At 40.7% G+C, this 72,089-nt stretch overlaps 1 protein-coding gene and 1 pseudogene across 2 annotated transcripts; one reads left to right on the forward strand and one right to left on the reverse strand.

Moving 5' to 3' along the window:
* Positions 1–3,565: 3,565 nt before the first annotated feature.
* On the forward strand, positions 3,566–32,360 carry NUS1 (NUS1 dehydrodolichyl diphosphate synthase subunit). Of its 2 annotated transcripts, XM_038526647.1 has the most exons (6): positions 3,566–4,042; positions 18,665–18,790; positions 19,683–19,832; positions 25,747–25,846; positions 27,001–27,039; positions 29,598–32,360. In XM_038526647.1, exons 1-5 carry the CDS (start codon positions 3,628–3,630, stop codon positions 27,020–27,022), a joined length of 813 nt encoding a protein of 270 aa, XP_038382575.1. In that variant the 5' UTR covers positions 3,566–3,627; the 3' UTR covers positions 27,023–27,039; positions 29,598–32,360. The 2 variants fall into 2 exon arrangements, with proteins under 2 accessions (XP_038382575.1, XP_038382574.1); XM_038526646.1 differs by lacking the exon at positions 27,001–27,039 and having other exon boundaries at positions 3,586–4,042.
* A 27,101-nt stretch (positions 32,361–59,461) lies between these two features.
* On the reverse strand, positions 59,462–61,542 carry LOC100686987 (annotated as a pseudogene).
* Between the last annotated feature and the right edge of the window lie 10,547 nt (positions 61,543–72,089).

Raw genomic sequence — 72,089 nt, forward strand, 5'->3', positions numbered from 1 at the left:
GAAGTGCATAAACTTTGGATTGAACGGATATGCCCAATAGGATATTATTACGTTTTCCTGTTATCCCAGAATTGTGGCAGAAAACAAAAGGCATCAAACCTATCATCTTCTTTTTTAAAATTTTGTTTTATTTAAATTAAATTAATTAACATACAGCATATTACTAGTTTCAGAGTTCAAGGATTCATCAGTTGCATATAATTCCCACTGCTCATTACATCATGTGCCTTCCTCAATGTCCATCACCCAGTTACCCAATCCCCCTACCCACTTACCCTCCAGTAACCCTCAGTTTGTTTCTTAGAGTTAAGAGTCTCTTATTTCATTTTTTGATGGCTGAGTAATACTCCATTCTATATATATAAATACCACATCTTCTTTATCCATTCATCTGCCGATGGACATTTGGGCTCTTTCTAGTTTGGCTATTGTGGACGTTGCTGCCAGAAACATTGGGGTGCAGGAAACCTACCTCATTCTAAGTGCAGAGAAATAGCCAGAATTTGAGAGCAGCCACTGGACACTTCCATCCCTAGCCTACTGAAAGACGCGAAAAAAGAAAGAAAAAGAAAAGTGGAGGCCTCCTCCCTACTTCCTTGTAGAGGCTGAATATTTATTTATTTGAGTGAGAGAGAGAGAGACAGAGAGACAGAGAGGCTCAATGCAGGGCTCAATCCCACAACCCTAAGATCATGACCCTGAGATCACGACCTGAGCTGAAATCAAGAGTCAGATGCTTAGCCGACTGAGCCACCCAGGCACCCTTGGAGGCTGGATGTTTTTAAGCCGGGAGACCGGTGAACCTTCCTCTGGTTACTCTTGGAGGAAATAACAAAACAGTTGAGGAGAGGAGCCAGGATCTTCATGTTGGGGGTGGTGAGTACTGTCAGATAGAACCCCTTTGGTTAAGTGTGTGTGTGTGTGTGTGTGTGTGTGTGTGTGTAAGGAGATGTCCTTTGGAATCCACACCCAAATTTCAGAAGGACTCGTGCCCGGGGGCTTCCTTAGCAGAGCATCCTGGAATCACATAAACACCAGCAGTGGCTAGTGAGGAAGAAGACTGCAGGCTTTCCCGGTCACTGCCCTTCCCATCTCCCTCTTCTTTGTCCATCACGGGAGTCAAAAGTGCAGAGGAAACTGAGAGAGGTAGAAGTGCGTGTAGGGTATGTGTGGTGTTCAGCCTTCAGTTCCTTAGGCTGAACTGCCAAAGAGAGGAAAACTTTGAGAGGAACATGAGATTCCAGTTTCAAAATAAAGCGGTCGGTCATGGAAAATGAGACCGGTCCACAAAGTGATAATGATTGGAACAGTAAGGTATGTAGCCAAGATGTTATTAGATGTTTCCCAAAGGGAGAAAGGGTTTAAGAGAACAAAGAGTAGGTAGGCATTACACAAATGAAATTGTTTTATATGTGTTATATAAACACGTAATAATACTACATGTATATGCCCACATTTAATTCTTGGACAACCTCAGGGTACGAATTCTGCGAGTGCACTCTGATGTAGGTTTTTTTTTTTTTTTTTTTTTTTTTTGGCTACAGCACAGTACTGTCAACGTACTTCTCCTTATGATTTTGTTAATAACATTTTCTTTGTCTCCAGCTTACTTTATTATGAGAATATGGATCATAATACATATAAAATACAAAATACGTGTTAATCAAGTGTCTATGTTACTGGTAAGGCTCTGGTCAACAGTGGGCTGTTAGTAGTTAAGTTTTGGGGGAGTCAAAAGTTATACTAGGATTTTTGACTGAGGAGGAGGGGAGTGTTGGGGCCCCTAAACCCCTATATTCTCCAAGGGTAAATCTGTACATGAAGATGGAAAGTGCTGTAAATTAGCTGGGAAATTTACAAGGAGTGGTGAGATTTACAGGGAGGAAGACATCTCCCGCTAGGGGACAAAGGGATTTTTTTTTTTTTTAAGATTTTATTTATTTGAGAGAAAGGGAGAACAGAAGCAGGGAGGAAGGACAGACAGTGAGGGGGTAAGCAGATGCCGCTGAGCAGGGAGGCCCATGCGGGGCTGACCCCAGGACCCTGGGATCATGACCTGAGCCGAAAGCAGACACTTAATGGACTGAGCCACCCAGGTGCCCCATCAAGGGAGTTTTCACTGAGGACTTGGCATGGAAGACGGTGCTTAGGAAATGGGTTGGGGCTTGGGGAATACCTGCTGGGGAGCTAGACATCGAGGAGAAAGGAAGAGAGCAAAAGGGGCAAAAACGGGACAGGCCTGCTGCAGGGAAGTACAAGACTGGCCCGCAGGAACACTTTGTAGTCCTGACTGGCTGGAGCATAAGGCTGTGTGAAGGGGATGGTGTGGGTACACGGGCAGGTTCCCCCAGTGACGGTCACCCGGGTCAGTCATACAGGTAGCCAGCCATCGCTCGCTGAATGAACAAAAGAATAAACCGATCCGATTGCCAGGCCGTGGAACCCCATTTTATGCATTAAGCAACGGACAGCCAGCAAGGATCCCATACAGAGGGGAAAGACACAGGCAAAATCGTGTCGCAAGAACATTGGTAAAGATCTCGGGGGATCCCTGGGTGGCTCAGTGGTTTAGTGAGCATCTGCCTTCGGCTCAGAGCGGGCTGCTGGAGACCCGGGGTCGAGTCCCACGTGGGGCTCCCTGCATGGAGCCTGCTTCTCCCTCTGCCTGTGTCTCTGCCTCTCTCATTCTGTGTCTCTCAATGAATAAATATATAAAATCTTAAAAAAAAAAAAAAAAGAAGATAGAATGAAGAGGCACCTGGGTGGCTCAGCGGTTGAGCATCTGCCTTTGGCTCAAGTCATGACCCCGGGGTCCTGGGATCGAGTCCCACATCGGGCTCTCTGCAGGGAGCCTGCTTCTCCCTCTGCCTGTGTCTCTGCCTCTCTCTGTGTGTCTCTCATGAATAAATAAATAAAATCTTAAAAACAAAAGCATTAGTAAAGATCTCCATTCGCACTTTAGGAAGGACGGACCTCAGGTTCGAGGCTTGACCGAAGACCCTGTGTCGGGGCACGCTCCCGCGTCTGCACACTCACTTCCTTTCCGAGACCCTCGCTCATCCCCAGCCTCACACTTGATGCACGCTCCCTTCTATTCCGAGGTTCTCTCTGGCGTCCGTAATTTCCAATCCCGTCGGGCCACGCCTACTCCTTGGAAGCCATTAAAGGAGACCGCACGAGACAGCCAAGGCCCCGAGGGACGCGGAGTCCCTGACCTCGCGCGTTCCCACCTCCGAGCCAGGTGTCCTGCCCGCGCAGGCTGGCGGCGTCTGCACCTCGGCCTCCGCACCTCGAGGGGGCGCCCGCGGCCCCCGGCCCGCTCCGTTCGCAGGCGCTCGCCCTCCCTGGCCGCGCGGGTTTGGGCCACATCCGCGGCCCCGGGCGCCGCGTCAGAGGCCCGCACGGCCCAATCAGAACTGTCCATGTACTCGTGGGGGCGGGGCCGCCGCGGCAGGAGGAAGATGGCGGCGGGGGCGAGGTGAGGTGTTGGCAGTCGAAAGGGGTTCGGGCGTGGGGGGCGGGGGAACGTGGAGCGATGGCCCGCGCCGGCCGCAGGGCTGGATAAAGAGCCGTCGCGCCGCGGGTGTGGGAGGGAGGGAGGAGAGGGTGCCCGGGCGCCACGAGAGTATGACGGGGCTGTACGAGCTGGTGTGGCGGGTGCTGCACGCGCTGCTCTGTCTGCACCGCACGCTCACCTCCTGGCTCCGCGTTCGGTTCGGCACCTGGAACTGGATCTGGCGGCGCTGCTGCCGCGCCGCCTCCGCCGCGGTCCTAGCGCCGCTCGGCTTCACCCTCCGCAAGCCCCCGGCCGCCGGCAGGAACCGCCCGCACCCCCGGCACCCGCGCGGGAGGCCGGGCCCGGCCGCCGCCCACCCCCGGCTGCGCTGGCGCGCGGACGGCCGTTCCCTGGAGAAGCTGCCGGTGCACATGGGCTTGGTGGTCACCGAAGAGGAGCAGGAGCCCAGCTTCTCGGACATCGCGAGCCTCGTGGTGTGGTGCATGGCCGTGGGCATCTCCTACATTAGCGTCTACGACCACCAAGGTGAGGTCCGGCGCGGGCAGGAGGGATCCGGGGCGTGCCGCTCGCCGGCTCCGCCAGCTGGCCCGCTCCCGAGGCCCTTAACTGCAGAGTACGGTGCCAGCGCTTTCGAGGAAGGGAGATAAGATTTCCCCAACACCTGCTGACTCCCTGTGTTCGAGTCAGCCGCTTTCTGTGCATTAAAAAAAAAAGACAAAAAAAAAAAAAACCCAAGCCCACAACACTGCTTATTCTTTGTAGCGCCCCAGTAAGGCAGACGGGATCAGTGTGCCCTAGTGTCACAAAAGAGGGTCACCGGCCTCTGCGCTGGTCCCGCGCTTGCCCCTCCGTTAACGCCGGTGTGATTCCCTCCGAGAAGATTCCCAGAACTGCTCTTAGGTCGCTGCGAGGCTGGGAAGGGTCGGGGCCAGGTGGCGTTGGAACCGCGGTTCCGGAAATAGGTGGGGGCGGGGGGGCTCGAGAGGCAGCACCGCAGGCGGTCGCCCAGCCTTCGGGGGTCTGGGGTGGCGCGCGGTCCTCGGTCCTTGGCGGCTAACGCAGGGCTGGATAGAGTGCTTCCCTCCTGTAAGCTCTGGTCGCGGGAAGGCATTTATTTGTCCCCGCGGGCGGCCTCGGTCGGTGGAAGAGTCGGGCCCTCGCTGGGTGGCCGGAGCCTTGAGCGCCGCGCCAAGCCGGTGCCTTGGAAGGTGGCATCGCGGCCCCGCAGGCCCCCGGGAGGCGGCCGCGCGCGTCGGCGACGTGGTTAATAACGAGTCCGAAACCGCTGGGAGGACCCGGGAGAGAGGCTCTCGCCGAGGAAGTAGGCCCTCGGCTGGACCCTGAGTGCAGTCGGAGGGAAGGTTGGGGAAGGCTCTCCAAGTCAGGCTTGGCCTCCGCGGGTCCTGAAAGCCGGGGAGTCTAAGGAGAGGCCAAGAGGTGGTGCCTACCGTAATCTCGGTGTACCTGCCGAAGGAAAGAAAAGGAACGTGGTTTGTTTTTTTTAAATTTCTGTAGATTTTATTTATTTATCCATGAGAGACAGAGAGAGAGAGAGACAGAGAGGCAGAGACACAGGCAGAGGGAGAAGCAGGCTTCACGCGGGGAGCCCGACGTGGGACTTCGAACCCGGGACCCCGGGGTCATGCCCTGGGCTGAAGGCGGTGCTAACCCGCTGAGCCACCCGAGCTGTCCCATGGTTGGTGGTTTTTTTTTTTTTTTATGTTAATTTTTTTATTGGAGTTCGATTTGCCAGCATACAGCATAGCCCCCCACTTCGGTCACCGAAGTGACTGCCGCGCCCCGCGGAAGCTACAGTCTGATTTCGTTTTTCCCTTAAAATCTTCGTCAGGGAAGTGGGTCGTAAGAGTGGGGTTTTGTCCCAACGGCGCGGCGGAGGCCAGACAGTGACTCTTGGACGGGGTTACTCTTGCCTGGTCTGTCCCCTTCCTCGCAGGCAGCAGAGGAGTCTGGTGACTCAGTAGCGTGTCACCGTCAAATGATGGGTTAACCGGTAGGGGTAAAGTTGAATAGGGGCTGATATTTCTATGGGACTTGCCGAAGAAGTCAGCAGACCAGTAGAAATCACGAGACTGTTAGGAAGCGGGGAAAGAAAGAAGTGAGGAGCAGAAATGGAAATTATCCGAAGCCATTAAACAGTGTGGTGAATCCCTTGTATACAGGTGGTTGCTGTAAAGCAAGTACCTTGACGTGCCAGGAGGGAAGGCGGAGGGAAGGCGGAGGGCAGGCGGAGGTCTAGCTCCACAGTCTCCCTGGGTGGCTGTGCCTCCCAACCCAGATTGTCATATTGCTGCACTTCCTTGTTCCAGCAATTCCTGCTGCTGAGCTGCTGATGTGGTTCAGAAATAGCCTCTGTCATATTTGCTGAAAGAAAAACCACTGTTAATGAAAAGGAAGAAGTCAAGCTAACCTGCCATTGACTGAACACAGAAAGGACTTTTAAAGTTCTTGCCAGTGACTAGACTCAGGGCCCTTTTTGCCCTACTCTAGAAGCAGTTTTAGTTATTTTTTAAGGGGATAACTTCATTGTTTAAAATAAGAGGCTTTTGATTTACCCACTCTTGGTTTTGGTTCATTCATTCATTCATTCATTCAGCAGTAACAACGGACATGTGTTAAATACCAGGTATTAGTGTGGGCATGGGAGTAGCAGTGGACAAAACAGACAAAAATTCCTGTGCTCCTGGAACTTACATATATTATGAATGAGCAAAATATGTGGTAAAGTAGATCATAAGTGAAATGAGGAAAAATAAAACAGGGAAAGGGGATAGGAATGTTGAAAGGCAGTAGTAGAAGAGGGGGTGCAGTGTTAAGTCGGGTAGCCAAGGAAAGCCTCGTTGACCTTTGAATATAGACTGAGGGAGGTGAGGAAGGAAGCTGTGTGGATATGTGAGAAAAACTGTCCTTTTTAAGGGAAGTGTAGCTGCTTAAGCTTTATTGAGTTATCCCAAACAGACTTTTATTTAAATCTATTTCTGCATAGGTATTTAACTTTTTTTTTTTTTTTTTTTTTGGTATTTAACTTTAAAAAAAATAACAAATGTCATATTTATTGAGTACCTTACTATGGTTTTTGAAGTACTGGGACACAAAGAAATACAAAAAATTGTGTCTCTCAAGGACTTAAAATATCTCAAGTTAAGATTGCCTACTAAAAAATAATATATAAATGCTGAGTGGCAGAGACTGTTTAAGGAAAGAAAAAACTCCTAGTGGAGCAGGGTTACCCCTCATATGCCCATAACCAGGAAGGAGGTGACACTTGCAAAAATAGGTGGAATTTGAATTAGCATGAACAGTAGTGTTCTCCATCCTCTACCCACTGCCACAGCCCTGGTCTCTTCCCCCACTGTCTCTTCCTCCCCCCCTCTCTATATGTGAATAGGGAATTCCCTATTGGTAGCATTCCTATTAGACAGTCTTGAACAACAGCACCAAGTAGTGTTGGGAACAGTAAATATACTATGTAAGTTTGTGTAAAGAAAAGAAAAGCTGAGAAATAAGGTAGGGTGAAGGCTTGGGTGACTGTTCTATTGCTTTGTAGTCTACCCCCAAAGCATAGTGGTTAGTTTGTTTGTTTTGTTTTGTTTTGTTTTGTTTTTTTAAGGCATAGTGGTTTAAAACAACTTCTGTGTTGACTCAGTTCAGTTGGTCAGTTATTTTGGGGGATTGGTCCTCATAAGGTTGCAGTCACATAGTGGCTGGGACATAAACATTTCTTGTCATAAGTCTGATGCCTGCTTTGTGAGAGTTGGAATAGATGAAGGCAGGTTGGTCATCTGCCTTCACATAGTCCTTCTACATGGCTGGCTTGGACTTTATCATTTAATAGTGGCCTCATGGTAGTCAGATCATAGTTGACTTCCTTCAAAGAGTATTCCCAGTGACCTGGCCAAAGGCCAAAGTTTGCAAGGCGTCTTTGCTGAGCTTAGGGAATCTTGCAGTGTTACTTTGGCTGTATTCTCTTGGTTTGAGAAGTTGAGAGTCAGAGGTCTGCCCCAAACCAAAATGTCGAAATAGATTTCACCTCTCCATGAGAAAACAGCTAGTGCAGAAAGATGGGAGAGAGGCAGTCGTGGGAAGGATGCGGGGTAGGCAGGGATTGACGACGGCAGGCATCTTGGAGACAAGCTCCTGTACCATCTTACATTTTTCCCTGGCCTGTACCTCTTCACCTAAAAATTTGAGTTTAAATAAGCATTCATTTTAATTAATTGTAATTGGGTCTAGATTATGTTTTGTCCTGAGACTAAAAAAAAATAAGACCCATTGATATTTATTTTGGTTTGACAGCAAAACTGAACTTTTTATTTTCGTTTACCTGCCATATTTCTTGATTCTAATAATTTCTGCCAGTAATTGCTTCATATTTTAGAAATTGGAGTTGTTTTCTCAGGAATTTCTTAACATCAGAATTCTAGTAAAGGGATTTGCCTAATTTGACTCCATGATTATAATTGAAGAAAGGACCATAATTGGGTTGGCACAAAAACTGGAATTCAGGGGCTTTTGGAGCTACAGCCTTAGGGGTGCTGTGCTTGCCTGGCTCTCACTTGAAGTACGCTTAGCTCCATGTTGTCTGGGTATGTGTTAGTATCTTTGGTGATGGGACCTGTTCTTACTGCCCGGCCATATCGGTGCCATGCTGGGGACTTTGCGGTAGGGCAGGATTTTTCAAAATGTGACCTGTGGACCATCTAAGAGTGAGTCGTTGGGGATGCTTCTAACAGAGATTCAAGGTATTATCGATCAGACTGAATTAGGGGAGCGGGACCTGAGCACCTCCGTTTTTATCAAACTGCATACTGCCTCTGTACGCTGAAGTTTAATGGCTAGCACAAACTGAGGGACATTCTGCTACTTGCCTTACTTCAAATTATTTGTTCTTCATGTTCCTTTTCATGCGTGAGGTAGTCTGGGCAGGGTCTTAGTATTAGTTCCCATAAGTTGGAGTGATCCAGAATAAGGCATTGCCTTCTGTGTGAGGATTCAGCAACAAGAGAACAGGAGTCTTTGTTCTGCGTTGCTCTTTCTGGTGTTACTTCAATAGTTGTAAAGTCATAAAATCTGTACTAGGTGTCTTCTGAAATTGTTTTTAGGTACAGATTTCTCACACTGGAATTAAAAATGTCCAGTGTACTCCCAGCCTCCCCGGCCTACTTCTTACTATTTCATATACCTTTTGCTGTATCCCAGGTTTAGGGGACTTGACGTTCTCTCCCATTGGAAGGGCTCTTCTCCTTTCCCTGACAAATGGCTGTCTACTTGTCAGAAGGCTGTCATTGATCCTTTTAAGTCCATCCTATCATCTCTTATGTAGCCTGTCTTGATTCTTCGATTCTTTTCTTGCTCTATCCTTGAATCTCCTCAGAACTTGGTGTATCTCTAAAGGTATTTCTGTTTTCTAAAGCAGTAGTCATATATATGTGCCTGGATCATCTTACTGGATTGTAAGCTCCACAGATGCTATCTATCCTTTTCATATTTGCTTCTCCTACAGTGTGTAGTTTGGTGTTGTACATTGGTTTCCCAACATGAGCACCCAGGAACCTTAAAATAATGGAGAGAAATGAACATAATTTGCCCTAGTTATGTTTTTGCTCAGTGATACAGATGCCATTGGGAAATATGGTTTTACTAAGTACTTATTGTTCTTATTGTATTTGGAACATAGAATTGGAAGTTTTGAAGTCCGGTTGTATTGCAATTACATCTTGATATAATGAGCAATATAAACTGGAGTGCTCGTATTCCTCAATGTGGAAACTCATGTCAGGGAACATCTGGTCCTAGTCCTCAGCTTTGTGTAGTTCATGTCTTGTGCAGAATTTTACATGTATCTTAGCATCCTGGAAAGTCCTCTTTTTGTGTCAGAGTTAGCTACCTGGCAAAAGGCTACCATTAATCCTTATAATAATGTCCACCCTGCTACTTCCTAGATAGCCTCTGAACTACTTCATCCCCAGTGTTGCTGACTTTGAAAAGCTTTATTCTGCTTTTTTTGGCTTTAGAAATGACCTCATTCTCTTGAGTACCCTTCTGTTTAACCATAGTACTGGATCTGTGTCTGAAAATAAACCCTTACTTAATAGGAATAGTCATTGTTGAATTCTTACTGTCTACCAGAAATTATGCAAAGAAGTGCATTAAATCCTTAGCAGCTTTACACATCAAGAAACTGACACTTAGAAAGCCAAGGACCCATATCTAGTAAGGACCAGATCTAGAATTTGAACTAGATTTTATTGCAGAGCTTTTATACCTAACCATTTTGCTATACTGACTTTCACTGGTAAGAGAATATGACTATAATATAGTCACTTTTAGTACTATTCCTAATTATGTTGGGTCATTTTAAAGCCTTGATAAAGTGGAACTTATCTACAGGTAATAGGAATGATTTGTAACATATTTGAAGGCAAATGGAATTTTCTTTATACCACTAATACAAAAGTTTATCCTATGAATCACAGGGTATACATTTTTAATCAACTAAGATTAATTTTATGGAACTCCTGCTCTGTGTTGAACCATTTCTTTGTTCTGTAAGCAGAGTCTGTGAAGACATTCTTCTCATTTTTATAATGTGTGCCCAGGGGCTGAGAAAGCCCACATGGTTGGTAATTTTACCCATCTCTCTTGCTGAAGAGTTGGAACTGGAAGCCCGGTACTTGTTGCATTATGCCGTACCACCGTCACACATGTATCTTCCCTTGCTACACCATGCTTATTATTCCAGTGTAATTGCTGTTCTGTGAAGTAGCCTGGGGCTCTCTCTCAAAATAGAAATGTTTAATGGCATCTAAGATTTATTTTGTTATGACTGCTTTAGTCATGTAAAGTTTTCATGGTAGTTTTTTTTTTTAATTTTAAATACTTCATAAGTATATATTTTCTTCTCTCAAGATTGCCTCTGATAGCGTAATTGGGTTGTTAGAAAAATTAAGTGAGGGTAACCACTAGGTAACTTATTTAGGTGTCTAGTTTATTTATTTATTTATTTTTAAATTTTTATTTATTTATGATAGTCACAGAGAGAGAGAGAGAGAGAGAGAGACGCAGAGACATAGGCAGAGGGAGAAGCAGGCTCCATGCACTGGGAGCCCGACGTGGGATTCGATCCCGGGTCTCCAGGATCGCGCCCTGGGCCAAAGGCAGGCGCTAAACCGCTGTGCCACCCAGGGATCCCAGTGTCCAGTTTTAAAGGATAGAAAGTAGGCCATTTTGAAGGATGGGCATTTATTTATAAAGAAATATATTAATTCCATAACTGGTTAGATGCTTTATAATTAAGAGAGATTGTTTTAGTGTTTATCCCACTTTTCTTTCCTCCCTTCCCTTGTCCTTATAAATACTTGCTGCTGGATGTTTCTTGAAGTCTGTTTCTATAGAAGAGAAGGGAGAACCATGGTAAACATTCTAATTTCGGATTTTAAAAAAGATATATTAAGTATGTGCTTTGAAAGTCTCATTTTATGGCGTTGATTATTCATTTCACATAAATTTCAAAAGAAGCAGTATTTAAGGAATATTTGATGACTGAATACTTGTCTAATTAAAGTCCTTCTTACTTAATTTGAAAGAAGTATGTATGTCCTGGTTGTATTACCCAGTTAATGTATTACCCATGCTTGAGTGAAAGGGTAGACTAAATATTGAAACCTCTAATTCCAAAATGTCATTTCAATGAATATAGTAGAAATTTCAAAAGACTACAGTAAGGTACCTGAATACAGTATATAATCTGATAGGTGGATAGAACATACTTAATTCCACTCTCTTTGAAATAGTTTTCCCCTGGCTTCTATGACATCCTATAAGCTTGGATTTCTTCCTGTCTTGCTCTCTGTTCCTTCTGAGCCTCCTGGCTTCTCTTCATTTGTTCCACTTCTAAATGTTGGGGTGTCCTAGAGTTTTGTACTGCGTATATGTATATATGCCCTTGTGGTTCTCTCCTTCATTCTGTCTTCTAGGTTAAAGAGCAACAAACTTTTTCTTAAAGGGACAGCTACTAAATATTTTGGGCTTAGTAGGTTAGAGGTCCCTGTTACAACTACTCAGCTCTGCCAGTGAGGCCAAAAAAGTAGTTATAAATGAACAGGTGTGACTGTATTCCAAACAGGTAGTTTGCTGACCCCTGTCCCAGATGGTTTCTCCAGTCTTACCAGGTGTTCCTTAAATGCTCTTACCAGGATTTGTAACTCCAGTCCTGATCTCTCCCATAATTCCAGAATCCCGTATCCAACTCACTAACAGGTTCACTTTTATTTGGCATTCAGCATGTCCAAAACAGTACTCTTGAATTTCCCTCCCACCCCAGACCTGTCTCCCAGTTTTTCTTATCTTAAAAAATACTAGTACCTTTCAACCAGTTGCTCAAGCTAAAAACTTAGATCTCTTCTGTGAGTCTCTTCTATCATATTACGCCTGTAATCTATAAATAGGCCTCCTTGGCCTGCCTTCTAGAATATGTTCCAAATTGAACACTTCTTTTGGTTGTACATTGCAGTCACCCCAGTTTGAGTTACTATATTTTACCTGGATTATTGCTGTAGCCACCTTACTGGTCTTCATTTATATTCTGGCCCCTGTATAATCCACTCTTCACTCATCAGCAAGGTGATCTTTTGTGATAATATCATTCAAATTCTGAATAAAACCTTCCAAGTGCTTCCCATTACACTTGGAATATTTTCTCAGCTCATTACCAAGGCCCATAGACCCTTTTGTATACTACCCTTTGTCTGACCTCATATAATGCCCTTTTGTTCCACTTAATTTCTGTGTTCACCAGTTGTACTGCCATTTTTTTTTCCCCCTGAATATGATGAAAACCTAAATTCTGAGAGAGTATGCAATAGCTATAGCGGTAATGATCTCAGGTCTGGAAGTACTAATTTTTAAGTTTTGAGAGCTAAACCAAGTCAGCAAAGACTTTTTTGTTAAATAATGCAATTGTAATAATCATGAGATAGCACCAAGGAAGGATACATATTATACAGGTGAAGAAAACAGGATACAAAATTGCTTAATCAAAAAAAACAAAACAAAACAAAAAAAAAAAACAAAACAAAATTGCTTAATCATATAAGCCAGGATTACACATGTATGAGAACAAAGACTGGGGAATACTAAACATTGGGAGTGCTATGATGGTAAGGTTAGGGGACACTCAGTTTAGGATGAATGGTTGGGGGACATTACCTTACCTTGTTGTCTAAACATTGAGCATTGTAAGTAGATTTCAATACTAGAATTTAAAATAGATATTTCTTAAGACTATAAAAAGTTCACATTTGGCCCCCAAAGTACACAGGTAAAGTTTATCAAGTAATACCAAAAACATTGTAGCCTTTCTGAAGTCCAGTTTCCTGGCATAATAGTTTATATTTTTTATGGAAATTATAGATGTTCATGCGTGCATGTACATGTGTGTGTTTTAAAAAAATAGTCCTTTCATATATCTTTTTTCTCTGTATTTACATGTAGTTTACACTTAGGAAATTGAGAGTATGTGAGATACACTTGTAGAGCAACAAAACATAATATGACATTCTTTAAATTATTATTGCAAAAACTTATTTTACATCCCCACATCATTCTTAAGGAATTTAAATAACTGTTAGCCCTGTGAAACCTTCTTTAAAAGCCTTTTAAAAAAGAGCCCTAGTCTTAGTTCTTTCTAAAGATATCACTTATTTGTAAAAAAGCTAGTTTTATGTATTTAATAAGAGTTCAACTTTGGGAGAGGGGAATTAAAAATTTCATGGGTATATTAGTAAAGTAGGTTTAGCATTGTTTATCAAGATTAGAAATAGTTATTAAACTGAATAAGTAGAATCTAAAAGACCTGGATTTCAGGCCAAAGTCTTAGACTCTTGACCAAGGACAATTGCTTGACCTTTTGGGTCTCTTTCCTCATCTGTAACAAGATGGGATAAAATAATTATTTTAGCTTATTACTGTATGATTCTGTAAAATAGGATTTTCTCAAAAATGTATTTGTAATTGTTTTCCCTTAGGTCAGTTATTTCTGAACAAATCTCTCAAGTTCCTTTTACATAAAATTACTTTGGTGGTAGTTTCTTTTATGACAACATTTTGGCTTTTGTTTAGATCCTGTGAGGACAAACAAGATGAATTACGAGAAAAAGAACTCCACAAGTATAAATACTTGCCTAATGTCATACTATGATATCAGAGGAATTGCTTGTCATAGTCAAAGGCACTCTTATATCTTGCTGGATTTCTTGTGTATCATGTGAAATATGTGTGGGCACACTTTGAATCCTGAAGAAAATTTTAAGTTGATAGTATTGTTTATAGGTAAGTGAGAGAGTTAACATGGTGTATAACCAGGATTTCTGGATGGAGCAAGCTGTGAGGTATAAGGAATCATCTTGCTGATACTGTGCTTTATGTATTTAATACCTCTCAAGAACTAGACTTCTGTATTTAATTTCTCCATCCAAATCAGCCAAAACAAAGGTTGTGTTTAAAATAACTTTACGAACATCTTTATTAAAGAGAAGTTTGTAACTGTGCCTCCTGTGTATTCTTCCTTTTTAACAGAATTTCTGCCTCTGTGCGCTAAGGAAGTACCTTCTTTTATTGTGAGAGGTTCCTGGAGACTTCTTAAAAATTCCATTCCGTGACAGGTCCATTTAGGTTTTGTTGTTAGGTGGCACTTTGTGCACTGATAATTCAGTTTATTAAATAAACATTGAACTCCTGCTATGTGGAAGGTGCCTTAGGGGAAAAGGGATGAGTAAGACCCAACTTCCTAAGTAAAACTACAGTTCTGTAGGAGGATTAAGTTATAATAAAAAGTAAAATATTGTTTAGTATGGAGTTTTGAATAAAATGTGTGTTTGGAGGGGGTGAAGGTGAGTCCGAGGAGGAATGGGGCATATCTGGCTATGGGATTGGGAAGGGCTTCTTGAGGATAAGTGATATTTTAGCTGGCCTTTGAAGAGTTTTTAAGGGCACGGGGTTGGGAAGGTAACATAAAGGACAGAGGTTGGACTCATGTCAGATGTTTTGGGGGGAACAAAAAGCAATTCTAATTTGCTGGCATAAAGTATTACAGAGAAATAGATTCGTTTGTTTCATAAACAAATTATTTCTACCCACCAAGTATGGAACACAGGCTGCAATCTTAATACTGATCTGAGCAGTATGTTTTTGGTACAGTAAACATTTTCGGAGCCATTAGAGATACTAAAATTAGAATATGTCAGGATTGAAGATGAACCCAAAGTTTAATCTGGTTTTCAGTCTAGTTAGTAATACATGCTAGAAGGGGTAAGAAGACCTACTGGAAGGTGATTGTAATATTTTAAAGAAAAAGACTATTGCTTGGAACTGGGGACAAGGAACAAATGGATATGGGAAATATTACTGTAGGAGAGCATATGGATTTAGCATGTTAATAGGGCATTGGAGGTGGCAGTGAAAATACTGGAGAGTAGAGAAGATGTCTGGGTGACTGGGCAGGTACTGGTGCCTTTATTAGAAATAGAACAACAAAAAGGATTATACTTTTTTTCCCCCTTCTGATTATATAGATAGCTTAACAGCAGTTAGGATTTCAAATCACCTTTTGTATTACCGTCTTATACATTCACTGTTCTCATATTGCCTATTCCTATCTAGACCTTTTCCTTAAGTGCATATAAGTCTTGCACTTATGGTACTCCTCCATTTTTTTAAAACTTGCTATAAGTGTTTGAGAACTAGCTTTAAAAAATAAGCTGCCAAGTTTTAGATTTGTTCATTTTTAGATGCTCATAGAACTCACAGGTAGAATTAGATAGTTTGAATGAACTGGAATTGTTAACAAAATGCTGATCCTGCATTTACTTAAAATTACAATGTTTTGTTCATGGTGGATGTTTTTGCATTAGGTTGTTAATGACATTACATTAAGTTATTATTAATCTTAGTTGCTGAGTTTTTTAGTGCCCCCTTAAGTTTTGCCTCGCTCATCTTATACTTGTCCTGGCCCTGAGTGGTTGTACAGTCCTGTGGGTGAGTAGACTTAAAGAGGAGCACATGGACAGAAAGAGAGGGCTGACATAGGAACTCTAGGAGTAACCTCCAGTTACAGGTGGGAAGTGGGAAAGGATTCAGTGGGAAGTGAGAAGGGGCCATCCAAGGAGCAGGTTGGCAGTGGAACCAAGAAAGGGTGTTCAGACAAGCTGGAGTAAGGATAGAATTTTGAGAAGGAAGCAGGGTAGTCACTAATGGTAACACTTCAGAGAGATTAAGAAGGAAAGGATACAGATTGAGAAGAGAGAATGAGCATTTTGGTGATAAAGAGTATCACCCACTGATTTGGAGAGAGCAAGAGTGCCTGTAACGTGTTCCTGTTTTAATCTGGAAGCTACAGCAAAGATGAGTGAGTTAGTGAGAACTGAAGCAGGTCTTGAGAGTATCAAAGGAAGGGATCAGCGTGGTGTAAATAGACAAAAGCAAGGATTCCTACTGGTAGGTTACTATTAAAATGAATAATTTTAGCTCATATGAGAAATAGATTTGGTTAACATTTTACTAAGTTCCATGTCCTGGCAGTAGTGTTGTGGAGATTTTGCATTGTTTTTAAAATTCATATGCTTTCCATAATTGATACCTATGATGTAGACTGAAATTGTAGTCTAAATTATTTTTTATTTGCATAAATAATTGGAAATCTTGTACCGTTCCTAAGCCTGTATCATATAGTTGTTTCGTAGTATATGCCTTTGTGTTGTACATGTGAATTTTACGATTGACTTGAAGATGTTTATGTCCTACACATCTGCATTGTTGCCCAAGTGTTACTGTACTAAACATTGTTTTTCAAATGGCTTCTGACATTAATCACCTTCCTTCAAAAATTTTGTTTGTATTTGGGACTATATTTTTTTGTTTAATCTCACTCTGGATATGGGTACTATGAAATGTTCTTTTATATTTCCTGGCTTTTCCTAAAGGAGCCATGACCTTGGCCCCTGTTCTTCTCCATGTGTGCGTCCTTACCTTTGGAGATCTCATTTCTCACTTCTTGTGTGTTTGCCTTTCACCTTGAGGAGGAGGACTCCCAAATGTATGTCTCCATCTCTGTCCTCTGTCTTGTGTTGTTACCTTCCCAGCCCCACCCCTGTACAGTTCTTCTAATTAATTCTTCATAGGCCAGCTGAAATGTCATTTACCCTAAAGAGATCCCCCTAGTCTAGTCTCTGTCCTGTTGTCTTCTTTCGGCAGACATTCAGCAGACATTTGTTTGTTGAGTATTCTGTGCCAGGCACTGTCCTGGCCCCTGGTGAGCAAAACAGTTAACATCTCTACCCACGTGGATGACACTTTTGAATGTGCTTCCCTCCTGTCTTAATCACTTTTTCAGTACCCCTTGCCTAAATATTCTATCATCAGCTGTCTAAAACTAAGCTTATGTTTTCCTCAAACCAGTTCTCTGCTAGAATTTTCCCACTTAAAAAAAGTTGATTATTTTCTATTAGCTAGGATTAAAGCCATGGAATTTTGTGTTCATTTCTAATTAAGTCATGCTCTTCATTCTCTCAGTTCTTCTATTAATGAACTCCTTCCGTTGCTTCATCAAGTTATGAATAGACTATCACAGTACTCTGCTGCCTGACTTTCTCTGTAGTCAGGTTAATTGAGAGGTTAATTTTCCCAAAGTTATAAATTTCCACCATTCCCACGTTGATTGCATGTTGTTGGTTACCTGTTTGTTAGGCAACATGAAATGAAAATTAGACCTGTCCCCTTTTCTCAGATCCTTTGCTCCAGCAACATTGGTCTGTCTTTTGGGTATTCAGTATTTTTTTTTTTTTTCTGAAAAACAGTATCCTCTTCATTTTCTTTTAAGTTTCTCAAGTCTTGCTTATTTTACAAAGCTTTTCCCTACCAAGGGAGACTGCTTTTTATCTTTGAACTGCTGTTACATGTATACCACCAGGTTGTCATGTGTATACAGCAGATTCAGCAGATTCTCTGTTATTTTATATATATTTGTTGTGTTCTCTCTCCCAGTTAATCGTTGAAGTGCTGTTAAAGTCAAATCTGACTGAGAATACGGAGTAGGAATAGGATAAAGGGTAAAAAGCCAATGGCCACTAGAAAGTTGATCCTCTGAAAACAACTAAAAACTTGTCACTGGTTTTTAAAGCTTCTCCTTATTAATTGTATATTTTTATGTCACATAGTTCCTTCATCTTTCTCAATGACCTAATGGCAGTTAAAAGTTTTAACTTTTCTGTGCACAGTTGAAGGATCAAACACGGTTTCATGTAATATGTCTTCCATGCTTTGTTTGAATTTACTAAATTTTGATTTTGTTACTTTTGTGGATTCTCTCTACTTTTTACATAATTCATACTAATTCCCCTTACCATTAAAAAGGTGAATCAAAAAAAGGGTGAATCAAGGGGTGTGTGGGTGGCACAGTTGGTTGGGCATCCTATCCTTGGTTTCCACTCAGGTCATGATCTTGGAGTCGTGGGATCAAGCCCACGTAGGACTCCAGGCTTGGCCCAGAATCTGCTTGAGACTCCTCCCTCTGCCTCTCCCCTCACCATGTGTGCACGTACTCTCTTCCTCTCTCTCTCTCAAATAAATAAAAATCTTAAAAGAAAAAAATCACATTAAGGTAATAGTATTGAATACATGTGGTGGCTCTGCAAAGAAAGTTCATCGGACTGGGAGTCAAGAAGAGAAGGGCTTTAGATCACTACTGCAGTTTTTAAATTCTTGGACAAGACTCTTCAGGACTTTGGGTCTCAGTTTCTTAATCTGCAAATAAGGTTTCAGGTAAATGATCTCTTAAAATGTCTTTCTCAGTCTAATTTTATCATATGCATACTGACTAAGAAATCACCCTTGCCTTTTTTTTTTTTTTTTTTTTTTTTTTACATTAGTCTGACTCCAGACTCTTGTGTTAACAGAGTTTTGTTGTACTTTTCTTTAGATTCTAGTTCAGGTTCAGTCAGTTACTACTGCATTTGGAATTTATTCAGTTCTGAGTTCAGTGTTTTCACAACAAACATCCAGTAATTATTGAAGAGGATAAATTAACCTAATTGGGATTTACTTTACTTATTTACTTTACTTTTTTTTCTTTTTAAGGTATTTTCAAAAGAAATAATTCCAGATTGATGGATGAAATTTTAAAACAGCAGCAGGAACTTCTGGGCTTAGATTGTTCCAAATACTCACCAGAATTTGCAAATAGTAATGACAAAGATGATCAAGGTAAGCATGAGTGTGAAATTGAGTAACTTATGCAGTTTTGTGTTTTGTGTTTCAAGGCAAATTCTGTTATCCCTGTAGATCTTTATTATCACCATCTCTAATGATCAGATTTAGACTTTGCTTTCTTCATCTTGTTCAAAGATAATTTTCAGAAAACAATAAAATTATGACTTTCATAGATGTTAAAAAAAAAAAAACACGTTAAAGATTTTATTTAACTCAGAAACAGCCAGGTATCAGGTGGATTTTGTAACTAGTTCGAAAGAGAATCTAGAGAATGGACATACTTTTAGATCAGAAATATTGAAATGAACATGTAAATGGAAGCAAAACTAGTGTTTCTGTGGCATTACAGAGAAGATAATTGAACCTCTACTAGACAAGAAAGAATTTGCATGTCGATAGACAAGAATTTGGCATTGCTGTCAGTTATGTAGAATCCTATCAATTATAAAATAAGTCCCATAGAATCAGAGCCTGATAAAATGGACAGTACCTATTCCACGGAAACACATTTTTTTTCGTAGTCTTCATTTTGGTCTTGTGTAACTGCTAACTGTACCATGATTGTAGGTGACATTTTAGATGAGTGAAAATTGTAAACTAGCCTATAATCCCTGTTTTCTAGAGGATGCACTCAGAGATACAAGGTCTCTAAGCACTCTGAAAGGAAGGCAGTATATAAATACATATGCAGATGGGATGTGTGAGTCCTTTCAGAGGGGTGTATGTAGGTATGTTTTGATACTGAATTTGAAGGACTTAAATGATTCTTGTTTACTATAAGAACTATTATTTTAGTTAGTCTGAGCTTAATATTTCTTGAAATGGATTTTGAAATATGTCTGGAACAGGATGTTTTATTTCCTAACCTGTTTGTTTCTTCCTCCAGTTTTAAATTGCCGATCGGCAGTGAGGGTGCTCTCCCCAGAAGATGGAAAAGCAGATATTGTGAGAGCTGCTCAGGACTTTTGCCAATTAGTAGCCCAGCAGCAAAAGAGATCTGCAGATTTGGATGTAGACATGTTAGACAGTTTACTTAGTAAGTCCTGTATGTATATATGTATGTTATTAGTTTTATCCCACAGGGCTACGGTATGAAGGAGAACATCTAGGTTCTGTTTATGCAATAAAGCCTGATTTTGTTATTGTTACCCTTGTTTCTGAAATTTTCAAGACCCACACGTGAAAATGGTTTTGAGATCATGAAATTTGTAGTCAACTCACTTGAATGAGGACTTACTGGTAAAGGAGAGGATGTTAGAGGATTTGTGGGGCAGTGATAAATATCCTTGAATATTTATAGGACTTTTACTTGTGTTCCACCCCCCCCCCCCCCCGCTTTCTGGGATGCTTTTCCTATACCAAGAGTGACTTCTCTAGTTCTCCAGACACCGAATGGGTATCCAGCAATTCAATTCACTTCTGATTCTAACCACCTGGAGTCAGTGTTTGACAACACTATAGATTTAAAGGGTCAGTTACACAAGACTGCCCCCTTCACCCCCCGCCCCCCCAACAGATGCCCGTTGCAGTTTTCAGCCACCTGCACTTGTCACCTGCCCAGACCACCTGATCAACAGCCTATAAATAAGGGTTTCCCGTGACTCTCTCCTGAGGTTTGATAATTTGCTAGAATGGCTCACAGAATTCAGGAGGGAACTTTACACATTCACCCGTTGATTATAAAGGCTACAACTCAGAAATGGTCCATCTAGGGCAAGATATTGGCAAGGGGGTGCAGTCAACTTCCATGCTCTCTCTCTGGGCAAGTCACCCTCTCAGCACCACATTGTGCTCATCAACCTGGAGGCTATTAGCACCTTGCCTTTTAGGAGTTTTTATGGCAGTTCCTTTATGTTAGCAGGATTAATTAAATCAATGGCTATTAGGGATTGAACTCAGTTTTCAGCTTCCCTTCCCCTCCCTACTTGGAGGTTGGAAGGGATGGCTGAAATTTCAGCCTTGTAATCGCATGATTGGTTTCTCTGGCAATTAGTTCCTATCTTAAAGCTATCTAGAGGCCCACCAAGAGTCATCATTAACATAAAGTCAGGTATGGCAGAAAGGGGGCTTATGAATAATAAAAAATACTCCTATCATTCAGGAAATTGCAAGGATTTTAGGAGCTCTGTGCTAGGAACCTGGACAGAGACCAAATATCTATTTTTTATTATAATATCACACTCCTCTCACTGTGTCTTTTTAGTTTGAACTGTTAAATTTTAATTTAACTGCTATTTAGGAGGCATTACCAAGAAAATAATCTTATCATTCATTATTCTGTTTTTAATATTCTATCTCTTATATGATACCGAATATACTTCCTATATTTGTCATGTTATGCCAGGTATAACATTATAGAGTTTTTTTCCTTTAAAGATTTATTAAAAAGCTTTTAAGTTGGTTATTCTTTCTAGAGCTCCCTAGGAACTTTTTGCCTTAACTTTATGGTCCTTCTGCCTACTGGCATTATCCTGGATCCTTTTGAAGAAAGGCAGTACTTCTTACAAGTTCATGTCCAGTGATAGCTTCTATAGCCTTACAATTTCAGACATGCATTTTTTTGTTCATTCACATAGAATTTCCATTTATCTTACACTTTAATCATGCATTTTTTTGTCTAACTCAGTCATTTATTTGACCCTCCATTCTTGTTTCTTCCACTTTTTAACGTGTCTGTCACAGAGCTCACAGAGCACGGTCACTCTCTGACCATATGGTCTCACCGAGTACTGACTTTCACTGACTACTCACTTCTTCCTCTGCTCTCCTCTTGTCTTCTCTCTTATTGCCTATTGTATTCAATATTCAGGCTGAATGAATAGATTGAAAGTAGACCATTGTAGGGCTCATTGTAGGTTACTGGAGTGTTGACTGTTTCTTGGATTCTGTAAGGCCTCTCAACCACAGAGTAATTTACGAGGGTGTCCTGAAAGTGATGCAGGGACTAAAAGTGGTCCTTCAGGTAGCCAATTCTACATAGTGCTACAGTGTTGAACCCAGGTGTTGGCTTCAGGGGTAGTAAACCCATGATAAGTAAAAATGTACACAGTCCATAAGTTACTAATCTGACAGAAGCGAACCCTCTGAATACTGTCACCCCCAAAAGTTCTCTTGTGACTGCAGTTAATCACCATTCCTACTCCTACACAAGGCAGCTACGTATCTGCTTTTTGACTATACTTTTGTCTTTTCTAGAAATTATATATAAACATAGTCATTATGTAGTCTTCAATGTCTTGCTTTGTTTCCTTGGTATATTATTAAGGTCCATTCACATTGCAAATATTAGTAGTTCATTACTTTTTGTTGGGAATAGCATTCAGTTTTATGGATGTACATTTTGTTTATTCATTCATCAGTTGATGTACATTAGGTTTGTTTGAATAATGCTGCTGTGACCATTCACATACAAGTCTTTGTGCAGACATGTCCTTTCTTTGGTACATAGTGAAATTGCTAGTTTCTATGGTGAGTTGAATGTTTAAGAAACTGCCAAACTATTTTTCAAAGAGGCTATACTATTTTTACATTCCATGAGCAATGTACAGGAGTCTAGATTCTTCACATCCTTGCCAAGGCTTAGTATTGTCAGTTTTTGTATTTATTTATTTATTATTTTTATATTTTAGCCATTCTGGTGGGTAATAGTATCTCATTGTGGTTTTTTTTTTCTTTTTTTAAAGATTTTATTTATTTATTCATGAGAGACAGAGAGGCAGAGACACAGGCAGACGGAGAAGCAGGCTCCGTGCAGGGAGCCCAACATGGGACTTGATCCCAGGCCTCCAGGATCACACCCTGGGCTGAAGGCGGTGCTAAACCGCTGAGCCACCTGGGCTGCCCTTCACTGTGGTTTTAATTAACATTTTCCTAATAACTAATGACATGGAGCTTTTTTTCATGTGCTCATCTGTATCTTTAGTGAAGAATCTGTTCAAAACATTCTGCCTATTTTTAACGGGTTGTTTGTCTTCTTGAGTTTTAAGGGTCTTTATTTTGGGTACACATCTCTGTTCAGTAGTAAGGTGGGACTTAGGGATGAATATTTTCTCATAATCCATGGCTTATTTTTCTTACTGGTTTCTTTTAAAGTGTTTAATCTTTATGAAATCCAATTTATCTTTTTTTTCCTGTTGTGGATCAATACATTTGGTGTCATATTTGAGAAATCTTTGCCTAACCCAAAGTCACAGTTCTTCTAGATTTTTATCACTTTGGCTGTTAACATTTCAATGTGTAATCTATTTCAACTTAATTTTTGTGAATGGTGTGAGGTTGTTCTTCTACCACCATTTTTTTTCTCTGTTGAATTACTATGACTCCTCTATTGAATCTCAATTTACTGTAAGTCTTTGAGTTTATTTCTGGACTTTTTATTCTATTCCATTGTTCTATATTGTTTGTCCTTCAAATGCCACATGTCTTGATTACTATAGTGCCTACTATGGTAAACTTCGAAATCATGTAGGGTAAGTCTTTCAGCTTTGATTTTCTTTTTAAAAAACTTTGGTTACACTCAGGGCCCTTTCATTTTCATGTAAATTTTGGAGTCAGTTTGTCAGTTTCACAGGCAAATTCCACAATACCCTGTTTTGATAGGTATTGGGTTGAATCTGTAGCTCAATTAGAGAATTGCCATCTTAACATTATTGAGTGTTCTAATCCATGAACATAGCATATCCATTTATTTGGATCCTAATTTTTCTTTTAACAGTGTGTTATAATTTCAGGATTTGGGTTTCTGCTTTTGTTAAGTTTATTCCCAAGTATCTTATTCTTTTGGATGCTATTAATGGGATTGTTTTCTTGATTTTTGTTTTTGCATTGTTTGTTGATAATATATGGATATGTGGTGTTTTTTTTTTTTAATACTGATTTTGTATCTTGCCACCTGGCTAATATTCATTTAATAGTTCTGGTAGTTCATTTTGCAGAGTCTTAAGATTTTTTAAAGATGACAACTGCTGTCTCTGCTCAGATTTTCTTTTCTTTCTTTTTTTTTTTTTTCTGCTCAGATTTTCTATTTCTGATTTTATTTCTAGGTCTGACTGCCTGTGTCTGTCTAGTTTTATGTGTCAGACAGTGATATGCACACTGGTTGTGCTCAAACACTTTAAGTTTGTAAGGCTTCCCTGATCTCTGTGTGATGTTGGAAAGTGCATTCAGAGTTGCCACCAGTTCTTGTCTTCTTGACTGTTACTTTTCACTGGGCTTTCTTGCTGCCCTCTTTCATTCTTAGCATGTGGGTGGTTCCCTGGTCAGCCATGGATATGCAGAGAGCTTATTTCTGAGTCCTTGTTTCCAGGATCTTCCTGGTAAATTTCTGACCATTATACTGTTGGCCCTAATTGGGGCTACAACATCAGGCTAACAAATGGTGGGTTTTCCTCATTTGTTCCCTTTTGAGTTTGCCACTGTTAGCTCACAGAACCCTAGGTTTTTATCATTGCTCCCTCTCTCCTGCCCACAGTCTTCAGTGCCAAATGGAGTCCATATCTTTTGGCTACAAGCAGCAAATCTGCTAGCTTTGCTCTCAACCCCATGCTGATAAAACTATAGTTCTCTCCGTTTGATTGGGGGTAAAGTTAAGGAACTTCCCAGGCAGGAAAGACAAAGACCCTTACTCTGCTCTCACCTGAAGCTCTGGCTGTTGTTTCATTTGTTGTCCTTAAAAGAATAATTGTCTGCTTCTGGCCAGTATCTAGTGCCCTTAAGTCTTTGGTTTTATACAGTTTAATATGTGTTTCTTCGGGGGGAGAGAGGAGGATTCATCACCTTCTTCACAACACCATTAGTGAGAAGTTCCTTCTTGCCATTTTTAATTTAATTTTTTTTTGTTTCTTAGCTAAAGAGAATTTGCTTTTTACTAGGCAGAGGACTATATATTCTTCTTAGTCCACTTACTTTACCAAAATAGACTTTAAAGAGACTTTGTTGTGGAAATAATTCTTTATTACTGTTGGATGGGCCTGTCCAATCTAGTCTCCTTGTTTAACAAATGAAGCAACTAAGTCCTTGGGAGGTTGTGTGACTGGAAATTAGTAGCAATATTGAAGTTATCAGAAACTATTAGAGCCTGGGTCTCTTGGATTATGGCATCTTTTCTGTTCTACCAGTGACTTTTAAAATTTTTTAAAAAACTTTTTATTTGTTTATTCATGAGAGACACAGGCAGAGTCATAGGCAGAGGGAGAAGCCGGCTCCCTGTGGGGAGCTTGATGCAGGACTCAATTCCAGGACCTGGGATCACAACCTGAGCCAAAGGCAGACGCTCAACCACTGAGCCACCCAGGTGCTCTTGTCAGTGACTATTTTAATATTTTTAAAGCAGTTATACACTTTCCTTATCCCCTCTTTTTCTTAAACCAGGCCTTGTATGGAAGCCAGTTTGTGAGACCAAATGGCCATGCCTTTGTTGAGGCAGAGGTGTCTGGTGTTTTCTGTCCCTAGGCTGGGGCTCTGGAGAAAACATTTATACTGTGTAGCTAGGTGTTGATCTTTTTGAGTCCTTAGCTATAAAGTGAAGGGTAACAGGAAAGGAAGGACTTTTGTAGTTCCTTTTCATCTCTGAAGTTATATGATTCTGTGGCCAGAATAAGCATTTGTGCCCCTAAAGCAATGTGTTTCCCAGAATGCCAGGAAAACTCTTGTGTTGAAAGATGGATGGGATTTGAAGGCTACCTGCAAGGTTTAGAATGGGAATGGGGTTACCCTTTCTTATCAGGTAATCCAATTAAACGGTCTTTAGAGAAAACTTTCACATATGGAACTAACATAGATATTAAAGTGTATGATGGGCAGTGAGGTGGGAATTGGAAAAATACAAATAAACCTTCTGAAGGAAACATACTCAGAGCATAAAAAGCCAATTTGATTAATAGATTTTGCCTGTGGTCATTTTACTTGTAAGCAATACATGTTAAATTCTTGTCTTGGTCTTTCTTTTTAAGGTTCAACTGGTTTTCCTGATCCTGATTTAGTATTAAAGTTTGGTCCTGTGGACAGTACATTAGGCTTTCTTCCCTGGCACATCAGATTGACTGAGATTGTGTAAGTATAAAAGCATACTGACTTTGGTTCAATTCAGCAAGTGTTTCTTGAGCCTAGCACTATACTAGGTACGGTGAGAATTCCCAAAGACTTATACAGTATCAATGGTAAGATAAAGACATAGATATAAATGATTCAGACACAAGGGAGTGTAGTTGTGCAAATATTTGGTATTGATACAAATTGTCATAGGATACCAAGAGTGAGAGAGACATGGGCCAGAGTTGTTGGTTTTACAGAAAAGGTGTGATTTGCCCTGGGGTATGTAAAATGGATAGAGTTTTCATAAAAAAGGTGAGAAGTGTAGGGGATTACAGGCAGGAAAAGAAAGGAAACCTGGGAGGTAAGGAATGGACATCTCATTTTTAAGAAATAGTGAGGGAACTGGCCATACCAGAGCAGAGACTTATTAGCAGTATATAGCATTAGATGATAGAATAATTGACCCTTGAACGGTGTAGGTGTTACAGGGAGGGGACCTCTCTGTGTAGTCAAAAATCTATATCTAACTGGAGTCCCCGAAAACTTAACTACTAATAGTCTGCTTTTGACTAGAAGCCTAACTTAATGACAATTAATACAGTTTTGTGTGTTAATATGTATTATACACTGTGTTCTTATAATACAGTAAGCTAGAGAAAGGAAAATGGTAGTAAGAAAATTACAGGGAAGAGGAAATATGTTTATATATCAAAAAATATCTGTGTATAAGTGGACCCATGCAGTTCAAACCCATGTTGTTCAAGAGTCAACTCTGTAAGGTGAAAACAGATGATTTGGGTGTTTCGATGCTGGGAAGGCTTTATTTATTTATTTTTTGGGGGGAGGGGGGAAGGCTTTAAATACCAGCACAAGGAATTGTATAACAGTTTAGACGGGAAGTAGGAAAGCACTGAGCCTATGGATAACGTGGGAGTGGTGATTTTAGAAGATTGGCACTTGTGTACTAAGATAGATTGGATTTGGGAAAGGATGAGGTAGAGAGTCTAGTGAAGAGGACATAGCTATGATTTAAGGGATAATATAGTGATGAGAATGAAATTGCTTACTTAGGACAGATTTGGCCAAACTTTTTGTATTAAGGGCTAGGTAGTAAATATTTTAGATAGATATGTGGGCCATACAGTCTCTCACAGCTACTCCTCTTGTTGCAGCTACTCAACATTGGTGGTGTAGCTGAGTGGCCACAGACAGTACGTAAACAAATATGTGTGACTGTTGCAATAAAACGGTATTCACAAAAACAGATGGCAGGCTCGCAGGCTGTATTTGCTGACCCCTGATTTTGAATAGAGACTTAGTAGCCTTAAAATAAATTTAAATTCTGAGTCTTAGGAGGGGCATGCTATAAATTCTATCTTTCATGAGAATTATTTACCAAGGATAATTGTAGGCCTCGTACTTTACTAGTTGTGCTAAAAGAAGAAATGAAATGGCTCTTAAGCTTAGTAAGCCTAATTTATAAATTAGGTGTTATTGAGAGAAACTTAGAAGGTCAAGGGAACATTGGTTTTTGAAGGGAAAATTTTGAATTCAAGGATAAGATGATGGTTTTGAGGCCATAGCCTATTTAGTGGAAACACCAAGAAGAGCAGATAAAGATGTAGAATTGGTCCCTGGATGAGAAGTCAAGGCAAAAAATGGATATTTGGAGGTTGATCGTACCTAGGAAGTAGTAGTAGTTGAACCTGTGAGAATAGAGGAACTTTCTCAAGTGTATATAAAAGAGCACAGTACCAAGGGATCTTTTGGTATTTTAGGAAATGCTTCAAGTTCAGGGGCCGGATGGGGAAAAAATGTCAAAAAGGCAGAAAAGAACACGTAGCATGATAAGAGTTAGAAAGGGCTGTAGATCATCTGGTCCTACTTCCTCATTTTATAGGTGAGGAAAATGGGGAAGAGACATTGCTCTTATTATTGCTGGTGATAAAGTGGAATTAGAACCTACATCTCCAGACTTTGGCTTTCCTTATGATGGGTGTATTTCTCTTGTTTCTTTTTCTCTAGGTGTTTTCTTAGTTATTTCAGGTGCCTTTTGGGTTGGGCTCCAAAAAAAGTAGCAGTAATCCCTTGTGAGGTTGAGAGTGGTTTCAAGTGAAGAGTGTGTTCTAGAACAGGTGGATCTCAGTTTGAATCTTGGCTATGTGGTTCAATAACATGACTTTGGATAGTTATTTAAACTTCTCAGTATTTGTAAAATGGGTATTTTAATAAGAAGTTGAAGACTTCTGATCACGGGTATTAGATACCTGACATGTAACAAGCTTTCCCACAGATTTTTGTGCATATGCCAGTCATAGCCCTATCACATTACATTGAGGTTTGCTCTCTATTTGTCTGCCGCCCACCAGGCAGGAAGCACTGTGATGTCTTAATGTCTTGGTGGAGCCTTGAGAACAGAGGAGAATGGCAAGACCACTCTGGAGGCACTGAGGGTTAGTGGCGCTAAGTGCTTCTTGAGGAGTGATTAGGAGACGAAGCCATTGATGAAGAGGATAAGAAAGTAAAGTGGGTTGTTTGAGGAGGATATCTGAAGCAAAGCTTCAACAAGAAGAGTGTCCTTAATGTCGCCCTTTGAGGATATCTTGTGAGGTCATCACTGCAGTAGAGTAAGATAAAAGATTGATGGCAGAGATTATTAAGAGTTAAGGAAATGGAAAAGAGACTTCTTTCAGAATTTTGGACAGTTAAAGGAAGGGAAAAGGTCATAAGTCAATTGTATTTCAGTAAAGCTAGGGAGGGGCAAAGGAAGGATAAAGAAAGCATAGCTATGAGAACTACAGGGTCAGGCCAGGAGTTCACTCATGGTAGGTTGGTTCAGTCTTTTTTTTTTTTTTTTAATTTTTTTTATTTTTTTGTGGTGTGTATCACTGGAACTCTGAATATGGCTTGGACTCTTACCAGGGGTTTGGCCCTGGTACAGATTGGAATTGCCAAAGCCTCACAATACAGCTGTATAAATTAGAGAATTGTTTATGTTAATTATTGAAATTTTTTTTTAGTTTTAAAATACTTAAGGGGAACCCTCTGGCTGTACATTCATTCTACCTTTAAAGTGTTTATCTTCACACTAATTGCCTCCTTGAGCAACTAGAAATGGTAGAGGGAAATAGTTCTCACCACATGGCTTCAGCATATAGTCAGAGAAGGGTACTGTGCCGCTCTGCCCGTGTTAAGCCTGGCTTTCATAAACTGTTCAAGTAGTAGTGGCTTTACTCTGACAGTTTTAAGATTTTATTTATTTGAGACAGAGAGAGAGAGAGGGAGGGAGCACAAGCAGAAGGAAGGGCAGAGGGAGAAGCAGACCTCCCCACTGATCAGGGAGCTGGAATCATGACCTGAGCTCAAGGCAGACACTTAACTGAGCCATCCTGTGCTCTCAGAAAGGAGTTCTTTTTTTTTTTTTTTTTTCAGAAAGGAGTTCTTAAAGTGAAGTTGAGAGAGGTCTCTTATTTATATTATAGATCTCCAGTTTTGCATTAATTTAGACTGAGGCTTTACAATAGATTCTGAATCTCCATCTTGCTACAAGTTCCTCATCTCTTCTGTTGGAAAGGAGGAGAGATATTTTACTTGGAGTGTCTCACAGTGAGTTTAGCAGTCATTTAGTAGAAAAGGTTTGACATACTCTGTGCTTATAATTTATTTTCTTCTCTCCTTAACTTCTTTGGGGTCATTATCTTTCTAGTTCCTCCCTCCAAATTGCAGTGTATCATCTAATTGCTTTTTTTCCCCTGTGCTTTCTTTACAGCTCTTTGCCTTCCTACCTAAACATCAGTTATGAGGACTTTTTCTCTGCCCTTCGTCAATATGCAGCCTGTGAACAGCGTCTGGGAAAGTAATGATCCCTGGTTGCGTAATTTGAGTTCAGGCTTTTGGAGAAAAGGACCCAAGTGACTCTGATGTTTACAAAGCACCTATGAAACCCTGTACACACCTAGTTCATAATCCTCATAATTTATCAACACAAGAAAGTGTCTTACTTGAGAGTAAGAGTATGTGTGAGTATGAATGCGGGTGTGTGTGTGTGTATGTATGTGTGTGTGTAAATAAATTTATAAATGGGGGACGTATTGGAGAAGGAAAGAGGTAGACCTGCAATTTGAGCAAATAGCAGCAATGTTTTAGGAACTGAAATTTCAAATTTAAAGGCTTTAGCCTCCACTGCTTCCCTGTTTTTGTGGGGAGCAGAGGGGGTGACTAGAGCTATTTGGCTGTGTTTTGGGGGGAGGGGAATAATTTTTGTTCAATCTTTCCTAGTGACCAAACTTACTTTTTAAAAATAATATATTGACTTACTAAATGGAACCGTTTTGAGTTTGAGGGATCTCCAGAGGAATGGAGTTATGTGGGGGTCTCTTGTTAAAAGCTCACCTTTGGAGCAGAGGGCATACCTACTTTCAGATATCCGTCCATTTTCATCTCATTATCGTTGAGCAATGTGACTTGCTAATGTTGCTCTGGTGTCTGTGTTCTGGATTGTAAAGATCATCTGAAAAGGAACTCTTACTACACTGAAATGCAGAATTTAAAAAATTCAAATACTGTATTAGTCAAAAAAAGATGAAAAGGTTATATAATCTTAAAGTAGGAAAATTTCCTAAAATAGGAAAGAAAGTGATTTTTTTTTTTTAATTCGGTGGGCAGTGTGTACCAAAGTTGGTTTAAAAATGTTTCCATTAACTATTTTTATTTAAAATAAGCATTGGAGGGAAGTTAGCTCTTTTCTTCAAAAGCAGTAACCTGTTCCTCTTTGGAATAGCACATTTCAAACCGTGTTAGTACCCAGGATTTTTACTCAGTAAATCCTGATAGTGACTTTCCCTAAAAGCTCTTTTAAGATTGAGGCTTGTGTAGGTAATAAAATATTACCAAAGTCTACAAAAATAAATTAATTTTCCATGTTCTCTTTCATGACAGAGAACGGCACTGGTTCTGTTATTTTTTAAATGAATAAATGATTTTTTGATAGGTATTTGATATTTCTTCCCTCACTGCTGATCCTTGGGCAGAAACCATTCTTTATATTTGATCGACTGTTTTCAGAAAAATCTTAAGTGTACAATAGTTGTCTAAAACTGTACGTTTAGAATGGAGTAGCTTAAATGCTAGGTCTTAGAAGTTTGAAAAATAGCAAAGAAGACGATTGGGAAGGCAAGGTCTGAAGTTGCTTGTCATATTCTGAAGCTATGAAGAATAAATGTTTCCACTTTGGATTATAAAACCCCACTTATGATTTTTAAAATTACACTTGAAATAAAATGATTAAACTAAATTTTGGTCCAGTGACATTACTTTGCACTTCATAGTCCTTTGTACATTATAAGACTTTTTGTTTTAAGTCTTAATTTATTGCTGAAAGTTTTGTGTGAAACTATAGCATATCTCTGAACTTTACTAGACAACTTCTGATTTCTGTTCCCCTGTACTGTGATCCATGTTCTATTGAGGCTTTTTTGCCTTAGTTTGAGACTGAATTTGTGTCTTTTATAAACACGGTATGTGTCTTTTATAAACATTCTGGAATATGTGTGGCTTTAATGAATTAAATCTAATGGGCCTGATTGAAGTGAAGGGATTTAATATTTGTTAAAATGAAGTTAGTCAAATTACCCACTGGGATATAGCCAAAGCTGCTAAAAGTTCAATGGTTGAGTCTTTGTACTTTTCTTTTCTCCTTCCATTTCATAGCAGTGTAGTATTTAGTGTATTACACATCAAAGTAGCTCTAGAACTTGTGACCTGAGTCTGTTATAGTCCTAGGAAGAGACTCTTAAAACACGTTGCTAGGGATTCTGAATTCAGATATAGGCATTCCAGATCCCCATGAGTTTAACTGCTAGTATAAATCTCCCCAACTTGAGTGGCATTGGTCATTTTGTAATTCCTGCCAAAATCATCACAAGTTCTGCATCATCAGGGCTCCCTTTGCATTCCCAAGAAAGAACTGTTGTTTGTCTTTATGTGTACTTAAGGCTTTTGTCCTTAAATTGTTTCTTCTTGACACTCCCCACAATGAAAAAATAAATAAAATTAAACTGACTTTAAGGATGGCAGCTTGGAGCATAGCAAAAAGTTGGAGTGTTTGAATTCTATTCCCAATTCTGATTGTATTTTGTATCTTAAAACTGATTACTGTTACAACAAAGTTTGAAAGCTGCTTTTGATGTGAATAGCAAAATTCTGGTATATTGTGGCTAAGGCTTAAGAATACCTTGTCTCTGAGAAAAGGTGTTATAATGTTAACAGTGCCAAATACACTGTGCGTATCTACGATTTAATCTTTGAATGTATGTTATTTGATTAGCTCCCTCCTCCTGTGTGATGGTACCACGCATAGAGTCAAATCCTTGTGATGTTTTGTATGGCTGTAGACTTTGGCAACATGTAAATAACGTGTAAAGCAAGTTTTTATGATTGAGGAATCAAATTTATTGAATTTTATTATTGAAAGTTGAAACTCAACATGTATGAACAAAGACAATAAAAGAATATACTCTTTTCATGGACTATAGTATTATGTGAATGCTGCATTTATTCTAAACATTTAGGGTCTGCAGAAATGTACTGAGAAACTCATGACTAGATAGCAAAACTATTTTTTCTTTTTAGATAGTATGTTCTTGGTTGAAATATATTCTCATTTTTACCGGGTTAAACATTTGCAATCTTAATGGTATTTGCTTCTTGCTAGATTACAGCAAGATGAAATTCAGCTTTGCCATTGCTAGAGTTGTCAAAATTCCACAGTAATTAAAATTGAAATTGATTTTTACTGAATATAGAATGCCAAATTAAGAACATATATGTTTACTCTTTTAAGAAATTTGACAGTCCTTGTTAAACTAGAAAATAGAAAGGGAAGAACCATGTCTTGTCTTACATTGCATAGAATATTCACTTTCTATGTATCTTACAAGACGATTGACTTCTATGAACACTTTTATCTGAAATCGGGACTTTCGAAGGGTACATTTTAGCTTTGGTTAATAGGAAATGCATTTAACAAAAATTAGGAAGACTTTAGTATAGTTTGAAATAAAACCCAGGAACCAAGATTAATGTCAGCAGCAGTCCAAGAATCCTACTTAATATGCCATAAACTGTGATAAAATTGGTGGGAAAAGGGAGTGCAAAAAGAATTTGCATATGGTTTTTTAAAAATACACCTTAATTGTCGAAAAAATAGAAAATTCAGAGAAGCAGAAGTAAAGGAAAATAATCTCTAATACCATCTCTCATTGTTTACATTTTTGGTGACAATCCTAGAATTTTTTTGTACTTATATTTGAAAAAAATGAATTATACTGTAACAGGCTTAATAAAGAGATTCTTTTTAAGCCACAAACTATAAATTGAGAGTCTTACATTCTGTTTTGCATTTAGTTATTGTGTCTGGATATAAACAATCACATGAGCACATGAAAATAACCCTTAACGGGTATTTAACCTTGGTCCAAGTTCTTGTTTATACTCTCTCCCTCCATCTGTCTTGTAGAAATTGAGGGACTAAAAATAAGTTTTAGCATCTGGACTCATACATGCAGGTGAATGCAAAAAATAAAGATTAGATATACTCCTGGATCAGACTTACCTACTATTGACTATACTTTCCAATCAGTAATAGTAATAATTTAAGTTGCTTTAAGGAAAACAAGGAAAAAATAATGTTTGGCTCAAAGAAAGAAGGCCTGAGCTAAATGAAAAGATCTGAATGTAGGTTAGTCATTAACAGCATAGTTATATAAAGTTCCCATTCTGATGAAGATGGACTTCAGCTGCTCTATCTTACGGACTTCGATCTATGAATCCTTCCCCCCCCCTTTTGTTAAAATTTAGCAGTGTTATTCCTCAGTAACAATTACATATAACTGCTTTAAATTCCTAATTTTTACAAAACATAATGGAGAAGAAAATAGATAATAGTAATAGTAATCAACTGTTTTCACCAGAAAGGAACCAATATTTTAATTAGGTTTCAGATAATTAGAAAATGGGACATCAAGAAAAACGTGGAATTTACTTAACTAGAGATGTTTGACAGCATCTGCCTAGGACTGGTTTTCAACTGGAGTGATTACACCCCCCTAGTGGACATTAGACAAGATCTCGAGACACTTTTGTTTGTCACAAGTGGAGGAATATTACTGGTATCAACTAGAAAGAGGCCAACCTAGGGGTTGGTGATGGATGTCATCCAAAATATTACAGCATAATTTTAAGCAACAAATCGAGTTTGTTTAGATTTGAATCTGTAGGTCATAGTTTAGAGATGAAATAAACATTCACTTATATATGCATATATTAAATATGTAAAATATAAACTTTTCTACTCATGAGTTCTAGTCATTTTCACATCTTCTCTTGATATATCGAGACACCAGTTTTCCAAAGCCTGTCATCTTGTCTCAGCTTACTTGAAAGAAATCAGTGGTTTTTTGGAAGATGGTAAATGTTCATCGGAAACCAAGTACACTATATGTTGGCTAATTGAACTTAAATAAAAAAATAAAGATGGTAAATATTTTATCCATGTATGATACTATAAGAAATCCCATGCTTCAAATATGTAGCATAAACATCAAGTTAGCAATTTCTTTCCTTCATCCTGCAGGTGGTTGACTTCCACATCATAACCACTTACATTGTTCCGAAAAATGCTTGTTGTAACATATCCTATGCTTGGTTTTGAGGTCGTATTTCCAATAATAATGACTAGACATTGTTAGATTTCTTTTTTACTTTTAAATAATTTATCTGGTGGCCATTTTTAGCATTATGAAAGTAATATTAAAGTGGCTTCAACCTAAGGTGATATTCTTAAATATTACTTGTAATTCAAATAAGGGATTAGAGTGCCTCTCCTGAAGAGATTTTGGTTGGCCTGGAGAAAGATGTCTTTTTTTGAGGGATAATTACAGAGAAATAAACCTGCTTGTGTTCAGGTGTACCCTGGGTATATATGTGTAGGTGAAAATAGTCCTGACAAGACTGTCACTGACTTTGGAGTTTGAGATGCAACACCAAATATAAAGCATTCAGGAGATTAACAGGAATGCACAAAACCTCTCCAGGCAAATGATTTCATTAAATATTAATTTCTGAGTTACTTGGACGCAGAAGCTCATCTATACATAAATATGTGGAATATCTAATTGCTTGCAAAATCAGGCCGTATCAGCTGTACTCTGAGGTACTCAGCTTACCAGATGGGTAAGACCAGCTATGACGCTCACAGCATATCAATTGGTGATACTTTTAATTAATTGGAAAGAAAACTGTGGTTTCCCTGGGCCTCGTCTTGTGGGCCCAGGAAAAGAATAGCGAAGTTAACTAAAGGAGTGTGGGTGCTTCAGAATGTGAGTTTTTGTCACTATAAGAGAAGAGACCTATCAAACATACCGAGTACTACTACTTGGTTTCTGAACTGATGATTATATCCCAAGAATTCTCTGTATTTTTTTTTTTTTTTAATCTAGCATTTGTCCAAAATCATGGCCCTAAAACTTGGTAGTTAGGCCTGGCATAGGGAAGGTTTCTCCAATCTAGATGTGAACATAATTCCTTTTTACCTCAAAATTCTTGCCTTCACCCTGTAGTGAGGAAAAGATATTTCTTCTCCGTGTCACAATCAATGCCCACACTGTACCTCTGATAGCACCTCTTCCTTTCTTCAGGACTTTTGCTTTTTCCTTCCCATTTCCAGTCTCTGCTAAATACAGGGGGTTCTCTCCCTGAGTGCTCAGGTTTTCAACCTTTCCAATCCCTCAAATTATGGCCTCTCTTTACCTTCATTGCAAACCCTCTTGAAAGTCTGTAACTGCCCATCATCTCCTTATTTCTTTAAAATTCCCGATCCCTTTACCCTGTTCCCATTCCACTGATCAGTGTCTAACACACTAGCTGATTTCCTTAAGTTTTTTTTTTTTTTATAGCATGCCTCCCCTTAGGGTGTAGTCTCAAATGGGGGCAGGAATTTTTGTTACATTTTTATTCACATACCAAGTGCTCAATAAATATTTGTTTAATGAATGAATATAAAATTTTTTTTTAAGGAGGCTCCACACCCAATGTGGGGCTTGAACTCATGACCCTGAGATCAAGAATCGCATGCTGTAACAACTAAGCCAGCCGGGCCCCCCTCCACTATTTTTTAAAATCAACTTTTGCCAACCTGCTCTGTTAAAACATCCTAGAAGTCTAGAAGTTAACTAATGCCAAGTCTCATAACTTACTGTTGTATTTTACAATTCTTACAGTTCTATCTTGTTTTCTTTACTTTTCTTTCTTTCTTTCTTTCTTTTTTACATTTCTAGTTTCTGGGATTCTATCCTTGGGGTTTATGATTCATTTATTTCAGCTTTGTGTGGTAGCAGTATCATAGCCAATGAGGTTTATCTGAAGCTTGATTATGGCCAACTGAAAAGTTTTCATTTGTTTTCCTAAAAATATATATCCTCAAAAGACCTAGCGTTACTTCTTCAACTTGTTCTGTTGTTTAATTAAAAAATCTGCAAACTATTCTGACAGTCTCTTCTCCTCCAGGCGTTATGCTAGATACTGGGGGGGGGGGGGGGCGGGGAGGGGAGGATGAATGACAAGAGGCCTCACCTTGAACATATACACTGTGAGATTAGTCTTGACAAGGAGGAACACTTTTACCCCAGAGACGGGTCAAGGTATGTTGAGGAAAATGGTCAAGATATGTTGTGGGAAATGGATACCTGGATGGATCATCAGGCTGCAGTGTGATGAGCAAAGTCAAGGTCGCTGTGCCATTTTGGAGTAAGGCTACCTACTCCAGTGCGGCGGTTGGAAGGACCAGAAAGGATTCCAAGAACTGGCTTCTGAGCTGCAGAAGAATTGCTTATTGACAGTGAAGGCAGTGGAGACAAGTACATCTCAGGAAGAACAAGAAGAAGAAGTGAACATGGGAGCCAACAGTGTGAGGCAGAAAGTACTAATAGGGAGGCTCCAGAGGGACTCGGTCTTGAATGCCAAGTTTCAAAGTTGAACCCTCACCTTTCGTAGGTGGCAGATTAGGGAGTGAAATGGTCAGAATTGTATCTTGGATCATTCCAGCTGCTGTGGGAAGGAGGACCCTGGAGGGACGAGACAGAGAGAGCACTTTGGGGCAGGGAAATCTGCCTTCGAATCCCTCTTGTACCCACGTGTGTTCTTTGGACAACCTCACCCACTTTAAATAAATGATTCAGTCTGTGTTTCTACCCACTGTCTCTACCGAGTCCCAGCTGCCTAATTCGACCACATGCTGAACATCTTCCCATGAGGTTCTCTGGACCCCTCCTCTCCTCACGGAGTCTTCCTCACGTCCTTCCCCCCATAGACTTTGCTGTCTCTGCTAGTTCATCTGGGATCCACCCAGTCATCCTTTCTTTAACATCTCAGTCACATTAGTAATAACTATTTCTTTGCCCCCCAATTCACTTATTTTGATTGATTCTTCATTCCCCAAACTTCTGACTTTTTTTTTTCCAGTTTCCATGCTCAAGACTTTTGCTAAATCATTATGTCTTACTACACCATTATGCTAAACGCCCAGGATTATCCAGCTTTGTATCTCCCTTCCTAGGTCTTCTACAGACTGGGATCAGAAGAATTTCCTTAAAGTATCGTTTTGCTTTCTTATTCCCTAATGTAGGGCCTCCTATTTTCTACCCAGTCCAGCTGCTAGACTGCCATTCGAGACTCCTATACATGAGTCCTATATGAGTCCAGGCATTGTGTCGTGTCGAGCTGTATCTCCTCTTATGTTCTTTAAAAACACCCAGTAGGCCAGTCCTGAGTACCGTACACTTTCTCTTAATGACCTCCTACTTCCTTCCTTGTGTTTGCTCAAATTATTGCTTTTAATTGAAATGCCCCCCTTCTGTTTCTACCTGTCTTTCAAATCCCATCTCACTGGTGCCACTTTCTCCATGACATCTTGTCCATTTCTTTAAACTAGATACAATCTTGTCCTCATCTGACCACCCCTCCCCAGAGCATTTTCCCCTTTTATGCTGGACTTACTTCCCAATGATGTAGTAATTTATGTATTCCTTTTGTCCTGTACAAATGTAAGCTTTGCAAGAACTGGGACATTATCTATCTGGCTTAACTCCATATCTGGCACATACTAGGTTCTCAATAAATATTTTTTAATTAATTATAAGTATTTTGTGAACTGTTTTAGTGTTATTTTTCTATCTCCTGTCATATGTAACATGGTGCTTGGTATATAGTAAGAGATCAATAAACTGTCTAAAATAACTTGATGTCTTGGGATCTCCTATGTATATACTACTGTATTCATCTTTTTAAAATGTTCTTTTCACATCACTTTCCTACCCAAAGGCTTTCCTCTAATCTACAACATAAAGGCAAAACAGACATCCAAAATCCTGGATACCTAAATCCAAGTTCTTTAACTCTTCTGAAAAGTTGTCAACTCATTGATGACACCATATCTGTCTATTGGTGGGATGGTCTCTTCCTTGCTACCTAAATAAGTCATGGCCAACTTCATGACTGGGATGCCACATCTTCTAGGCCTTTCCAAATTCTATCCATCTCCAAAGTTGCATCCAATTCAAGTTTTATCTCAATTACATTGTCTTGCCTGACCATTTTAGGACACCTTTTCTCCTCTTCAGTATGGTTTAGCAGAGATAGCAGGAACTCTGGAGCAAGTTAAACCAAGGATTAAAACTGATTTACTGTATGATTGTGGGCAAGTTACCTAACTTCTATGAGACCCTCTTTTCTTCTCTGTCTAGTAACAAGATAATGGTCACAAAGTATGACTATGGGTTTACGTGAAACAGTATACCTAATCCATCTAGGTACTTAATACATGCTAGTTTATCCCCTTCTTTTTCCAATCTTTCTTGAGAAGGGGCATTATTGCATTTTTGGTCATATTTTCTTTTTTTTTTAAAGCAAAAACTTTTCCACAAATACTTTTAATAAAAATGTTCAAACTTTAAAATGTTGAAAGAATGGTAAAACAAACACCCATAGAGTCTCCATTTAGATCCAACAATTGTTAAATATTTTCCAGTATATGATTTATCTGTGTATCCATCTTGTGTGTAGGTAGATATATGTATATATACATACCCACACTATATATATACATATGTGTGTGTGCATGGGCACCCATGTATGTGTATACAAGTGTATACGGTAGCAGTAACCCTTATCTGTGGAGGACACATTACAAAATCCACAGCAGATTCTTGAAACTGGAAAGAACTGAACCCTATGTATACTATGTGCTTTCCTATACTTAAAAACACATGATAAAATTTAATTATAAATTGGGCACACTAAGAGTTAACAGTAATAACTAATAATAAAATAGAACAATTATAACAATAAACTGTAATAAAAATTATGTGAATGTGGTCTCTCCCTCAAAATACCAGTAGACTGACCCTTCTTCTTGTGATGATGTAAGATGATAAAATGCCTATGTGATGAAATGAAGTGAAGTGAATGACATAGGCATTGTAATATAGCGTTAGGCTACTGCTAAGTAGCACTACTACTAAGTAGTACTAAGTACTTTATGACCATATGTCAGAACGATTACCTGCTCCCAGACAATGGTTAACTGCAAGTAACTGAAACTGGTAAAGTGAAAAGACAGGTAAACAGGGACTACTGTACTTTCTTTTGCTGAATAATTTGAGAGGAACCACAGACATAAGACACTATACACCTAAATTCTTCAGGAAGTTTCTCCTAAGAGAAAAGACATTCTCCCATGGAACCATAATATTATTCTTACGAATCCCTGACTCATACCTGGAATGCCCTAGCTTTTAGTTGTTGTCTAGTTTTTTGCTACAACAAATAATACCACATATTTTCTTGGGTGCATATTCTATCCGTGGAAGGTAGAAGTAGGGTTATGATTGCTGTGTCAAAGTGTAATGATTGCTAAGTTGCCCTTCATGGGACCTTTCACTTGCAATATATGAGCACCTATTTCTTTGGAGTCTGTTGCCAATTTTTAGATTTTTGCCAATTTGGCGAATGAGAAATATTTTCTTGTACTTTTAATTTGCATTTTATGGTAGATTGTGTTTCCAAAGATGACTGTAATAAGAGTTCCTGGCCCACATGCTTTTTTTTACATTACCTTGCCAATTTTCCATAAGGAAGTAAAGTCTGGTTCCCTTTTCCTTCAAACTGGGCTAACCCTGTGACTGTGATTAGTCACCAGTATATGCCGGAAGGATGCTGTGCAACTTGCAAAGGGGCACCTTCAAGACCTTGCTTCCTTTCTGGCTTTTTTTTTTCTTTTTTAAAAGATTTAATTAATTAATTAATTAATTAATTAATTTCACACATTGAGAGAGAGAGAGAGAGAGAGCGCACAAGCAGGCAGAGTCCAGGCAAAGGCAGAGGGAGAGGAGCCCAATATGGGGCTCCATCCCAGGATCCTGACATCATGACCTGAGCCAAAGGCAGACACTTAACCGACTGAGCCACCCAGGCACCCAGAGGGTGGCTTTTTTAATTTGACAGACAGCCAATATCATACTCAATGGTGAAAGATTGCAATATTTCCATTAAGACTGGAGAAAAGACAAGGATGTGTACTCTAACATTGTAATAGAGCCCTAGCATGTTTGATAAAGCAAGAAAAAGAAATAAGCATAAATATGGGAGAAAGGGGAGAAAAAGAAGCAAAACTATCCTTAATCACAAGTGGCCTGATTAGTATATAAAGAAGATATTACAGCATCTACAAGACAACTAGTAAACTAATAAAATTAGCACTATCACAGGATATCAAAAAGCATCAATTATCTAGAAATAAACCTAATAGATGTGCAAACCTGTACACTTAAAAAAGCACAAAACATTGCAGACAGAAATTAATGAAAATCTATAAATAGATACACCGTGTACACAGATTAATAGGCCTCCAAGATTTTGAGATCTGAATTCTTCCCAAACTGATTTGTAGATTCAATGCAATCTCAATCACAATTACAGGAAACTTTTTGTCAGAAATTGAAGAGCTGATTCTAAACTTTATATGAAAAAGCGAAAGGTTTAGAATGACTAAAAACTGAAATAGAACAAACTTGGAAGAATTACGATCTATGATTTTAAACTTAATATAAAGTACATTCATCAAGACAGTGTGACATTGGTATGAGCTGAAATAGATCAATGAAGCAGAACAATGATGTTGGAAAACAATTCACCTCTATATAGCCAATTATTCTGATCAAAGTGCCAAGGTAATTCAATAGAACAGTTTCTAAAAAATAACTGGGTATTCATATGCAAAAAAATGGACCTCAGCCTTTATCTCACACTATATTAGTTTAAAATGGAAGTGCAAAAATTAGTTTAAATGGAACTTGACCCAAATACAAAAGCTAAAAGCATAGAGTATCTGCCAAAAAACTTGGAAAAATACCCTTAGTGACCTAAGACTATTAAAATGTTTTGAGAGAAGACAAAAGTTAACCACAAAATTAAAAATTTACAACTTGGATTTAACCAAAATTAAACATTTTTGCTCATCAAAAGATATGAAGAAAAAGAACAGGCATGCCACAGACTGGGGATAAAAATAATTTTAACACATAGGGCTTGTGTCAGAATATATAAAGAACTATAAAAATGGGAAAAAGCCTTACAGATACTTGACAGAAGAAAGCATATAAACGACCAATGATTACAGACAAAAAGATGTCTGACATAGTTGGTTGTAAGAAAATGCAAAAATACAAGCACAACGCAGCATCATTTCATATCCATTACAATGCTAAAAAGACAGGCAACACCATATGTTGGTGATAATACTAAGTAACTAAAAAAACCTCTCATCATTACTGTTGGGATTGTACCATCACTTTGAAGAACTCTCTGGCAATTGATTGTAAGTTAAATAGACATTTACTCTTTGACTTGGCAAGTCAAGTGTGTCTGTGTGTAAGAGAAAGAGAGTGGAGGGGGAGAGGTGCAAAAATGTGTAGAGTATCCTTATTGATAGTAGCCCAAAACTGGAAACCCCCAAATGTCCATCAGTTCAACAGCAGCATGGATAAACAAAATGTGGTATGCCCCTAAATGGAAAATTACTCATTAATAAAGGAACAAATAATAAGGGAACCAGCTACTAATACACCAACTAAACAGATGCATTTCAAAACATCGTGATAAGTAAACAAATCTAGACACAGGAGGTTGCAAAATCTATGCCATTTACGTGGAATTCAAGAACCAGCAAAACTAACTTCTGGTAATAGCACGGGAGACAACTGCTACTTTTGGAGTTGAGAGGGAACTCACTGGAAAGGGGCATGAGAACACATTCTGTGGTGATAGAAATGATTTATGTCTTAAGTAGTGTTTATATATGTGGATGAAGTTGTCAAAACTCAGTATCTATGTATTTTGTTTACATTAATTATACCTTAAATTATATTACATAAATTATGCTTTAAGAACGTTGGTTTAATAAAATCCACCCATCAGATTTACCTGTTCCATTTCTTAGAGATCTATGCTCACTTTGTTCTGATCTGACTTTTATTTTGAAGATAAAGCACAACTCATTGTCCTAAATGCTGCATTAACCTCTGACCAAAGTTACTACATATCTGACCTGACCCAAAGAAACGATAATAGCATGATAAATATGGTATATGAAGTAATTATTTTTGCATCTGTGCAGAGATAATTAAATAAGGATCTGATCTGTTGCAAGAGTAGCTAAGATTTTGTCAAATGTTTAGCACATAAATACACACAAGGCTTGGCTACTAAGGCAGCTGCAATGCTGCCAGCCATTACACCACTGGTGCACTTGGATATGTTTCTTTGGTGATTCCCAAAGGAGTCCTTGTGCAATCTCTTGAATCAGAGCCAACCCAGTGACCTGCTTTAACCAAAAGTGAGGCAGAAGCCCTGGAAGCTGTTGCTTTCATACTCTTGGGAACCCTGAGCTGCCCTGTAAGAAGTCTGGTTTCCTTGCTGGAGAAACCACACAGAGAGACCATATGGAGACACCAGTTAGAGAGAAAAGGTCTTGAGGGACACCTGGGTGGCTCAGTGGTTGAGCATCTGCCTTTGGCTCAGGGCGTGATCCTGGGTCCTGGGATTGAGACCCGCATTGGGCTTCCTGCGAGGAGCCTGCTTCTCTCCCTGCCTGTGTCTCTGCCCCCTCTCTCTTTGTCTCTCATGAATAAATAAATAAAATCTTTAAGGAAAAAAAAAAAAAAGAAAGATTGAGATTACATGGAGAAGAATTGGGGAACCCAGCCAACAAAAGAACAAGGCACTAAACATGACCCCCTCATAATCATTCAAGCCCTTATCATTGATGACTTCCAGATAGAGATACGAGACATGCAAGTCAAGAAACCACTTGGACATTTTAGCTCCGGCAGACAGAGTGGGAGCAGAAACAAGTAATCTCTGCTATTCCCTGTCTGAATCCCTGCCCCATAGAATGGTGAAAAATAATAAAACAGTTCTTGTTTTCCATCAGTAAATTGTGGGGTGCTTTGTTATGCAGCAGTAAAATAACTGCAACACACCTCATGGGATAAGCTCCAGAGGGAAAGTTGGGGTCGGGCGGAGGAGGAGTTAAGAGACAATTTGAGAATGAATACAAAGTGAAAAAAAAAGGAAACTGAGGCAGATGGATGATCCTGAGGAAGAAGGAGGATGCCGATATCACAGCCTTGTGCCTCAGACAATCCACCCCACAGGCATGCTGGGCCTTTAGCCCACCACAATAAAGAGGTAAACTATCATTGCCTCCGAGTACGGGACGAGGACAGTTCAGCCTTAAACGTCAGCAATTTCTAGCAGTTTGACCATGAAACCTAAGCCACACTGATTTCGTTAAAAATTATTTTTAGTCTACACCTCTGTATCAAGATTCTCCATATGGTGTGCAGCTAAGCTACAAAACGGAGATTGCCTCAAGCAATCCCAAATGATTTTCTAGATGGAGAAGGTGTTCCTTAAAGGAAGATACATTAAGATAGCCCACTACTACTGCTTCTATATAATCGTTTTATCTGTAGCAAATTAAACTACAGATTCATTTCTGAAATTAATTCTGCAGATGGCTTCAATCTACATCTGCTAGGCCAGCCACGCTGTCTGTATGTGGTGCTGTTCTGAGAGCCATGCTTAGGTTGTAGATAAAGGACATTTTAAGTCCTGCAGTGACTGAATTGTCTAGACCCGGTTGCACCTGAGAAGTCAGAAGATCTTAGCAAACTGACTTATTAAACTTTCTGGTTAAAGTTGTGAACACTAGGAATAACACAACTGTTGACTGCCCCCCGCCCCGTGTTATCTTTTGCCAGTGTCTCCATTTCCTTGGAGAAGAGGGATTTTATTTTATTTATTTTATTTTTATTTATTTATAAATTTTTTATTGGTGTTCAATTTGCCAACATATAGAATAACACCCAGTGCTCATCCCATCAAAAGCCCACCTCAGTGCCCGCCACCCAGTCACCCCCACCCCTCACCCACCTCCCCTTCCATCACCCCTAGTTCATTTCCCAGAGTTAGGAGTCTTTCATGTGAAAAGATGGATTTTAATGGTCCCTGCCTCATGAGATTATTATGAGGATTAAATAAGATAATATGTATATAATGCTTCAGACAATGACTGGCATACAGTATGCATTATTCGATAATAAATATAATCTGTTATATTGTTTTGTTTAATCAACAAAAATACCTTATCACCTTTATCTGATGCAGATTAAGCATTAAGCAGAATTCCAGTTATCCGGAGGGTGATAAGGATGCTAAAACACTTGCTAGCTTGTCACAGACACTTGCATAAGATGTTTCAATTACCTTACTCATTTTGGTATGTCTTGAAAAGATAATCAACATTAATAATTTTAAGGCTGTACTGTCACTCTCTCTAAGTTAGAAATCCTATTGGAGGGGATCCCCGGGTGGCGCAGTGGTTTAGCGCCTGCCTTTGGCTCAGGGCGCGATCCTGGAGACCCGGGATCGAATCCCATGTCGGGCTCCCGGTGCATGGAGCCTGCTTCTCCCTCTGCCTATGTCTCTGCCTCTCTCTCTCTCTGTGTGTGACTATCATAAAAAAAAAAAAAAGAAAGAAATCCTATTGGATTATTGAAGCCTGAACACCTAAGAAAATATTAAGATATAGATACGAAAATACTAAGAAAGACCATTATATCTGTTGGAAACCTCCAAATTGGAAATAACAGAGATGACACCAGTTCTCTAGAGGAAAAAGGGAACTTATCGAAGGATATTGGGAGTTCACATCATTAGTAGATTCTGGAAGACCAAACTTGGAACATGGCAAACACCAATGCAGTGATGAAGGAAGCTGTTGGCAGAAATAGCTGCCCCTGCTGCTCTGAATCATGCCTAAGTGTCCCTGACTAAAGAGTCAGAGTCTTGGGCGGAGCGTTTGATGACTAAGACCTGATAAAATGACCATGTCCTGGATCCTGGGAAAGGGGGAGAAACTGGGCAATTTTGGTTACTATAATGGGAGTTAGAACCCTGTGTCCCATCGAGACAGGCAGTGGGTCATCCCACACAGGAGCAAACATTTGAAAGGCGCACAGCCAAAGAAATACTGACTATCCACTTCACTTTGAACTGCTGGATACCGCAACAGGAGACTGGCACCCACCTTATAACTAGTTGTTCAAAAAGCAATCTTCTCCAGCTACTTGTTGGTTCAGTGAATTTGAGGGCAAGCCATCCATTCCTCTTATTGAGAAAGCCAAATTCACACACTCCCCTCAGCCTTAAATGAACTCTGCCTTTCAAGCAAGTTGTCTTAAAAACTTTAAGTCTATATTAGCACAATAGTTTGAGTCAATTCAGAGATGATACAGATGGTTACAGATTATGTAAATATTTTAAATGTTAATTACATAGTAAGACAAATGGGTTATTTGTAAATTGATTTGACACACCCACATCAGTTGATAATACCTACATTAACCAGTCAGGCTATTTCCTCCCACCATGGTCATTTTAATGATTATGTTAGTAACTTTTCCATTTTTTTCCATCTGTATTAGCTTCCTATGGTTGTCTGTTGCAATAAATTATAAAACTGGTGGCTTAAAACAACAGACATTTGATCTTTCATAGTCGATGAAAATGCCAAACGCATTTGATTTTTTTAAACTGTTGATCAAAGGAGAATATAAAATCTTATAGAACACTTCAAAATAAAAAACGTCTAAACTCTATATAAGTAAAATAAAATACATATCATACACAGAAAATATCAAACCCTGGCTCTTACAATATAAAATGTATTTACTATATAGGTATTCCCTTATAAAAATATGAATTTTTGAAAATTTAGGAAGCATGAAACAAAGGGGGTCATCAATATTTCATTTTTCATTTGTGTTTTACTTTCAAATACATGAAGAAATTAATTAAAAAACCATCCTCACCAGATCCCCAGTTTCTTCCTTCCTGATTTCCTATCCTCAATCAATTTATAGCTTACTAATTTATCAAAATTGTTTTACCTACTGCTGTTTGTTAGATCAGTTGAATTACAATAAAAACTAGATTTAGCAACTTCACAGAAGCATATTATGTTCAGAAAATTAGTTGCAGTAAGCAAACTATGTTTTGCCCTCCAGGGAAGCCGATTTTATATCCAAAGCACTTACTTCCTTTTAAAGATAAGTTGTGTTTTTCTTTTTCCTTGCTAAAAACATCCACATTTAAGTGTTACAATCAAAAGTAATTTTCTCACAATTGACTGGAATCAAGTCATAAGTTGGCGACTTATCATTGGAAACCTTTCCTAATATTAAAGTATTTTTATATAAACATATAGTGAAATGAATATTGAATGATAACATAATGGTCTTTCTCTAATGGAAATTGAGGGTTAATTGTTAGTTTTTCAAGTATCGATTTCCCAGAGACCGTCTCCCAGAGAGGGAACTGGAACATGAAAAATCCCACAGACACTGGTTATGCCTTGTATCTAAGGCAGACCTTCCCAGTTAACCCCAAATCTTGGAATCCTGTGTCCTCGTTATACCAGGAGAGGAACAGGTAAATCTTGTCATTATCTTACCACATAGGACTTGGACCCAGCCCCTGATACAAATGAGGAGACTTGCTTCAACCCATACCCTCATCTACCCACCTGGACTCAAAGCCTTAGCTATTAGGATAGCCCTGATATCAACATCCCCCATGGCCCTGATCATGCCAATGGAAAGCACATATTTTCTTACTTACGTAGCCTAGAGGCAAAAGGATCCAACTGTCCTTTTCCTGGCATAGAATTTGACAGTCATTATACTTTGACACAGCAATCATAACCCTACCTCTACCTCCCATGGGTAGAATGTTCACCCTAGAATATACGTGATATTATTGGTCACGGTGAAGAACTGGACAACCCGAATATCTATCACTACAAGCTTTGGAATAAACTATGGAACATCTAAACAAAGCAGTACCTCTTAGCCATAATTAGGAATATTTGTATGTAATAGCAAAGACATACTTCCCGGATAAGTAAAAATAGCAAGATGTGGAACAAACCCACTGATATTGGAAATACCAATTTTGCCTCAAGATTAAAATAAAAAAATCTTTTCTTGCTCTGTTTACTGAAAGGACCTAGAAGTAATGACAACAACAATGACAACAACAACAAGCACATCTCTTGTCCATTTCTTGGTTTTTAAATACCAGGCCTGGGCACCTGGGTGGCTCAATCAGTTAAGCATCTGCCTTTGGCTCAGGTCATGATTCTGGGGTGCTGCAATCGAGCCCCACGTTGGACTCCCTGCTCGGTGGGGAGTCTACTTCTCCCCTCTCCCTCTGCCACTTGTGCTCTCTCTCTCTCTCTCTCTCTGTCAAATAAATAAATAAATTATTACATTTTTAACAGGTCCATTTTTTTTTTTTGTCCAGTGATTTAAGATGCCATCTTTATGGGGATGAGCACTGGAAACTCCTACCTCACCCTCTTGCTCATGTGACTCCAAACTATCTTAAAACAAGACAAAATAAGGGCCATTTTTTGGATGCAGTGATCTTGTTGCTATCCATGGCTTATTGCTATGGATCCCACTTCTCAAAAAAAGTTGCAGCACCAGCAAGTTCAGACAAATTAGTTATTAAGCATATTGGCCATGAGGAAGGCAGACTTATTTCCTAGTGATCTTTATCAGATTGAAAACAGCAAAGCGAGGTCTTTGTTGGTCTTTGAACATTCATGTTTCCTTTATTTTCCCAGCCATGTAGTTTCAAATAGCTTTTGACAAAAAATCAGTCCACTGAAACAAAATTCTGAGGTCACCTTAATGCCCATTCATTTCATTAAGGATACAGTCATATCTATTGTATTCATTTTTCTTATTTTGCTTTCATGGCAAGACACATGACTTAAGGGAAATTTACTTGGGAAAATCACATTTATAATACATATGCTACATGAAAAAGGAGGGAATGAATTCCTCCATCATAGTACAGGAATTGGTTATATGTATCTATATGGAGGTATGTATGTATACACGTGCATGTGCACACACACACACACACACACACACACACCTGCCTCATTGGGAAGAAAAGATTCTTTTGGTGACTTCTGAGAACATTCAGGTTTAGTTGTACTTCTGAGTTACCTAGTTAATATTTCTGCTATCAACACTGTACATCTTCATGCAATAGATCCTATCCTGTTTCTTCCCCTGCATTAGCTACTGGCATGCTCAGCATCAAATGGGTGTCCCACTTTTATTGGGTATTATTATTAACTCTGTCTTCGTATTATAATTTTTAGCTTCATTTTTCATGAATCCCTATTTTCTCATTTGCCTCTTTTAGTTTTTGAAGAATTCAACCTGTCACATATAGGTTGTGCTAAAAACGTGTCTCTGACTCTGCCTACATTAGATCAAAGAGTACTGGAGATGCGGTGAGGGTGTTACCCAAGCTTCGGCAACTTGAGGAATCCTTCCCATCAGCAAGGCTCGCCCAGGTCTCGCTGCCTGTTGCCCTTGCACTTCTCTCCACTGGGCACCAACAACCAGCATACCTGCTAACAGCTCTGTGCCCTCTCCCTCCCTCTCTCCTCTCCTTCCACCAGAGCACGAGATTCTCTAGGCAAAAGTTCTCCACCCACTCTCTCCCATTCAAAGCAAATAGATGTCACAAGCTTGCAAATGCTCTCCATCACTAAAATTGCTGAAATCCTCTATCAACCCAGAGCCACACTGTAAGTTTATCCAATCTGGAAAGCCAACGAATGTACCAGAGAGCACAGGAGAATGACCAGACTTGCTCTGTTTTCTTCCCCTCTGGTTTCTCTTTGACCCTAGGGCCATGCTCCCATTCCAGCTAGTCCACACAACCACCGTTCTCTCTCTCCCACCATTACTAGGTCACAGTGTCTCCACCAGGGTGCACCCATGCTGGTGATGACCTCTCACATAGTCTTTCCCTCTCTGATTTATTTATTTATTTATTTATTTATTTTATTTATTTATTTTTTTACCTCTGGCTTACAAGCTGTTGGATGTAGATGGAAATGGCTCAATTAATTTCTGGACACTTAGATACATATGTAGTTCTTGAGAAAATAGTGTGCTGATAATTCACTGAGACAAGTATGAGGATCCTATTACCCTTTATGGATTAAAAGAAAAGAGCGTTAATTAAGGAAATTATTCCTCTTTTTATTTGAGTCCATCCAAGTTGTGTTTCTTCCCATTCTTAATTTATTCCCCTTAGCTATTTGATTCAAGTTAGTTCAATTAAATATTGAACTATATGTAAGGCAGAGTTACAAGCTATAGAATAAATACTACTCCTACCTGTACGAGATTTTAGAGTAATTCATTTTTTTTTTTTTTTGTCACCTCCGGCTACATAGAAGAATCACTTGGGGAGAACCTAAAACCATTGATGTCAGCAGTCTATTTGCAGGAACTCTGACTTAAATGGTTTGGTCAGTGGCATCTAGGACACTTTTTTTTTTCTAAGATTTTATTTAATTAATTTATTTATTTGAGAGAGAGAGAGAGAGAGAGCTTGAGTGGGGGAAAGAGCAGAAGGGGAGGGAGAAGGACAAGCAAACTCTACACTGAGCCCCACACAGGGCTCGATCTCAGGATGCTGAGGTTACAATCTGAGCCAAAACCAAGAGTTGGATGAATCTGAACCACCCAGGTACCCCAAGGATTTTTTTTTTAAAGTGATACGCCTGTGCAGCCAGAGCTGAGGACCACTAAGGCAGGCACGTGTGCACAAAATAGCTGTGCTACAAAGCAGAATATAATTTAACGCTTATAAGACAGGTACCATCGCTAAGATGAGGTCCCCAGGGCTTCCTCATAAGCACCTGCCCCTTTCGCCTCAATGTGTTCTGGCTTAGTTGCTTGACTAATCTCATTTCATAAACCCCTACAGACATTGATTGCTAAGCTTTTTTTTTTTTTTTTTTTTTTCATTCATCTCTAATCAGTGTTTTGGCTGTTGGACTAGGTTCCTTCAGGTCATGGACCAAGGTCTGCAGTCAGATTAAATGATTTCACACCTGGGCAGCTCACAATATAGGCCAGTCACTTAACGTCTATGCATCCTAATTATTTATCTGTAAGATGGCGATTATAATAGTGTGGGTTGAAGTGAGCAACTCAAAGCACAACTGAGAGGGTTGGCGTGAAGATATAATAAAATATTGCCTGTACATTATTTAGTTTCAGTGCACATAATGAGAGAGCCAGGAGCGTGAGCTATTGTTATTACTAGTCTCTCTTGCCCCAGAATCCGGCATGCTGATTTGCACTTAAGTACTTAATAAATAAAAATACCCCTGTACTGGACTTCACAGGCCAGGTTTGTTGAACTCCAGTGGATGTGTAAGCACTTCTTTGACAAAAGGCAGGCTGCCAGTAGTCCAAACTGTGCCTCTGTGCAACTTAGGAAAAGGACACTGCTTGTTTTGCTCTGTTGTTGTTTTTTTGTTTTGTTTTGTTTTGTTTCCTGGGACAATCAGCCATGGTTAGTGCCTCAAGAGACTGACCTCTCCTGCCTCTATCACATGGGCACCCTTGTAAGCAGACTTGGGATCTGCTAGTGGGAGACCCGAGAAGAGGAGTCAAAGGGCAGAGGGAGGAGTGGGACATTTATTCCGGCTCCGTCCCCTCTCCAGGCTTGCATCTGTGGCCCGTCCACACGTCCACATGGGCAGCTTTCACAGGATTCATCCAGCTTTCATTGGATTCTGCAATCACCATTTCCTTCTGTGTTCTTGGGTCTAGGAATGATGATGGCTTCCGGCTCTTGCCAGTCTCCAAGTGCAATATCCCTTATCGGTCTCCTTAGCCTTGTCCACACCTGCGAAGGGTGGGGAGGTCATCTCTCCACTAAAGTCTTTTGAATTGAGCTGGACTCAGTTTCCTATTAGGTCCCTGCCTAATACCTGCTTTTCCCTCAATGCCATTTTACTGCCCTCTGCTGGAAACTTGTGGTAAGCAAACTACATTTATTCGGTCTCCAAAGGCAATGCTGCCATTTAGATGTGGGTTGAAGTGAGCAACTCAAAGCACAGCAAAGTCGGAGGCACAACATTGATGATTTAATGTACCCATCTAGCCACCTTTGCTGCAGAAAAGAACCCCAAAGACTCTTCACTTCGTTATTCAGGGTGTCACCTGTGAGCGCTTCTTAATTCTGTTTTTCTCTTCAGATTCTTTCAAGTCCCTCTGTCACGTAATCTGCGTCCCTTGGAAAACTCCACTCTTCCCCACCAGGTAAATAATTGTAATTTGGGCGGGGGAACATATGTCTATGTAAAATTGTTCATTGTTTATCTGAAATTTAAAGTGTAACTGGTCGTCTTGTATTCTTATAGGCCTTCCCATTGCTTGTTTGTCACTTGAGGAAACTTGTCTTCATCAGTGTGGGTATGTGTGTGCCAAGTGCGGCTACACCCCCTCTCCCCGGGATGTGAAAAGAACAAATATTACCATTTACAGTTGGAATGTAATTTTATTTCTTTCTATAAGATCCAGATTATGAGCAATAATAGAAAGTAAAGGGGTGGGGCACCTGGGTGGCTCAGTTGGTTGGGCGTCCATCTCTTGGTTTTGGCTCAGGTCATGATCTCACACATCAGGCTCTGTGCTCAGTGAGGAGTCTGCTTGAAGCTTCTCTCCCTCTGCTCCTCCCTCCCTCCCTCCCTCCCTCCCTCCTTCAAATAAATTAATATTTATTGATGATTAATAATAAATGATCATTTAATCATGTCATTTTAAGTTGATTTGATGTATTGCTTATACCCTGATGTAAAATTTCATATATCATCATTTCTTTCAAAGACCTTATTTTTTTTAAGGTTTTATTTATTTCTATGACAAAGACAGAAGGAGAGTACAAGCAGGGGGAGCAGCAGGCAGAGGGAGAGGGAGAGGGAGAAGCAGGGAGTCAGACATGAGCTCGATCCCAGGACCCCGGGATCATGACCTGAGCTGAAGACAGACACTCAACTAAGTGAGCCACCCCGGTGCCCCTCAAAGACCTTATTAAAACACTACCAGTTATTCAGTTTTTGACCACATCAAAAAATTATAAAAATACCCCAAATACCCTTACTCAACGTCTTTGTCTATGGTATATCTGTCTCTTTGTTATGCTTACACTTACCCTTCATTCGCTAACAAATATCTTTAATACATCTAATGAAAATGACATTTGATAGGCACAGAGTGCGAACAGTGTAAGACCCCTCCTGGGCTCTCAGCCTCATACTTTGACAAGGACACCACAAATGCTTGGTGGCTTATGGTAGTCCCTTCTATATAACAAATTAATTCAAGTCTCAGTGGCTTGAAACAACAGTATTCGTATCTCACAGTTTCTGTCAAAATGACTCAGACATGTAGTATTCCTTTTTTTGTTTTTGTTTTTCCTTCTGCCTCCAACCTCATAACTATCCCTCCCTTCGCCCTACTGCCATCCTGGTTGGGAGCTAGTGGGCTCCCATGGGGCCTCCCACCAGCTCCCACCAGCTGGTGGCCCCTCACACACATTGTCTACACAGCAGGAGCATGATCTTCAAACAAAGCTAGACTGTACCATTCCCTTCTCAGGACCCACCCAAAGTTTCAGGCCTTTATCGCTCACAGAATCTGGGTCCTTGGCTCCAGAGCCTCACAGGCCCAGTCCCTGTTGGCCAGGGCTAGAGTCTCACCTCAAGGCTGGAGTGGGAAAGGAGCTGCCCTCAGCCCCTTCATGTGCTTGCAGGCAGGATTCAGTTCTTCAGGGGCTGGTGGCCTGAGGGCCTTACTTACTCGCTGGCTGTTGACTGGAGGTTGCTCTCAGTTTCTTTTCACGTAGACTTCTCAGTACTGCAGCCAGTTTCCATCAGAGGCAGCAAAGGCCAGGGACTACCAGCAATAAACTGCCATCTTTTGTCACTTCACCGTAAAAGTTACACATCTTGATACTTTTGCTCTATTCTCTTTGTCTAGAGGAAGTTTTTTAAGTCCAGCCCTTAAGAAAAATTAATTTTAGGAGTGAAAACTGTAGTCACCTTTACTATACTTTATTTATTTATTTTTTATGAACTGTTACATAAATCTTTTTATTTTATTTTATTTTTTTTTGTATATTTTTTTATTGCAGTTCAATTTGCCAACATACAGTGTAACACCCCATGCTCATCCCGTCAAGTGCCCCCCTCAGTGCCCGTTTTACTACACTTTAATTTCTGGCTTTGTTTTTTTTTTAGGAAGTATGACATCACTGAAGTGATTACCTTGATGGAAGAGAGCAGAGGGGAATGTTTTTTAAGTTAAGGGAGGGGTGGGGGGGGGTGGGGTAGCAGGAGAGATCGCCCAAGTAAAGAAGTTGGCAGCCAAGGAAACTTGAATGCTGCTGCCCTCAGGTTGAGTGGGGTGAGGGATTGGAGTTGGTTTTAGCTGGATTTAAAGACCGAAAGTGGGTATTTCTGACACCCCCATGTAAATGTGTGGACTGAGAGTCACAATCACTTCTGATGTTTGTTGATGTTTCTTCACTGTAAGAGCGGACACACGATGGGGAGAGGCCTGACACCAGCGCTTTAAACTAACTGCATGGTTATTTATGGATTTAAATTTTGGTGTGTCTAATTTAAATTGGTTGTTTGTAGAAATCTGTATAAAACCTATTAAATTGTGTTAGGTAGAATTAGTTCCAGAAGAATTTTTGATGCTTGCACCAGACTTAATATTCCGTTTCATAATTATTTTCCAATACATGAAATGCTGAAAAAAAAAAAAAAGGCCAGAACAAATGAGTTCTTGCTAATTTCATTTGCTATTTTTAGCTATCAGAATATAGTGTTTATTGGACTTAGGAGATAAAAATGTTACAAACATTTTTGAGTTTGAGATAAAATCTTAGTAAAATGAACAAAAATAATGATATACTCCATGCCTCATTCTTACTTTTATTGCTTTTTCCAATAAGAAAAAAAAAAAGGAGAGGCATTGGCAAAAGCATACACTTTGGTAAAAGAGTCAAGAATTCATAGAATGACTTCCACCATTGTATCAACTGGAGTTTTGAAGTAAAAATGTCTCCCTATCCCACAAAACAGAAAGCTGTTTCAAATAAATGTATAGAGAAAAAAAAAGGATTGTATTGGTCTCTTTTGGACAAGAAAGCTACGAGAATAACCGATCTACTGTGCTTCAGTGTAATTCCTTAGTTAACTGCAATACCATGTAAAAATTATGATAATAAACATGGTTGCTCAAGAAAAAAGGGAAGAAAAAGATTCTACCTGGGACCTCAGCAATCAGGTCACTCGACTCCTTTTTCAAGACACCCCCACCCCCAACGCTTCTCCTGCAGGTTTGAACAAATGGATCAGATCTCCCCAGCCAGCCTCTCCAACATTGATCCCTCTCTTCTCACCTCCATCCTTTGTCTGGTCCTCACACTTACTAACTTCTAGAGCCTCATTCAGGCGAGTCAAGCACCCTGAAAAACGAATGAGTAAACAAAAAGCAAATCTGCTGGAGGTAGTCAAAGTATGCATTATTTTCAGCAGACAAATTTCCCAATAGCTTTCGCCTGGATCCATTCAGGCTCTGACTCGTGTGGTAGCGTCTAGTTCATTCTGTCAAATGACTGAATATAATTGAGAACTTAGTGTGGGAAGCAGATTAACACAGGCTGCTTTGCCATTATTCTCCAAGGTGAGTGAAAATGACCTGTTTGGCTGTGCAGCTAATCCTCTGAGGAGAATTAAAGGGTTCATAATGTATCTGTTTGATGAATTTTAGCAGTAATATCTGTGGGCCAGATATTTCATGGTGTTTAGAGACGAGACAGTGGATTGTGAGCTTGGGGCAAATTTATTTGTTATTGAATTCTTTCTCTCTCAGCTCATCAATCCTCATGAGCAGACGTGTAGTTTTCAAAAATAGCCTGTCAACAACTTCGGAATCCCCCAGTCGGGTAGGTCCTTGGAGAGGAGATACATTTTCTTGATTAAACAATACACTGTCGCCAGGGCTAGACTTGAAAGGGAGGGGAGAAATGTTGGTGTTGATCATTCTCAACGCTTTTTGCAAAATGCAATTTCTACTTCAGCAAAGCAAATCATTTCTCTTTGCTTACATAACCCAAGTGGCCTGTAAACTCTACTGACCTTTGGGTCATGCCTGAGAACTCAGGTCTGTGAAGATTCCATAGGGCCCACTTCCTTCTCCCAGCTGTCCGTGCATGGTGGGCAGAGGTGAGGCCAAGCTTCGGTCATTTTTCCTGAAGACTTTATGTTATGACTCCTTAGAGCTCTCCCAGAGCACATCCTGCCTCCTGCGCTTCAAGTTCTCAAAAGAAAATATAAGACCTACCAAATTGCTGTACGAGTTCTAGCAATCTTTGGGGGGGGGGGGGACTTTTGGGTTTTCTATGTAGAGTATCATGTCATCGGCGAAGAGGGAGAGTTTGACTTCTTCTTTGCCAATTTGAATGCCTTTAATGTCTTTTTGTTGCCTGATTGCTGAGGCTAGGACTTCTAGTACTATGTTGAATAGCAGTGGTGAGAGTGGACATTCCTGTCTTGTTCCTGATCTTAGGGGAAAGGCTCCCAGTGCTTCCCCTTTGAGAATGATATTTGCTGTGGGCTTTTCGTAGATGGCTTTTAAGATGTCGAGGAATGTTCCCTCTATCCCTACACTCTGAAGAGTTTTGATCAGGAATGGATTCTGTATTTTGTCAAATGCTTTCTCTGCATCTAATGAGAGGAGCATATGGTTCTTGGTTTTTCTCTTGCTGATATGATGAATCACATTGATTGTTTTACGAGTGTTGAACCAGCCTTGTGTCCCGGGGATAAATCCTACTTGGTCATGGTGAATAATTTTCTTAATGTACTGTTGGATCTTATTGGCTAGTATTTGGTAGCATGGCAGGATACAAAATCAATGCCCAGAAATCAGTGGCATTTCTATACACTAACAATGAGACTGAAGAAAGAGAAATTAAGGAGTCAATCTCATTTACAATTGCACCCAAAAGCATAAGATACCTAAGAATAAACCTAACCAAAGAGGTAAAGGATCTATACCCTCAAAACTATAGAACACTTCTGAAAGAAATTGAGGAAGACACAAAGAGATGGAAAAATATTCCATGCTCATGGATTGGCAGAATTAATATTGTGAAAATGTCAATGTTACCCAGGGCACTTTACACATTTAATGCAATCCCTATCAAAATACCATGGACTTTCTTCAGAGAGTTAGAACAAATTATTTTAAGATTTGTGTGGAATCAGAAAAGACCCCGAATAGCCAGGGGAATTTTAAAAAAGAAAACCATATCTGGGGGCATCACAATGCCAGATTTCAGGTTGTACTACAAAGCTGTGGTCATCAAGACAGTGTGGTACTGGCACAAAAACAGACACATAGATCAATGGAACAGAGTAGAGAACCCAGAAGTGGACCCTGAACTTTATGGTCAACTAATATTTGATAAAGGAGGAAAGACTATCCATTGGAAGAAAGACAGTCTCTTCAATAAATGGTGCTGGGAAAATTGGACATCCACATGCAGAAGAATGAAACTAGACCACTCTCTTTCACCATACACAAAGATAAACTCAAAATGGATGAAGGATCTCAATGTAAGACAAGATTCCATCAAAATCCTAGAGGAGAACACAGGCAACACCCTTTTTGAACTCGGCTACAGTAACTTCTTGCAAGATACATCCACAAAGGCAAAAGAAACAAAAGCAAAAATGAACTATTGGGACTTCATCAAGATAAGAAGCTTTTGCACAGCAAAGGATACAGTCAACAAAACTAAAAGACAACCTACAGAATGGGAGAAGATAGTTGCAAATGACGTATCAGATAAAGGGCTAGTTTCCAAGATCTATAAAGAACTTATTAAACTCAACACCAAAGAAACAAACAATCCAATCATGCAATGGGCAAAAGACATGAAGAGAAATCTCACAGAGGAAGGCCTAGACATGGCCAACACGCACATGAGAAAATGCTCTGCATCACTGGCCATCAGGGAAATACAAATCAAAACCACAATGAGATACCACCTCACACCAGTGAGAATGGGGAAAATTAACAAGGCAGGAAACCACAAATGTTGGAGAGGATGCAGAGAAAAGGGAACCCTCTTACACTGTTGGTGGGAACGTGAACTGGTGCAGCCACTCTGGAAAACTGTGTGGAGGTTCCTCAAAGAGTTAAAAACAGATCTTCCCTATGACCCAGCAATTGCACTGCTGGGGATTTACCCCAAAGATACAGATGCAATGGAACGCCGGGACACCTGCACCCCGATGTTTCTAGCAGCAATGTCCACAATAGCCAAAATGTGGAAGGAGCCTCGGTGTCCATCGAAAGATGAATGGATAAAGAAGATGTGGTTTATGTATACAATGGAATATTCCTCAGCCATTAGAAACGACAAATACCCACCATTTGCTTCGACGTGGATGGAACTGGAGGGTATTATGCTGAGTGAAGTAAGTCAGTCGGAGAAGGACAAACATTATATGGTCTCATTCATTTGGGGAATATAAAGAATAGTGAAAGGGAATAGAGGGGAAGGGAGAAGAAATGGGTAGGAAATATCAGAAAGGGAGACAGAACATGGAAGACTCCTAACTCTGGGAAATGAACTAGGGGTGGTGGAAAGGGAGGAGGGTGGGGGATGGGGGTGACTCGGTGGTGGGCACTGAGGGGGGCACTTGAGGGGATGAGCACTGGGTGTTATTCTGTATGTTGGCAAATTGAACACCAATAAAAAATAAATTTATTATAAAACAAAAAAAAAAAAACAAAAAAAATAAAAACACTGGGGGGACCTTTACGGATTAAAGAGGCAAAGAGATATGATATTACAATACAATATGGGATCAATCTTTACTAGAAGAAAAACAATACTATAAAAAAAGACATCATAAACTGACTAAATGAAACACAGACACACACACAAAAAAAGAAAATATAAGACGGTGTGTAAACCACAGAAATGTATATTAATGAGATGACGAAAACAAACACAAGATGGTCCATTAAAAGCGTTCATCATTTCCTCCAGAGAGTCAATAAAATGCCTATCGGGCACCTCCAGGGTGCTGAGTACTTGGTTAGGATGAACAAGCCATTTACTGGGCATTCGGCAATGGCATATATACAACAGTAAATAATAGGAGTCAAACATAGCAAGATAGAAGACAGTCAGGGACCACGGGAATCAAAAGGATGGTGATCAAGAGAACCGAGATCAGCAGCAAAACCTTGAAGTCTTCAAAGATGAGGACCAGTTGCCTAGCAGCCAAAGCCTTCATTGTTTTCCTTATGGAGCCAACACGATAGCTTCCTGTTTTTGTTTTTGTTTTTTTTTGTCAGCCGACAGTCCATGCCCTTGGAAATGGGATCATTTAGGCCATAGCAGGCTCCCTCTGCAGAGGTCGACGTCCTCCTGAGTTCTCCTAAGTACCTGGGCCTCCAGGAATTTGCAGTGTGTGGTCAGGCTAATGAACTATCCAGTCTCCTTTTTGCCTTCAAATCTAGACTCCGGTTTCTTAGGAGGCAACATGACCATTTCTTACCAACGCTCTGCTTAGAATCTACAAAGGACCGATTGCCACAGGACTCCTCAGTGTGCTGTGTCCACACATCTCAGGATGGGGGCGGGAGGCCACTGTCCCAATCCCCAGTGCTCCTAGGAAGCCACTACCCTGGCACGCTCGTGGACAAGAGCCTTTCTCTGAGGGCTTGGAGCTTTTAGCTCTCTCTTCTTCACAGTTGTCAGAGCTGATCGCTCTTCCACACAGTAAGGGCTGCAGCTCACTGCCCCTCTCTTTCCCTTTCCTTCTCTTTCTTCCTTCCCCTCTCTTTCTCTCTGTCTTTCTTCTCCAAAAAGCTTTATTGTTTCCATTTGGCTCAAGACTTGGGAGGGGATTCCCAGGTGGTCAAAAAGCTGCCTGGTGGCTGCAGGGCGAGGCTTACCCACAAGCCCCGGCACCAGGAGGATGCCACAGGGGTCCCTCAAAGGCTGCTGGGCTTCAGAGGCTCCCTGTCATGCTCAGGTGAGCCTTTGGAAGAGGTACTTGCCCAGGCCAGCCTGGGGGCCGGCCAGCCTGTGGAGGTTAGTCAGGTGGTCGCTCATCTCCTTGATGAGTTTCACCTCCTCATCCAGGAAGTGGTTCTCCCGAAGTCAGAGCTGCGGGTCTGTGTAGTCAGAACCTGGGGCATGCAGATCCAGAAGGGCCTGGTTCAGGTTCTTCTTCAGAACCAGAGTGGCTTCCATGGCCTCCAGGGTTTTACCCCCTAGCTGTCTTGGGATAGCTTCTGCACAGCTTGGGAGAGGGCACAGCTGCTGCTCTGGTTTTGCATCTTCAAGAGATGCTTAGTATCCTCAGGCTTCTCAATCAACTCTCCGAAGAAGTGGCCCATACCCCAACCCTCATCTCCAGCGACATCCTTGCAGTAGAAATGGAAGCGCAGATGGAGGTAGGTGTGGGAGGCCCGCAGATGCATGTTGACCAGGGGGTCGACAGTGGCCTCCAACTTAATGGAATAATACTGACAAATCTGGGAGCTCACTGTTGGTGGGTAATTAGGAGCTAAGCTCAAAATAGGAGGTTGGCTGGTCTCACAGGCAGAGGGTGATGCAGAAGATAGCTCTGTAGGCTGCGACTGGAAAAAAGATTGGAGGGTGGTCAGGGGCTGGAAGAAGGGGCATCCTTGGGTCTGTTCTATCCACACACTGTTGAAGCAAGAGACAGATCCGCGGGACCTCTGGGCTCATTGGCGCACTGTGGCCCTCTTCATCTCAAGCCCCACCATAATTGAAGGAGCATAGGCTTTGGAATCAAAGAGAACTGGCTTTGAAACACAGCTCAACCCACTACCAAGTGTAGTTGCAAAACTTCTTCATCCATCAACCTCCCTGGCACGCAGCCACTTTGAGCTTTGGACTACCTCACCGCATTTGGAATTGTTCCTCCAGCAAAATCCGAAAGATCTATATTTTCCCCATGACCTTTTTCTAATACTCTAGCTCTCTTACTTTTATTTTTTTTTTAAATATTTAACTTATTTATTCATGAGAGACACAGCGGGAGAGGCAGGCCCCATGCAGGGAGCCTGACATGGGACTCGATCTCCAGACCAGGGATCATGCCCTGAGCCAAAGGCAGATGCTCAACCACTGAGTCACCCAGGCGTCCCTCTAGCTCTCTTACTTTTACACACCTGTTTTATACCTGTTGTGCCTGTTCTCCGATTTGCCTTGCTCCTCCATCTCTCCTTGTTCTCCTTCCTCTCCCTTCCCGTGTCTCAAAGTATAGACACCATCATGTCATTGATAACGTTCTTTGACAGCTTCCTTGCTTCCTTGTCTTTACAGCAAAATTCTACTGCTAAATCCAACCGGGTGATTGCCCCTTCTGGTTTTATACGCGCTCTCTAGAGATCTATTAGGAAAACAAGATTAAACTTTGGTGAGGGGGATGCCTGGATGCCTCAGCAGTTGAGCGTCTGCCTTCAGCTCAGGTCCTGATCCTGGAGACCCAGGATCGAGTCCTGCACTGGGCTCCCTGCATGGAGCCTGCTTCTCCCCCTGCCTAGGTCTCTCTCTCTCTCTCTCTCTCTCTCTCTCATAAATAAAATAAAATCTTTAAAAAATATATAAATAAACTTTGGTGAGTATCCACAAGTACACATTCCCCAGCCTGGCTCGTCACACTTTGACCTACAACATTCTCCTTGCGTTGCCTACACATCGCATCCCCGAGAGCCCCCAGCTGAAGCTCCAGCCAACCTCCCTCACTTCCTGCTGCACCCCCTTTCTCAGTCCTTTCCCGGGTTCTCCCCCAATAATTGCATAGCTCCAACATGGTAGAAGGTTCTGCGTCTCATCTCCTATTTGCTTAAGGATGGCATCCTGTTGTCCATCTCTGCTCTCTCCTGTTGCTTTACCCTTCCTCCACCTGCCCACTTTCTCTCTCAAAATATGAGCGTGTTCAGGGTCTTCTCTGCTTCCTATGCTCCCCTTCCCCAGACACTGCTGCCTCTCAGCTTGAGACATTCGTCCTGGTGTTTGCTGTTATAAAGCTCCAGCCTCTCCTTCTTTCTCCTCACTGCCCCCTCCTCCGCCTTCATCTTCGGACCTATGAACAACTCACAGGGCTCTGTATCCTCGACCCTTTCCTATTGTCATCCCGGATCCTCTCCTATGGAGGAATATTAACAACTGGCATGGGTGGGCACTGACAGGTGGGAGCGGATTCTGACCACAGGCCTGTGACAGAGCCATGCCACAGCCTAGCGTGCCATCCACAATCACTTGTGCCCCGGATCTGTGCCACCACCCCACACCTCTTTCATAAATCAAAGTGGACACATTCCCCAGGATGTAGCACGGGCACCATAAATTTGCCATTTGCCAACCTGAGCTCTTCTTTTCCTCCTCTCTCCAAACGTTTCTCCACCTGCACTGCTTGTATGGCCCTATTCTATCTTGAGGACAACCGTTTGACCACCGTGATCTTAGCCTCACTATCTTTGCTGCAGTGAGAAGAATACACGTCTTCAACTGGGAGCGTCCCTGCTAAAATCCTACAATGGCTTTGTACTGCTTTTGGGATCAAAGTCACGCTCCTTAGGGCATACAAGGCTCTTCAGGACATGGCTTCTGCCTGCATCTCTAACCTGACTGGCTTCTCAGCACTTCTCTCATCCCCCCTTAACCCTTTGCACCCTCCACTCTGTGCTAGGTGGAACCCCAAATATCAGCCCCCGAAGTTTCTGCTAGTTTCTGCCTCGTGTCTTTCCACAGCATCTCTTGGCTACCTGGGCCCTCATTGTTACCACCACCTTGCTCTGACCTGCTTGTTAGAATAGCTCCTGCTTCCTTTAAAAAACCTAGTCCCCCCCCCAAAAAAATAAAAAAATAAAAATAAAAATAAAAAACCTAGTCCCCCCTCCCCTGCAAACAAACAAACAAACAAACAAACAACCCTAATCAGAGATGTTATTTCTTTTAGGAAGACTTCTTGAGCTCCCCAGTGCCCAGTCGGGGATAAGCACACTACCCCCTGCACTCCTTATGCCTCATGGTTTCCTCTTCCACTTCGCTTCTCAGAACCGATTGCATCTGTCTCTTTGCCTGCCTAGCTCTTGCCTGCAATCCGAAGTCTCTAAAGGCAGTCAGGTTAGTGGTTGGTGCACAGTAGGAGCTCGAGTTTATGGGTTGAAGGGCTGATTGCACCAAGCCGGAAGATCATAAATGATGAACACCAACACATCGCATCTGTTCACTGTCAGTATATGGGTTTGCTTATCATTTGAAAAAGCTTGAAATTAGCGAAGCAGATAATACTGTCTGGTCTTTGTTCAGTGTTTGGAGAAACTATCAAGACACACCAAGTGTCCCTCAGGAGTTTCTGAGAATCTACCGCTGATGAGAGGGCTCTGTGAGCACCTGCTGCCTCCCTGTGGACACTGTGAGTGCCTAATGAATCCTGACTGACTAGCTCTACCTCACTCCGTGCTTTGCCAAACAGACCCATAATGCTTGAGGTTAGTTTCATTTGCCACCGTCCTCCTTTCTAGATTTTTCTTTCATAGAGTAGAGATGAACATGCCAAATGGACATAAGTAACATTCTCAAATCACCTTGCTTTGTATTTTGGGTGCTCTTTCAAATCCTGCCTCTATAGTAATCATATCAGTAGGAGTAAATAATTTATCTTTGAATGTTGGTCTGTTGCCCTGTAATTTTGTTACATCAAAGCGTGTTCCAGACGCAAATTGTGATTTAGCATGTGTTGTACTGGATCTTGTATTGCCTGCAGCCATTTGATTTAAAATTCAAGAGGGAGATGTTGCACTTACTAGGGGCTAAGTGACCATGTCTGAGGAGGGGTGGTATCCATGTGGGGAAAATGCAAGTTTCATTGTGAGCAGTGAGGAAGCGGTCACCTTTAGTCATTGGAGCAAAGTAATTGGGAGTTAATTAATTGCACAATAGTAAAAGACTCTTTCTTTAGAGTTAACTTTTAAATTGTTGTCCAAATTGTGGTTAAACATTCCCTCACTTGGGATCCCTGGGTGGCTCAGTGGTTGAGCAGCTGCCTTTGGCTCAGGTCGTGACCCCGGAGTCCTGTGATCGAGTCTCACATCCAGCTCCCTGCACGGAGCCTGTTTCTCCCTCTGCCTTTTTCTCTGTGTCTCTCATGAATAAATAAGTAAAATCTTTAAAAAAAAATTTAGAATAAAACATTCCCTCACTTGCCCTTCATTCACAACTCTTAGTGCCCCCCCATGGGAGATTAGCAAAAGGTGGATATAATTAATTTCTCAAGTTCTTAAGAGAGAAATTCAAGCCTATTATATTAGAGCATTTTATCCTTCTTGTGCTAATGCTGTTGATGATAATTTGAACTTTGCTTATGATTGAAATGCAAAGTAAACTTCTTCCATCACATGATCCTTGCTGGGGCTTCCTGGTCTTACTGTCTATCTCAGAACATTCTCAGTGTCTCTCTTTCCAAAGCTAACCATCACCGGGGCTTGTGCTGTGTTGTGAATGTCCAAATGGCAAGGCTGGTGTTTATTAATTCCACATTAGCATTAAGGAATGTAAGGGAATTAGCATTTATTGATCACACACAATGTACTAGAACAGTGCTGGGTGTTTACAGATGGTATCTCACTTAATTCTCACCATAATCTAGTTGTGAAGAGATTATTTTCATCCTGTTAGATAAGTACTTTGGGGTTCCGAGGGCTTAAGCAGTTTGATTTGACCAACAGAGCACAGAATGTAGGGGAGCCTGGACTTGAATCTAGTTATGGTTGATTCTGAAAGCTCTTTATCGTTCTGTCATACAGGCTACATCCCGTTATGACTAGGGAGTATCACAGATTTAGCATTTAGTTTCTCTGTTATTAAGTCTTTCTCTGAAAAATTTCATTGTGATTCCCAGTGAATTCTCTATGTCTCTATAAAGTGCTGCAGAGGATACCATGCGCACACATACACATACGTGGGGATGCGTTAGAAAAGTAGAGATGGTTTTGTTTATACATTAGGGTATTTAGCCAATAACACTCACACTGAGAATTCTTCCCTTTTCTCTGCTTCACAATATGAGAGTTTTATAAAAATGGTCTATAACTTACAAAATCAAGGTGTGGATCAACAAATGATTTGTCTGCACAAACTTCGGAGTAGTTGACGCAGTCTGGATTCCTTCGCTCTTCTTCATCTGTCCTCACTGCCTCTGACTTCATTTTCATCTACCTGTGTTGTGTTCCCTTGGGACTTGGTCTCAGTTGATACCAATTCCTAGCGGCCTACTCCACCCCTCTCTCCCCTTCTCTTTTTCTGGGCTTGTCTGTATCCTTTTCTATGAAACCTTTCTCTGTCAACCTTTGTCTTTGATTTTTTTCTCAGTCCAGAACCACCCAGTTGAAGCAATGAGAGAAAGGCTAAATTATTGTTAGCAGTATTTCTACAATTAGATTAAAACAGCAAGGATATTGGTTAATGACTTCTTTTTTCTTTTTAAAACTCATCCACAGTGGTTGGACAATGCTGGTATATGGTGAGCCCTCAACAAATATTTCCAGGTTGTTGGTCAGGGCTGCCTATGAGGTGATGCAAACATGGGGGCTACACAAAATGCCATATATATGTTTTTTCTTTTCTTTCTTTCTTTCTTTCTTTCTTTCTTTCTTTCTTTCTTTCTTTCTTCTTCTTTTTAAGAGAGGGAGTGAGGGGGTGGGGAGGAGCAGAGACAGAGGGAGAGAAAATCTCCAGCAGACTCCCTGCTGAGTGCAGAGCTGAGGCTGGATCTCACAACCCTGAGAACATGGCCTGAGCTGAAATCAAGAGTCAGTTGCTTAACAGACTGAACCACCCAGGTGCCCCCCAAATGACATGTTTTAACCGTTGTTGGTTTCCATGTCATGCACTTTGAAAGTGACGAACCCAGTGAATGGGGTGAGGTCTACCGTCTGTCAGGTACATGTAGAGTCAAAATCTTCAGTGAGGAAAGGCTCCTTAATATAAGGAATACTTCGGTATTATTTAAGTACCAAGTTAATTAGATTATGTGATATAAATCATAAAGAGGGGCTCACATTACCCAGTCTTTCCAGCCTTGTTGTTCTTCTGTTCTAAACAAACCTAGTGCTTTGGCCTCCTAACACCTGCTTTGTGCCATCAGCCCCAGTCACAGTCTTTTCTCTATTATCAGTTGCTGAAATTGCTCAAGGCCTCCGTGTGCTCCCAGAGCATGCCATCTTCTGCTGGCAAAGCACTTACAACAGTTTAAATGATGTGTGAGGCTGGGTAATATATCATAAACCCCCTGTGAGGCTATTATATGCTCATTGCTTCAGAGGAACAATGTGGAGAGCAGAAAGCAAAATGCTCCTTTAACATCTTGGAGGGAGAAGGGCTTCCCCCTGTGGCGGAATTTGCTATCATGCTCCCTAAAACCTTTCTTTTTTCTCTTGGACACACGGCTAGATGACATTTCTGACTCCCTTGTAGTCAGATGAGACCATAACTAAGTGTGACCCCTGGACTGTTGACAGAAATGATCTCTGCTCTTCCATACCTGGACCTAGAGGCCCCCAGTAATTCCTCCACTGTCTGTCTTTTCCACTGCTGGCTGCATGGAGAGGACACTAAGGACACAGAGGACAGAGGAGCCACAGAATGGAAGGGAAGTAGGTCTCTGCATCTCCATATGGAAGGTTTCGGGCTAAACACTTTCAACAAACTGTTTAGTGACAGAATGGGGATGGGTGGCAGAAAGACCTGATACAGACAGGTTTGTGGAATCTGAGAAAAGATGTGGAGATCCAGGTCGGCAGCAGAACTCTAGCTGAACTCTAGCTGAACAGGTATGGAGTGAGTCTAGGATCCCAGAACACTATGCGCCAGAATAATTCCTATTCCCACAAGCACAGATCGGGCACAGGATACAGAGCTGCTGGACACAATGGTCTGCACAGATGGGTCGGGGTCACATCTCAGTGGTGATCGCATAGGCTGATATCAAGCACCAGATGGAATACTGGATGTCTCAGCAGATGCAAGTGCTCAGTAGCCTCAGGTGGCCTCAAGAGACATTGTTGCCCTTCCTAATCCCTCCCCAAGAGCTCCTCAACACTTTGTAAGACCCATCTCCAAAATTATATGCTACCCATGGTAAGAAGAGGTCTCTAATGGGCTGAGATGATGTTTCTGTTACTCTGGGGGAATGGGAGCTTGACATGGAAAGTAGATTAAGTTATAAAAAAAAATCAAGAAATATATGTATATATACGCCACTGAGTATGAGGAGCAAGATTCATCTCCACTACCTCCACTGCTTATCTGTCTTCCCTATGAGTTCTATGAGGCAGGGCCTGTCCAGTTCACCAGGTTGTCGCCAATGCCCTGCACATGGCAGGCACTCAATGACTATGAATGTGTGAATAAATGAATGGTCTGGGACCAAAGGGCGGTTCCATTTCTGCCTATCAGTGGTGGCTGTGGAAATAACTTCACATCAGCAAGCACAGAAAACCAGGTTGGGAGAGTCTTCTGTTGGAGATTTTGTCCTTTTCTTCTAAAGGTCAAAAAGCTAAATGTCACTGAATCTATTTCCTGAGAGACAACATTAGCTGCTGGGTCTTAAAATAATAATTAACAATGCCAGAACCCTGTCCCCTTTGTGAAGGCTTACTCTCATCCATGTTAGGGTGTTAAGCTCAGAAGATAATAAGCAGCTGTTTAATGGCAGGCTTTCACTGTGATAGACGTTTTTTATAAAACATGGGCTTATATGTATATTATGTCTTCATAACTTTGATTTCAACCATAATAAGCGCAAGCAGGTATCAATAATGTTTTTATATGAGCTGGAAATAATACATTTGTTCATAATTTGAGAGGGGCTATTTTTAATATACAATGATGTAAGATCATTTCAATACTGGGTTTTCATTTTTTATGACAATTATAATCACAAAAATGATTATCGGCATTGTCATGATGGGGCACCATTGGCTGAGTGCTTACTTGGAGTATCAGTTGTTTTAAAATTAATTTTGAACCTATGGCTCAATTAACCTATGGTTAGTTGGTTTTTAACCTATGCCTAGAGAAGAAGCAGGTGTCCTTCTCCTGTGCCCCTTGGGATCACATCATGAGAGGCACATGGGAGCAGCAGAAAGTCCCAGAGTGGTCTAGAGGAATCAGAGTATTGGAGGCTAGAATCTCGCTTTCCTGATCATAGCCCAGGAGGGTGCCAAGCTTAAGAAAAGCTTTTAGCTCAGCATGGTAGAGGGTCGAATTATAGGCCCCAAGGGATATGTCCACCCAGAACCTCATAATGTGACCTTAGGTGAAATAAAGTTCTTTCTGATGCAATTAAGGTAAGGATCTTGAGGTGATATCATCCAGGATTAGGTTGGACCCTAAATCCAATGATGAGCATCCTTATTAGAAACAGGAGAGAGGTACAGGGAGAAGAAGGCCTGTGAAGAGGGAGGCAGAAACTGGAGTTATGCAGCCTTAAGCCAAAGAATGCCAAGAGTTGTCAGTGGCCACCAGAAGCTTTGAGATTCTTCCTTAGATCCTCCAGAAGGAGCCAAGCCTGCAATGCCTCGATTTCATATTTCTGGCCTCCAGGACTGTGAAAGGATAAATTTATGTTGTTTTAAGCTCCCCAGTTTATTATAATGTGTTATGGCAGCCCTAGGAAACTAACACCAGAGCAGCAATAGCTAGGCATGGGCCTGTGGGTGCTCTTCAGTCACATCCTGCACATCAGAGCACAGACGGCCCCTAAGTGTCCCAGCCCAATGGGTGCTACTCCAGCAGAGAGCTGGAGCAGCCCAGATGAGGCCTCAGGCCAGCATTGGGGAGGAAAAGAGTGTGGAAGCCCAGGGGCAATGGCTTGGACTCCCTCATTTTTAGTGACAGAAACCTGATGTAGAAGCAGCTGGTCTACTCCGCAGGGCAACTGGTAAGAACCCAGTATAGCAGGTGGCTGCCCAGCTGCCAGGAAGAGTGAAGGACATTGGAGGAAATCCTCAGGACCTGAGAGGAAGCACGTAGCCCAGGAACTTCTGTGTCCACGGCCAAAGCGTGGTGTGAGCTGTCTTTGATGTTTTGTTAACCAGGAAAAGGAGAAGAGATGAGAGAGGAAAGAAAGATTTTCTTAATATTTTCTTTCCCCTGGCTTACTTTATAGTAGGAATACAGTGTTTAGTATATATAATGTATAAAATATGTGTTAACTGTTTACAGCAAGGCTTCCAGTCAACAGAAGGCCATCATTGGTAGTTAGGTTTTGGGGGAGTCAAAAGTTACATGTAGGTCTTCAGCTGTGTGAGTGTCAGTGCTTGTTGCATTCAAGGGTCAGCTATATTTATCCAAAAGAGACCAAGTGTTTACCCAAGGACACTATTTTATACTGGCAAGGAGAATTACTTTTAACTGACATGTTTAACTTTTTCCCTGGTATTTGTCACATAGGAGGCTGGAGGAAATGGTGAGTTACAGAGAACAATTTACTTTTTTTTGCACATCTGAATTGTTTGCACAAATTCAAGAGTAGTATATTTCATCTCCCTCTTATTTGGGATGAGGTCTTCCTCACCAGACTCCTGTGCTTCTCTTGCAAGAACTTGGTGGTTCCAACCCCACCCCAGAAGGCTTCCACATGGCTCATGGCTCAGTGTGGGACCCCAGCAGGAACCCAGCATAAACTCCAGATAACATCTTGCCTAATGTGTATCATACTCAACAGGTGTGAGCTCTTTTCTTTTCTTTTTCTTTTCCCTCCCTGACTTTTGATCATGAAAAGTTTCAAATATGCAAAAGAGTTGAGAGTAGTTCAATGGACAGTCTCATACTTACCACTCTCTTAGATTCAACAACTGCTAAGATTTCCTCCCTCTTCATATATATATACATATTCATATATAGGCTTTTTTGAAGTATAATTGGCCAACAATAAACACATTTATTTTTTATTCTTTTTTTTAATTTTTAAAGATTTGTTTGAGAGAGAGTGTGAATGGGGGGAAGGGGCAGACAGAAGGAGAGGAGGAGAGACTCCCTAGTAGGCTCCACGCTGAGCATGGAGCCTGATGCTGGGCTTGGTCCCACAACCCTGAGATCATGACCTGAGCTGAAACCAAGAGTCAGATGCTTAACTGACTGAGCCACCCAGGTGCTTTTAGCGCATATTAAAAGTACACAATTTGATCAAGTTTTGCCATGTGTATATACCAATGAAACCATCATCACAGTTATGATAAGACCATAACCTTCACCTAAAAGTTTATTTCTGCCTCTTTCTGATACCTCCCTCCTCCACTCTCATTTCTTGCCATTCATACCCAGGCAGCCCTTGATCTAATTTCTGTCACTATAGATTAATTTACATTTTCTAGAGTTTTATATAAATGAACTCATACAAAATATACTCTTTACTGGAGGGGCTTCTTTCACTCAGCATAACAATTTTGAGATTCATCCAAGTTGCTGCATGTCTCACTAGTTTATTTCTGTTAGTCCCAATGTCCTATTGTATGTAAACCAAAATCCGCTTTTCCATTCACCTGTGGGGGGAAATTTTCATTGTTTCCATCAAATAAAGCTACTGTGAGCATTCCTATAGGGATCTTTGTGTGGACATATGCTTTCATTTCTTTTGGGTGCATATTTGGGAGTGGGATACTAGGTCATGTTACCGTCTGTGTATGTTTAACATTTTAACAAACCACCAAGTTGTTTTCCAAAGTGGTAATACCAAGTTACATAACCACCAGTAGTGTAGGAGCCTTCCAGTTGCCCCTAATCCTTGCCGCCATTTGTTATGTTTAAGCTTTATAATATTAGCCATGCTAGGAGGTGTGTAGAGGATTCTCATGATTTTGATTCTGGTTCCTCTAATGTCTGACAATGTTGAACATCTTTTCAGGTTCTTCCTTACTTCTTTCATACATTTGCTTTGGTGATGTGTCTGTCCAAATCTTATGCGCTCTTTAAAAATTGGGTCAATTGTCAAATTATTAAGTTGTAAAAGTTCTTGATATATTGTAGAAAAAATCCTCTATTAGATATATGTTTTGGAAATATTTTCTCCGAGTGTGTGGCTTGCCTTTTCATCTTTCATAACTGTGTCTTTAGAAGAATGAAAAGTATAGAATTTTGCTGATGGTGAGACATGGAGATAGATCCAGGAGGTGCACTCTGACTCTGGACCCAATCATTGCAGAAGCGGTGGTTTCTTGGTCCCCTGCATCATACCTAAGGAAGGAGATTCCTGGAGCTAAGGGCCACAGCAGCCGTTTACTGATCCCACAATCACTGGCCTCTTTGCTTTTGCTCCACCCTGGCTTCCTGTGCTCTGTGTGCAGGCGCAAGGTCCCTTTGTAGACTCTCTTCCCAATGGGTGCCTGGTTATGTTTGGCCAAGGTGGCAATGTCAGGAGACTGGGCAGTGTGGGAATAGAGAAGTGATTTTTTTTCCTTCTTTCAGCGTTTGGAGGAAGAGCAGTGGGGACCGCAGTGGCTGACACTGTAGAGACAGGAGCTGGAGCACCTGATCTGGTTTCCTCACCCACAGCTCAGGTCTGTGAGAATTGAGATTCTGGTTGGTTCTGCAGGTTGGTTCTGGCCTGTGGGAGTGCTGTTTTCCCTTTCAGCTCCTCCAGCTCTGGCCAGTTGGGGTTTCCCACAGTTATAGATCTTTGGGGAACATTATTTTTCTTCTTTTGTCCTTTCAGCTGTTCCAACACCCTTGCAACTAATGCCTATGTTAAATTTCCTCTGTTTGAAATTGAGAGAAGTATTTGTTTTGTTTTCTGATTGAACCTGATTGATGCATCTTAACTTCTGAGTGTGGCAGAGAATCCTATCCACTAGCAGGCTGGCTCTGAAGAATTGTTGTAGGAAGGATTCCTGAAGGCTCCACCTAAAGACTCTCCCCCTGCCCTTCTCAATTATTCAGGAAGCACCAAATTCCCTACCTTAAAACTCTTTCTGATTAAAACAGCCAAAGTGATTTCCATTCTCTGTAATAGAAACAACAAGATTCTGGAGTTCAAAGCCTTTAGTCGTCTTTTGAAAACTATGTGTTTAAAACATCTGCACACCCATCTCTCTGGCCTAGCTTCAGGCCATGGTCAGTGAGCCACACATACATTCTGGTGACTAGAGATCCAGAATCTCTGAGTGTCCTGAGTGACTGCTGATTGCTGGCGAGGACACAGGGCCGACAGGTCGGGGGTGTTTGTGGATTTCACTTTGTTGGGTATTTGTGTCCACAGTGATCAATTATATGATGTTCGTTGTAGGTGTTTTGGTTATTGTCGTTTTTTTCTTTTTTTTCACACAATGACATTAAAAGAAAGGGTAGCAGATATGCACACATTCTAGTCAGACAGATCTCAGTGAATTGAGCTCTTCCAACCTGTGGCCTGCAGGATAATTTCATGTAGCCTCAGTTTTCTCACTGGGATGGGGGTAAAATGTCAGCAACAACCTTATATGATTTTTGTACAGGATTAGGTGAGATAAACTGTGTATATATGTGTAAAGTGCTTAGCTAAGATTGGCAGGAATATAGAAAGTATTCGATTAAAAAATAGCTATTATATTCCAGAATTTGTACATGGTTTTACCTATAGGTA

Source organism: Canis lupus, chromosome 1, assembly GCF_011100685.1.
Source record: "Canis lupus familiaris isolate Mischka breed German Shepherd chromosome 1, alternate assembly UU_Cfam_GSD_1.0, whole genome shotgun sequence".
NCBI lineage: Eukaryota > Metazoa > Chordata > Mammalia > Carnivora > Canidae > Canis > Canis lupus.

Coding starts and splice junctions, on each gene's coding strand:
- NUS1 (XM_038526646.1), top strand. CDS start 3,628: ATGACGGGGCTGTACGAGCTGGTGTGGCGGGTGCTGCACGCGCTGCTC. Junction 18,791..19,682: donor TAATGACAAAGATGATCAAG/GTAAGCATGAGT, acceptor TTCTTCCTCCAG/TTTTAAATTGCCGATCGGCA. Junction 19,833..25,746: donor CATGTTAGACAGTTTACTTA/GTAAGTCCTGTA, acceptor TTTCTTTTTAAG/GTTCAACTGGTTTTCCTGAT.